The sequence below is a fragment of the Theobroma cacao genome, chromosome 4, assembly GCF_053813885.1.
Source record: "Theobroma cacao isolate CCN51 chromosome 4, ASM5381388v1, whole genome shotgun sequence".
Classification (NCBI taxonomy): Eukaryota; Viridiplantae; Streptophyta; class Magnoliopsida; order Malvales; family Malvaceae; genus Theobroma; species Theobroma cacao.
The window spans coordinates 31,098,799-31,170,887 of record NC_142642.1 but is presented as its reverse complement, the minus strand read 5'-3'; the positions used below and the strand labels follow the sequence as shown (position 1 = coordinate 31,170,887).

Here is a 72,089-nt window from a genome sequence, read left to right as displayed (position 1 = left end):
AATGCTTGAACTTTATCCCAGAAACTGACTTAGTTAGCATATCTACCGAATTTTCATCTATAGCTATTTTCTTTACTACAATCTCACATCTAGATTCTTGTCCAAAATAAAGATCACTAACCAAGTCTCGAAGCCATAAGGCCTCCTTCACAGTCTCGGTCACAGTCATATATTCAACTTCAGTTGTAAACAAAGCAGCTATTACTTTCCAACTGATTGCAGACCTTGAGAGAGTGAACACATACCCCATTCGAGATCTTTTACTATCTAGATCACCAGCAAAATCTGATTTGGAGAAGCCAACCACATTACGACTAATGTTTGCACCTCCTTCACACACTAAGCCAACTTCAATAGTAACTTTAGGTGTTTTCACAAGCTCCCATGTTTGATCCTAGTGTAGAGACTCAATCTTCTTAGAAGACTCGGCATATGTAATTTCTTCATGATAAAAGTAAGGCTCATCAATCTTTACTTCCACAAATAAAACATAAGAATAAGAATCACCATCAATACAAATAATGCTTCGTTGAGATACCAATTCTTGTACTTCTTGCAATTCTTTCTGGATTTCATTATCATCCCGCATTGTCACAAGAGCATTGATTTCAAGCTCCACCTGCTTGCCAACTTCTTGGTCTGATGTGTTTGCAATTCTAGACTTTATCCCACAAAGTAATGCAGACTTGTCAAAGGTAACATCCCGACTCACCATAAACTTGGGAAACTTACAATCAGTACACCACAACCGATAACCCTTCACCCCATATGCATAGCCTAGGAATATGCACTATGTCGCCCTCAACTCAAGTTTACCATCACTCACATGAACATGAACAGGACAACCAAATACTCTCAATATAGAGTAATCAGTGGGCTTACCAGACCAAACTTCCTTGGGAGTCTTAAATTCAATTGCAGTTGATGGAAACCGATTTACCAGGTAGCAAGCCATGTTGATAATTTCTGTCCAGAATACTTTGGTTAGGCAAACATTTGAGAACACGTATTTTGCTCTCTCTAAAAGTGTTTTCTTCATCCATTCTACAGTACCGTTTTGATGTGGTGTTTTGACGATAGTGCAATGTTTAATGATTTTCTCATTCTTGTAGAATAGACCAAACTCACCTTTGCAAAATTCCAAACCTTTATTTGTTCGAAAGCTCTCAATCATTTTCTTAGTCTGCTTCTGGATCAATACCTTCCAATGCAAAAAGGTGGTTAACACTTCACTCATAGCCTTCAGAAGATACGTCCACACCTTTCTTGAAAAATCATCAATAAAGATCCACATGTATAATGATCCACCTTTTGATGCCACCGAAGAAGGACCCCACAAATCTGAATGGATGTAGTTTACTGCACTATTGGTTCGATGAGTTGTAGTGTTAAATTTCACTATATGTTGCTCACAGAAATCTAGCTTTTCACTCTTTTGACCACATAGCAAACTACGCTTACACAGTTTTTTAATCCCTCTCTCGCTCATATGACCCAATCTCATGTGCCATAAATGTGTTACATCATCTTCAGGATCATTAGATGAGACCACAGAAACAGTTTCAATGATCGTGTTTCCCACTAGACAATAAAGGTCATCGGATAACTTGCCATTCATGATAGTTAAGGCTCCTTTAGATACATTCAAGACACCATCTTGGCCACTATATTTGTAGCCCTTCTTATCTAACAAACTCAAGGATATTAAATTCTTTTTCATGTTAGGGACATATTTTACCTCAAGTGTTCTTACCATATCATCAAACATCCTAATTCGAATTGTGCCAATCCCAACAACTGAGAGAGAGAAATCATCTCCTAATTGTACAGTGCCCATATCAACAGATTGATAAGTTGTAAACCAATCACGCCTATGACATATATGAAAGCAACAAGCCGAATCCAAGATCCATGTATCCATCAAGTTACCATTAATAATTGCAAGAACATTATCAGTTTCCTCAAAAGTATCAAAGTCATCTCCAACCACGTTTGCAGTATTCTCAGACTTATTGAACTTTTCATCATCCTTAAATTTGGTACAGTCTTAAAAAAAATGCCCTTTTTGACCACAATTCTAGCAAGTTTTCCCTTTTGCTTTAAATTTACCTTTTCTGTCTATAGCCTTTTCTCTATCTTTTCCTCTATTCACAACCAAACTTTCTGCTTGATTTTCATTCTGGATACCACTAACTTTCTTATTCAATTCCTTGGAATTTAAAGATGCTCTTACATCCTCGAAAGTGAGAGTGTCTCGACCATATAATATAGTATCCACGAAGTTTTCATACGATGGAGGCAAAGAACATAAAAGAATTAGGGCTAGGTCTTCATCCTCAATTTTAACATCGATATTCTTTAAATCAAGAATAACTCTATTAAATTCATTAATGTAGGTATTAACGGACGTACCTTCACTCATCTTGAGAGTATACAATCGTTGCTTCATATAAAGCCGATTCGTTAGGGATTTAGTCATATAAATACTTTCGAGTTTAAGCCACACTGCAGCAGCAGATTCTTCATCCGTGACTTCTCTTAGCACCTCATCAGATAAAGCTAGGAGAATAGCACTATGTGCTTTCTCCATAAGGTCATCTTTCTCACCATCAGATAAATTCGAAGGAAGATACTCTTTTCCCTTCAGTGCCTTCAACAGTCCTCGTTGCACTAGCAATGCGCGCATCTTAACACGCCACAGGCTGAAATTGTTTCTTGCATTAAACTTTTCAATCTCATACTTGGTCGACGAAGTTGCCATAGCGAGATTCAGATTGACACAAGACCTTGAAGCTCTAATACCAGTTTGTTGGGAAATTGCGGAATTGTCTCTAAAGAATTGCCCAAGATCTAACCCAATCAATAGAATAAAGAAAGAAAAAAATCAAGCACACCCACAAGAACACAAGAATTTACGTGGTTCGGTTTTTGATGACCTACATCCACGGGCACAGCAACAGAGAAAAATTCACTAAGAGAAAAATCAGAAGATTAAAAGAACAGTCTCAAACTCACAACCCTTATCCCACGTACACCTAAATCACTCTCTCTAAATCTAGGTGATGATTATTCTTTAACCCATAGGGTCCTTTTATAGTGCCAAATACAATAACCTTATCCTAATATAATTAGGAATCTTATCCTAATAGAATTAGGAATTGTTATTCTAGTCTAACTAGATTTAAAGACTATTTTATAAGGTATACTAATTTAATTAGAATTAAATAATCCTAATTAAATCACAATTTAAGACTATCCTAACAGATATGCTGTTATATGAGGTATCTATAAAACTAAAAAAAATTTCAGGCTAAAATTGCTCACTTACGGGACTTGAATGATCAAACAGTGTCTAACACTAACGACAACTTTCGTCTCTGGCTGACCATAAAAATGTATGTTTGAAGTGTATAACATCTTTCATTTTTTTCCTTATGTTAAGTCTCTGTACTTTTCTGCTGATTTAGGTACAAGGCTTGGGGTTCCCTTCTAGGACTACAATTGGCAGAAAGAGATATCATAGTAGCATGCGTTGATTACAGGTATTAATTCGGTTAATGTTGTGACATGGCGCTGTGTTCATGTTCGTCTATGATGCTACATGCTAGTGAATATTTTAAGGGTCAAAATAAGTACTTATAATTTCATTCTATGGAATGCCCTACCCAAAGAAAGGTTTTGTCCCTATGCTCCATGCAATTTCCCTCACCTGTTATTAACTGACCCACGTATTTTCATAAAATATTATTATATTCAAGATGCCTGTCTGTCTGTTTTCTTCTATCACTGATTGTCTTTACTTGATATTTCTATGTAGAAACTTTCCCCAGGGAACCATTAGTGATATGGTGAAAGATGTATCTCAGGGGATCTCATTCGTCTGCAATATCATTGGGGAATATGGAGGTGATCCTAACAGGTGACTGATAGATTCCTTTATTTGTGCTCGCCTCTCCCATTTCCATATTATGTCAATTGACTCCTTTATGATTATTTTTGAGTAGAATCTATTTAATGGGGCAGTCAGCTGGTGCACATGTTTCTGCTTGTGTTCTCTTGGAGCAAGCAATCAGAGAATCTAGAGGAAAGAACACCAGCTGAAGTGTCTCTCAGATAAAAGCTTATTTCGGTTTATCTGGAGGGTAAACTTTTATGTGCTCTTTATCATGAGTCTTTCACTTATCTATTTTTTGGTCATAATTAGTATGCAGCAGCAACAGGATTAATGATCTGCAAGGATCTTCATTATGAGCAGGGATGAAGCCAGGTTTAAAAGTGAGAGAGGAGGGGGTGGGGGGGGGGGCGCAAAAAACATTAAGTTAAGTTTTGTTTTCTGGAAGAATTCTAGTTAAGAAAAATAATTAAATAGTAATAATTTATTATTATTTAATTAATTTTATATTGAAAAATAATAAATTAGTTTAGAGTTTATTGGCAAAAAAGTTCTTGTCTTATTGTATTTAAAGCTATTCAAATCATATCTATAATAAAATTTTATGAAATGGGATGATCGATTTAGTAATTGGTACATATTGTCCCCCCCACAAAGAAATTTAATTGTAATTTCATCATTTCTAAAATTTTAACTGATAGAACTATAGTTATATACCCCTCCCCCCCTCAAAAAAAAAAAAAAAAGAACTATAGTTTTATGGAAAAAACCAAATAAACCTTGTAAAAAACAAAACAAAAATATTTTGTTTTCTCAGCAACAAAACTAAAAATGTATATTGAAAAAGTCAAAACCAATTATATAAAAATGCGTACAGTTTGCTTCCTACTTGTCAATATGGTTGTCAGAAAGAAGTGTAACTTAGTTATCACGCACTAACTTTTGCCTCGTGAAAGAAAGACAGCATCATTTGAAACTACGTAAAATTGAATTTGACATAATGCTAACAACTAAGTTCTTCTTGGATTTGACTCCTTGAAGTTTATTGGTAAATATCTTTGTTTACTTTCAATACCATCAGATGCCAGGTTTGAATGCCCATTGACATAATGCTAACAACTAAGTTCTTATTGGATTTGACTCCTTGAAGTTTATTGGTAAATATCTTTGTTTACTTTCAAACTGCATGTACTTCTTAAAAGAAGGGCAAGTTACACATCCAGGTAATGAGTAGGTACCTGCTCTTGTTTTGCCCCAGTACTATATTTTTATTTTGGAATCATAAGAGGTATTATGTAATAATGATTTGTGTAGACACCTAACTAAAACAAATCAAATTAAATTAAATAAAATAAATAATAAATAATTATAAAAAAAAAAAAAAAAAAAAAATTGGGGATGGCTGGGCGTACGCCCAGCCATCCCTTAGCCATCCCTTCGCCATCCCATCCCCCACCCACTACGCGGGATGGGGGGTTTTGGCCACCAACTCCAGGGGTGCCAGAACCCCCTCGCCGGGTTGTCCAATTTTTTGGACAACCCGGCTCTTTAAATCCACCTGCAACCTGCAAAGAAACGGGAGGAGACGAAAAATCCAAAAAACAGCCAGCAGTTAGCCACACAAAAAAAAAACACAAAAGAAAGAAACAAAAACGAAAACAACAAAAAAAGGAGGGGATCTGAGAAGAGGAAACCGACGGACGGAAGAGAGGGAATGGATCCGTAGATGTTCAACCGGCGTTGAGAGAGAAGAGAGAGAGGCCGACGAAAGAGAGGGTTCGGCCGACGGAAGGCGAAGAGATCCGCCGGGAGAGAGAGAAGAGAGAAAGAAAACCGAGAAAAGAGGGGAGGGTGCCGGCGCCGACGAAGGGAGAAGAAAAAGATTTTTAGAGAGAAGGGAGAGGGTGCCGCCGCTAGAGAGAGAAAGTGAGGAATGAAAGTGAGGAGAGAAAGAGAGAAAAGGGGGTTAAATACCTAGGTTTAGGGGGGTAAAACGGCGTCGTTTCAGAGAGGCAAGCAGAAGCTGGAAGGACCAGGCCAAACGACGTCGTTTTGAGAGGCTTTGCAGGCATCAAAACGGTGCGTTTTGGATCTTACCTTGTGGGCTTCCAGAAACAGGCCGGGGTGTTAGACTTGGGCTCCCACGGACCGCCGAGTTGGGCCAATCGCAGCCCAACAAGGTATAACCCTTTTTCCTTTTTTGTTTGTTTTGTCTTGCTTGGGCTTCTTGGCGTTGGGTCTAGCCCATTTTAATAAAAATATATATTTTATTTTATTTTATTTTATTTTAGGAAAGAAATATTTATACTTAATATTAAAAATAAAAAAAATAAAAATAAAAAAATCATAAAATTAAAATATATATGTAAATAATAACAATGACAAATAATAAAAAATGTTAATGTTATAAATATATTTGGAGGCTTGAAAAAAAATAATAAATAAAAATAATAATAATAATTCATGATGCAAATATATATATTATATTATATTTTTTTTAATAAAAAAAATATATAAAAATATAAAAATATAAAAAATAATGATAATAATAAAATGAAAAATAAATAAATAAATATAATAAATAATATAATTGGAATAAATATTTTAGTATTACCACCAAAAAGGGGCAAAGAGTTGCCTCTTTCTGGTAGATGTTTTCGGGTACGAAGTCAGAGACGGATTTTCACCGAAACGTCGGGATAAATCCGAACTCTAAACTCCAAAACCCATTAAGCCAAATAATCATTGTTAGAAAACAATATATATGGAAAATTTTGTTAATTTAAATAAATATTACTAAATAATCCAATCGTTTAAAAATTAATTAATTAATTATTAGATAAGCTTTGTAACCAAGTAAAAATTGGCCAACAACAAATATGGATTTAAATAGACAACTAGAAAATAAAGTATAAATAAATAAATAATAAATAACAAATAATCGAAATTTTTAAATAATCAATAAACGCGTGCATGTAGATACCATCATTTTATTCTGTCATTGCACGCCACTCTTATTTTGCATATGGTGCAGGAATCCCGATGATGGGATTTCCCCGAGGAGCTCGTAGAGACGAGTTCTTCCGGGGATATCTCTAGGTGAGGAAAATTTCGAGACTTCACCAAAGTATTGGGATGGTCTTCGAATAATTTTTCGATAAAAGATTACCGACTCCATCATTTAAAATAAACAAGTCACGACATCATTCTACGCTTGCATCATATGCATACGTAAGACCAAGTGAAAAACTCAGTCTGGCAATTCAATAAAATTTAATTAATAAAATAGGGATTAAACTAAGAAAAGGCTATATTAAGATAACTTAAGATTAAATGGTACCGTTCGTAGAACGGGCGTCACGGAGGTGCTAACCCTTCTCCGTGCGTAACCGCACTCCCGAACCCATCTTTAAAAAACGTGGACCAGTTTTCGTTCTTTCGACGGACCTAAAATTAATTTAGGACTTCGTCGATTAAGAATCGGGTTAATAGGTGACCAATCACACCTAGATAAAAAAGATTGGTGGCGACTCCCACACCACACGATTTTAATTTTCGCCCGCGTCTGGCGGTCGGGTTCCCGGACCCGCACGTCACGACAGATGGCGACTCCGCTGGGGACCTCGAGAGTCAAGCCATTAATTAATCATAAGTTATCTTAAAGCCTTAAATAATTTGCTGTTTTCCCTAGCGTCAATTTTGCATATTTTTGTTTAATGTATTCTTTTATTATTACTTCACTATTTTTAATAATGGTGGGAAATTTAGGATAAGGGGAATGTGAAATCATTGGTCCAAGGACGGTATATTCCTTCTCACACACTACACATCTTGCATTCATGCATAAGCCTTCCACCCGAGCTTTGTCCTTAATTAGGAGGGAGTTAAGTAGCTACGCTCTCGTGAGGTGATAACCTCCGCACGGGCTAGTGAAGACTCCCACTCAAATCGAACCTAGTCCGTTTGAAGCCTGTAATGGGTGAGGACTGGGGTGCCTTACTAGTCCGTGTGGACGACAGTGAGGAGCGATTTGGGAACCTTTAGCTCCATTTTCAACCCAAACTCAGCATGTAGAGTACCGAGAGTCACCTTTGCTTAGGTAGAGCTTCACTCGTGAGAATAAACCTTTTGACTAGGTACACATGAAGGAATTGTCATAATCCCCTTGTTCTAAATTCTTCTCCGCGAATAATAAAGGTATCAGGTTACTAATTACTTTCATTCATCTTTTGGAATTTTTGTTTATAGTGCTAACTTGAATTTTTTGTCATATGCATATTTGCATCATAATAGGAAAAGTATTTGTCACCTGACAATCATTAACAGAGTAGATCCAGTTGCATACATGGAGTCATCATGGCCATCCTCAAGTTACGATGGAATTTATCAAGTGACTCAACATATGGCGAGTACCCAACAAAGTGAAGGAGATTGTTTGTCAAAGGATCACTTCTCATCATTACCTGCTAGGGTCCACCTTGATCTCAAACAGAACGACTTCACCGATTTGCTCAACATATGGGATAAGTGGGGGGCTACCGCTCGGGCAAATTTCGAAAGGAAATATGGTCACATTGCTCGACTCCTTAAGGTCCAGATAGATGAACAGTTGTTGAAGGCCATTGTGCAATTTTGGGATCCGTCGTACAGATGCTTCGTGTTCAATAAGGTGGATATGGTCCCCACGATCGAAGAATACTCGGCTCTCCTGCAAATCGATCTCGATAATCCGGACAAGATATATTGGAGAGGACAGAAGACCGGACACAGGCGAAAGTTAGCCAAGATGATGGGTATTACTTCGGCGGAAGTTGATCAGAACCTAAGGAAAAAAGGGGACAATGAATGTATTCCGTGGAGTTTTCTACGTAGTTATATCATGAAGCAACGGGACACCGAGCAAGGACAGCTTGTGATGGCCTTGGGAATTTATGGGTTAGTGATCTTCCCCAAAGTTTTGGGGCATATAGAAGTCGGAATTATAGACTTCTTCGAGCAAGTCATCAACAAGGCCAATCCTTCGCCCTCTATTCTAGCAGAAACTCTCAGATCACTGAATCACTGTTGAAGAAAAGGTGAGGGACGATTCGTGGGATGTGCACAGCTTCTTTCCATCTGGATAGTGAGCCACTTTGAATGCAAGGTCGATAAGTTCAGAAAGCCATTTCATCCGCAAACCGCCCCTATTAGAGAATTTTGTGAGAGTGAATGGCCAGAAAATAGGACTAAGGAACAATGGATCTCTAGACTTCGAGAACTCATGAGTGTGGAAGTAACATGGAGAGCCCCGTGGATGCCTTATCACCCGGTCTTGTACAAATGCGAAAATGAACCTTGGGTACCGTTAATGGGGCCATGGAGAGCCATCAATTACGCCCCAATTATGGTGAGAAGACAATTTGGGTCAGAGCAGTTTGTGCCGATGACACACCGACTTAATACTTTGGAGTTTGCTTATGGAGAGCCGGGTTTTCTAAAAAGGATTGAAGAGATTGCGCAAGCTTGGAAGAAAACCAGCCGAGTGGATCAAGGGAGGTACACCGACGAAGTGACTACTGGATATCAGATATGGCATGACCAACGAGTTAAGGATCCGAAAGAAGATGCACTACGTGGCCCAATTGATCTAGAACCACGAGACGCTTTGCTCGAAAGTGAGTTGGCTCGAAAGAAGTCCGAAGCTGAAAATGCCAGTTGGAAGCAACGGTATGAAGACCTCCAAAAAGAGTGTGAGAAAATGAAAAGAGAAGTAAGTGAGCAAAGAAAGAAAGTCCGAAAAATGGAAGGGAAGTATGAGAGCCTGAATGATAAGTTTTCTGCCACAACCAGTGAACTTCAAAGGGAAATACAGGTGAAAGAAAATAGAGGCAATGAACTTCAAACGCACAATGATGGGTTAAGAAGACAAGTGCGATTCCAACAAGAGTCCATCCAATTACTAAGACAGGAGTACGAAGAGCTCGAAGGGGTCATGACGACTTATCAACAGGAATATGAATGCCTCAAGCAACAGAGCACCAGAATTCAAGAATGGGGTGAATCTTACAGACAAGCTTATACAGAGAAATACGACCAGATGGATTACTTGGTTTGGCAAATGAGGGAGGTGGCTTACAAGGCAAGAAGCATGGCTTGGAAGACGGACATGTTAAGAAGCCAGATCTTTCCAGTTGGAAGACAAGAGCAACAGTTGATCAAGCATTTAGATGAGGTGTATAGCCATTATAATAAGATTGGCGAATATTTCTATATGGCTTATGATTTGTAATCAAAGACAAATATCTTATGCAATGGATGACTTTGTTGTTGGGTGTCATGTGACGAATACTTTTAGTACATAATCATTCATACATGCATAAATCATCATCTCATGACAATGAGTATTTGCATCTAAAAATAAAGATAATGGTTTCATTCATGCATCAAATACGCATCTAATTCATGTTTATGATCAATAATAAGGTTCCAAAATAGCTCGACCACCTAAGCCAAGTGACCAACGTGTTCATAATACGCGTCAGCGAGCAAGGATCATGGAAGAAGAACAAAGAGAACGAATGGACAGAATGGAAAGAGCTCAGGAAGAAATGAGAGAACAGTTAGCAAAGATGATGGAATTGATGATGAGTCTTAGTAAAGGAAAAAGAGCGATCGAAGAGCCAGCTCCATCAGAAAACCCACCAGCACAAGACAGTGGAAACCAAAGGGAAGATCCACCCTATCCCCCAGGGTTCACTCCACCACATGCCCAAACCTCTCAAAGGGTCCACCCTCAAGTGATGCCATCCATCTATTACAATGCACCACCCCCGCTAGGTCATCAACCGACTCAGGGGCAATTTGGGCCATACCTTGGGATAAATCCTGCAGCACCAATAAATGTTCCAGACTTAGACGATCCAAAAGAGCAAGAGAAACTGAGAAAGGACTCGTCACAAACGGGGGAAAATGAAAAAGATCAGAAGAAGTACGATCTGTTGGAAGAGCGTCTGCGTGCTATCGAAGGAGTTGATAGGTTTGGTACCATGGACGCAACTGAGCTATGCTTAGTGCCGGATGTATTGATCCCTGCCAAGTTCAAGGTTTCAGAATTTGAAAAATATGACGGAACAAAATGTCCCATGGCACATATCACCATGTACTGTCGGAAGATGGCTGCACAGTCTCACGATGATAAGTTACTGATCCATTTTTTCCAAGACAACTTGACTGGGTCAGCTGCTCGGTGGTACGTACAGCTAGATCGAAACCGTATCAAGACTTGGAAAGACTTAGCAAGAGCCTTCATAGCTCAGTACAAGCATGTGGCTGAATTAGCCCCTGATCGGTTGTCATTACAAACTATGGAGAAGAAGCAAAGCGAGAACTTCAAGGAATATGCCCAAAAGTGGAGAGATACAGCAGCGCAAGTTCAGCCACCTCTCACTGATAAGGAGATGACTGTTTTGTTCATAAATACCCTCCGAGCTCCATTCTATGAGCGCTTGATCGGCAATGCCACGAAAAACTTTGCAGATTTGGTCTTATCGGGAGAAATAATAGAAGGAGCTATCAAAAGCTGAAAAATTGAAGGGCATGAAGTTGTCAGCTCAAAGAAAGGGAGTACGCCCAAGAAGAAAGAAGGGGATGTGCAAGCAGTCGCTCACGACAGCCAACAAGCCCACAACTTTAACCCATATTACCCGTACCCTCCATACCAACCCTTCTATCCGCACATAGGCAACATCACACAAAATCCATATGTGTACCAACCCGTCCCGCAACCAACATTTCAAACCAATGTCCTTCCACAAACTCCACCACCAAGATCGGTAACTTCAACCAATAATCCTGGCCATGGTCAAAGAGGACCTAAAACTACCCCAGAAAGACCAAAGTTTGATCCTATTCCAGTCCCTTACACTACATTGCTACCACAACTCATAGAAAATCGACTCCTTGCTCGAACACCTTTAGAACCACTCCGACCACCCTTCCCGAAATGGTATGACCCGAATGCCCATTGTGATTACCATTTTGGAATTCAAGGGCACTCAACCGAGAATTGTACTGCTTTAAAACATAAAGTTCAAGCGCTCATTAAGGCAGGACTTTTAAATTTTGCCAAAAAAGACAGTTCGGGTGTTGATGGGAACCCGTTACCTAATCATGGAAGACCGACTGTGAATGCCATACACGAAGGGATGATTCGAAGGGTGAAAAAGAGTATTGATGAGATTCAAACGCCGATGGATAAAGTGTTTGAGGTGTTGTCCAAGATAAATGCCATCACCCCAGAACCTATCGACACAAAGGAAGTGGGGCATGATCTCGCTTGTTCTTGCAAATTTCATATGGGGGCAATTGGGCATTCCATTCAAAATTGCGATGGCTTTCGTCGTAAGTTGCAAGAATTGATGGATTCATCGATAATTGAGTTTTATGAAGGAGCTGAAGAGAATTTGGTCGGAACCATAAGTGGAGACACCCCAGCTGAAGTGGCATCAAGTTCATTCGAGGCAAACAAACCTAAACCTCTCACCATCTTCTATGAAGAAAACAGAAGCCCGATGAATGATACTTCCCCAACTATGATCGGAAATGGTATCACCATCGAAGTCCCCAGCCCATTCCCTTACAAGAGCGATAAGGCTGTCCCATGGAATTATGAGTGTAATATTTTAGGCATAGCTTCATCCGCCCCCCAAGCATCTTTTGAAGACCTAACCGGTGTGGGGGGTATAACGCGAAGCGGACGATGTTATTCCCCTGAGGTAGCAGAAAGAGTTGGAAAAGGGAAACCAGCACAGGGAGAGGAAGGCCTAAAGGAAGCAGACACCTTTTCCAAGGACCAAGTTGACGAATCCGTAGTTGCCCCGAACAATGAGGTCAAAAATCCTGTCACCGAGAAAAAAACGGGTGAATTTCTCAAGTTTATCAAACACAGTGAATACAGCGTGGTAGAACAATTAACCAAGATGCCCGCTCGTATTTCGTTGTTGTCTTTACTGTTGAATTCGGAAGCACACAGGAACGCACTGCTCAAAGTCTTGAACCAAGCTTATGTGGCACAAGATATATCAGTGGAAAAGTTAGACCACATCGTGGGGAACATTATAGTGGGGAACTTCATTGCCTTTAATGATGAAGAAATACCATCGGGTGGTCGAGGAAGTAACAAAGCGCTGCACATTACCATCAAATGCAAGGACCATGCTGTACCTAGGGTTTTGGTCGATAATGGTTCAGTTTTAAATGTCATGCCTCGCTCTACTTTAACCAAGTTGCCAGTAGATGTGTCATATATGAGAACCAGCCGTATGGTTGTAAGGGCTTTCGACGGAACCACAAGGGAGGTGGTAGGGGACATTGAACTACCGATAAAAATTGGCCCTTGCATTTTTGAGGTCTAATTTCAAGTCATGGACATCGCCCCGTCCTACAATTGCTTGTTAGGGCGTCCATGGATTCATATGGCTGGAGCCGTACCATCTTCCCTTCATCAAAAAGTTAAATTCATAGCTGAAGGCTAACTGATAAGTGTATGTGCGGAGGAAGATATACTGGCCATTCAACCATCATCTGCTCCCTATGTAGAGGCAACAGAAGAAGTCCCAGAATGCTCTTTCAGATCTTTTGAATTCGTTAATGCTACTTATGTGGGGGAAAAGAAAGTGATACCGACCCCTCGTTTGTCAGTAGCCACTAAAATGGGAGTTAAGCAAACTGTGGGTAAAGGATGCCGTGCTGGTTTGGGGTTAGGGAAGAATCTACAAGGTATTAACCGTCCTCTGACACCAATGAAGAACGAAGAAAGGTTTGGTTTGGGGTACAAGCCTACCAAAGAAGAGAGAAGGAAGCTGACAGCTCAAAAGAAGATTAAAAGGATGGCTCAACTTGAGGGAAAGAAAGAAGAATTCGGGGAACGGACAATCCCACACCTATATGAGACTTTTCGCTCTGCAGGTTTTATTCATCCCGAAGCACCACCAAAGGTCAATCAGGTTCTACGAATATTTGATGAGCTATCAATCCATATGATCAGAGATGAAGAACCTGATGAGAAGATCCCTGTGGTGTATCCAGTACTGCTAGGAGAGGAGCTAAGTAATTGGACAGCCACGGAACTGCCCATCATCTTTAAGTCTTCCAAAATGTAATGAACAATTTTATCTAAATGCCTATGCCCAAGGGTGTTAAGATTAATTTCCTGTTTAAGTAGGGCTTTCTGTTACCTTCATCATTTGAATAAATGACAATGCATAATGTGTTTCATAATTCATCAATCTTTTTGCATATTTCCTTTCATCTATTCTTTTAGCCAATAAATACTTGCCCATACACCCGTCCAACTTTACCTGTTTGCAGGTCTTTAAATAATGAACACGAAGACAATCTAGACAACGATTTGAATATCGATTTTGAGATAATTTCGAACATTGATGAATTGAAAAATGAAGAGGAGGTGGATGACTACAGCTTACCCCCTGATTTGTCTAGAATGTTGGAACAAGAAGAGAAGGAGATTTTACCTCATCAGGAAATCACAGAAATGATTAACCTCGGAAATGGGGAAGAGAAGAAAGAGGTTAAGATTGGCACCTCGCTGTCATCCGATGAACGACAGAAGCTGGAAGAATTGCTCCGTGAATATGTGGACGTGTTTGCTTGGTCATATCAGGACATGCCAGGTCTTAATACCGACATGGTTGTTCACAAGTTACCTTTGGAACCAGATTGCAAGCCTATTAAACAGAAGTTAAGAAGGATGAAGCCAGAGATGTTGCTGAAGATTAAAGAGGAAGTAAAAAAGGCAATTCGATGCTGGATTTTTAGAGGTGGCTAAGTACCCTGAATGGGTAGCTAATATAGTTCCAGTTCCTAAGAAGGATGGAAAAGTTCGAATGTGCGTCGATTATAGGGATTTGAACAGAGCGATTCCGAAGGATAACTTCCCTTTGCCGCATATTGATACTCTTGTGGACAACACGGCAAAACATGCTTTGTTCTCATTCATGGATGGCTTTTCTGGTTACAATCAGATTAAGATGGCACCCGAAGATATGGAAAAAACAACGTTCGTGACCATGTGGGGAACGTTTTGTTACAAAGTAATGCCATTTGGATTGAAGAATGCAGGCGCCACTTACCAAAGGGCAGTGGTAGCTTTGTTCCACGATATGATGCATAAAGAGATAGAGGTATACGTGGATGACATGATTGCAAAATTTCATACAGAAAGGGATCATACTGTCAATCTCAAGAAACTGTTCGAGAGATTGCGAAAGTTCCAGCTCAAGTTGAATCCTGCAAAATGCACTTTCGGTGTAACCTCTGGGAAATTGTTGGGGTTCATAGTCAGTGAAAAAGGAATCGAAGTGGACCCGGATAAAATACGAGCTATTCAAGAGCTACCACCTCCTAAAACACAAAAAGAAGTGAGAGGATTTTTAGGGAGGCTGAATTATATTGCTCGATTTATATCCCAACTCACCTGCAAATGTGATCCAATCTTCAAGCTGCTTCGGAAACGAGACCCAGGAGAGTGGAATGAAGAATGTCAAATAGCCTTTGATAAAATCAAAGAATATCTCACAAATCCACCGGTGTTGATGCCACCGACGGTCGGAAAACCTCTCATTCTGTATTTGACTGTGAACAAGAATTCTATGGGATGTGTATTGGGACAACATGATGAAACTGGGAAGAAAGAACGAGCCGTATATTACTTGAGCAAGAAATTCATGGAGTATGAGTCCAAATATTCTGCGCTTGAAAAGATGTGTTGTGCACTAGCATGGACCGCTCAGAGGCTCCGGCAGTATATGTTGTATCACACAACATGGTTGGTGGCGAAATTAGATCCCATCAAGTATATTTTTGAAAAACCCTGCCTGTCCGGAAGAATAGCTCGATGGCAAGTACTATTGTCTGAGTATGACATTGTGTATGTGTCCCAAAAATCAATCAAAGGGAGCGCCATCGTCGATTTCCTTGCAGATCGAGCTAATGAAGATTATGAATCTGTAAGTTTCGATTTCCCAGATGAAGATTTGATGGCCGTCTTGCATGTAGAAAAAGTTGGTCCCAATGAACTTAATCCATGGAAGGTGTATTTTGATGGGGCATCCAATGCTTTGGGGCATGGAATTGGGGCAGTGTTGATTTCTCCAAATGGGAAGTACTATCCAGCCACGGCTAGATTGAATTTCATTTGTACTAACAATATGGCGGAGTATGAGGCGTTGGTACTGGGATTACAAGCAGCAATTGCTATGAAGGCTGATGCGATAGATGTTTACGGAGATTCGGCTTTAGTGATATGTCAAATGAAAGGTGAATGGGAAACTAGAGATCCTAAACTAGTTCCATATAAAAAGCTGGTTACAGAATTAAGCAAACAATTCAAAGAAATCAGCTTCAACCATTTGCCTCGAGAAGAGAATCAGATTGCTGATGCTTTGGCCACCCTCGCAGCAATGTTCAAAATAAAAGAGGCGGCCGATGTACGCCCTTTTGATTTAGAAGTTCGTGAAGTCTCTGCACACTACTTGAATGTTGAAGAAGAGGTTGATGGTAAGCCGTGGTATCATGATATCATGCAATACATCAAGCACCAGGCATATCCTGAGAATGTCACGGATAATGACAAGCGAACTCTTCGAAGATTAGCAATGGGTTTCTTCCTTAGCGGAGAAGTGCTCTACAAAAGGAGTCGAGATCAAGTACTCTTGAGATGTGTGGATGTTGCGGAGGCCAACAAAATAATGAAAGAAGTCCATGAAGGAACTTGTGGAGCTCATGCTAATGGACATATGTTGGCTAGACAAATTATGAGAGCTGGTTATTATTGGTTGACATTGGAATCAGACTGCATAAACTTTGCTCGAAAATGCCACAAGTGTCAAGTTTACGCTGATAGAATCCATGCTCCACCAGCCCCATTGCAAGTTTTCACGGCACCTTGGACATTTTCAATGTGGGGAATGGACGTAATTGGACTTATTACGCCAAAAGCCTCTAACGGACATCGATTCATATTGGTGGCCATTGATTATTTCACAAAATGGGTAGAAGCAGCTTCCTATGCCAATGTGACACAAAAAGTGGTGTGCAGGTTCATCCAAAAGGAGATCATATGTCGATATGGGCTTCCAGAAAGGATCATAACGGATAACGCAAGTAATTTGAATGGTGCGATGGTGAAGGATGTTTGCGCTAAATTCAAGATCAAGCATCATAACTCGACAACTTACCGTCCGAAGATGAACGGAGCGGTAGAGGCAGCCAACAAAAATATAAAAAAGATTGTCGAAAAGATGACTGAAGCTTATAAAGACTGGCATGAGAAACTTCCTTTTGCCTTACATGCATATCGAACTTCTGTGCGTACCTCCACCGGGGCAACTCCGTACTCATTAGTATACGGTGCAGAAGCAGTTCTACCTGTTGAAGTAGAAATCCCATCATTGAGGGTGTTGATGGAAACGAAATTGGAAGATGCTGAGTGGGTCCGCTCCCGCTACGAACAGTTGAATCTGATTGAGGAGAAAAGGCTGGCGGCTCTTTGTCATGGTCAGATGTACCAACGAAGGATGATGCGAGCATACGAGAAAAAAGTTCATCCCAGGCAGTTCCGAGAAGGAGAGTTGGTTCTCAAGAGAATACTCCCTAATCAAACTGATTTTCGGGGAAAATGGATGCCGAATTGAGAAGGGCCATACGTGGTAAGGAAGGCTTTTTCAGGAGGAGCTTTGATTTTGGCTGACATGGATGGGGGAGATCTACCTAATCCAATAAATGCGGATGCGGTGAAGAAGTACTATGCTTAAAAAAAAAAAAAAAAAAAAAACGAAAGGGGTTTGTGCTGAAAACCCGAAAAGGGCGGCTCGTACCTAAAAGGGGGGGGTTCGTGCTGAAAACCCGAAAAAGGGCAGCTCGTACCTAAGGGAGGAGGCTCATGTCGAAAACCCGAAAAAGGGCGGCTTGAGGCCGAAAAACAGGAAGATAGAATGGAATTTGGGGATGTCAGCCTAAAGATTGAGGTAGAAGTACACCATGGATGGAGCTCCACAATTTCACAAAGTAGGGGAAGTTAAGGAATCTGCAACCTACAGATTTGCTCAAAGCATCAATCAAGGACCATTCTTGAAGTCGAATATCAGATTGTTTTCTCTTAGTGGTCTGGGTGTTCATTATTTAAAAGATTTAATGTCTGCCCTGTAAATTCTGTTTGCCTTGAACTATTTGATTCCTCATATATGAAGTTTTTCTTCGCCTCTTTATTTCAACTCTTTCGTTATTTACCATCCCATGATTCACATAGTGATTGTCATAGAAATGAATGATGATTGGTAAAAGAGATAAACTAATTAAGCAAGAAGTTACACTCATTGTTCAGTAAAAGACTTAATGATGAAAAAAGGAATGGCAGAGCCCTGAACCAAAGGCAAAGCCAGATGTCAAGAGAGAGGGTACTTAAGGGAAAATTTGGAGTTACCTGAATTCTACAGAAGGAAAGAAAACAGGCAAAGAAGATCGAAAGTTGTAGTGAAAAATCGGATGAAGCAAGAGGAAGGTCTTGGAACCTTAATGAATCGTAAACATGAAAAGCATTCAATCATGTCAATCATGCATACATGCCTAGCCACGCACTCGACAAGAATCAAAATTAATTCATGTCCCAAGCATCGAAGGTAGAAAGTCACTCGACCTAAAGGGTTGAGATTGTAAAACAAAGAGGGAAGGATTTGAGTCTTTTCATTTCATGTTATTCCAATTAAGTTAGCATTAAAGGAATTTCAATTTTTAAATCGAACCTGTTGTGAGATAGGTCGAGCTTAGATTAAGTCTAGGAATTTTAATTTTGTTTAAATCGAACCTGTTGTGAGATAGGTCGAGCCTAGATTAAGTCTAGGAACTTCAATTGTTTAAATCAAACCTGTTGTGAGATAGGTCGAGCCTAGATTAAGTCTAGGAATTTTAATATTTCTTTGAATCGAACCTGTTGTAAGATAGGTCGAGCCTAGATTAAGTTTAGGAATTTCAACTTTTAAATCGAACCTGTTGTGAGATAGGTCGAACCTAGATTAAGTCTAGGAATTTTAATTTTTTAGATCGAACCTATTGTGAGATAGGTCGAGCCCAGATTAAGTCTAGGAATTTTAATTTTGTTTAAATCGAACCTGTTGTGAGATAGGTCGAGCCTAGATTAAGTCTAGGAATTCCAATTTTTAGATCGAACCTGTTGTGAGATAGATCGAGCCTAGATTAAGTCTAGGAATTTTAATTTTTCTTTGAATCGAACCTGTTGTGAGATAGGTCGAGCCTAGATTAAGTTTAGGAATTTCAACTTTTAAATCGAACCTGTTGTGAGATAGGTCGAACCTAGATTAAGTCTAGGAATTTTAATTTTTTAGATCGAACCTGTTGTGAGATAGGTCGAGCCCAGATTAAGTCTAGGAATTTTAATTTTGTTTAAATCGAACCTGTTGTGAGATAGGTCGAGCCTAGATTAAGTCTAGGAATTTCAATTTTTAGATCGAACCTGTTGTGAGATAGATCGAGCCTAGATTAAGTCTAAGAATTTTAATTGAATTTGTCCTAACATAGGTCAAGCCCGGATCAAGTCTAGAAATTTCATTTTTGTTTAAAATCGAACTTATTTTGAGATAAGTCGATTCTAGATCAATTTGATTAAACCAACTGGCTTCGAGATAAGCCAAATGTGGTGTCTACGTCTTTACACTATCCTTGATTCTCAAGAATGTACAAAGAGGGGCAACTGTAGACACCTAACTAAAACAAATCAAATTAAATTAAATAAAATAAATAATAAATATTTATAAAAAAATAATAAAAAAAATAAAAAAAAAATTGGGGATGGCTGGGCGTACGCCCAGCCATCCCTTCGCCATCCCATCCCCCACCCACTACGCGGGATGGGGGGTTCGGCCACCAACTCCAGGGGTGCTAGAACCCCTTCACCGGGTTGTCCAATTTTTTGGACAACCCGGCTCTTTAAATCCACCTGCAACCTGTAAAGAAACGGGAGGAGACGAAAAATCCAAAAAACAGCCAGCAGTTAGCCACACAAAAAAAAAAACACAAAAGAAAGAAACAAAAACGAAAACAACAAAAAAAGGAGGGGATCTGAGAAGAGGAAGCCGGCAGACGGAAGAGAGGGAATGGATCCGTAGATGTTCAACCGGCGTTGAGAGAGAAGAGAGAGAGGCCGACGAAAGAGAGGGTTCGGCCGACGGAAGGCGAAGAGATCCGCCGGGAGAGAGAGAAGAGAGAAAGAAAACCGAGAAAAGAGGGGAGGGTGCCGGCGCCGGCGAAGGGAGAAGAAAAAGATTTTTAGAGAGAAGGGAGAGGGTGCCGCCGCTAGAGAGAGAAAGTGAGGAATGAAAGTGAGGAGAGAAAGAGAGAAAAGGGGGTTAAATACCTAGGTTTAGGGGGGTAAAACGGCGTCGTTTCAGAGAGGCAAGCAGAAGCTGGAAGGACCAGGCCAAACGGCGTCGTTTTGAGCGGCTTTGCAGGCATCAAAACGGTGCGTTTTGGATCTTACCTTGTGGGCTTCCAGAAACAGGCCGGGGTGTTAGACTTGGGCTCCCATGGACCGCCGAGTTGGGCTAATCGCAGCCCAACAAGGTATAACCCTTTTTCCTTTTTTTTTTGTTTTGTCTTGCTTGGGCTTCTTGGCGTTGGGTCTAGCCCATTTTAATAAAAATATATATATATATATATATATATATATATTTTTTAGGAAAGAAATATTTATACTTAATATTAAAAATCAAAAAAAATAAAAATAAAAAAATCATAAAATTAAAATATATATGTAAATAATAACAATGACAAATAATAAAAAATGTTAATGTTATAAATATATTAGGAGGCTTGAAAAAAAATAATAAATAAAAATAAAATAATAATAATAATAATTCATGATGCAAATATATATATTATATTATATTTTTTTTAATAAAAAAAATATATAAAAATATAAAAATATAAAAAATAATGATAATAATAAAATGAAAAATAAATAAATAAATATAATAAATAATATAATTGGAATAAATATTTTAGTATTACCACCAAAAAGGGGCAAAGAGTTGCCTCTTTCCGGTAGATGTTTTCGGGTACGAAGTCAGAGACGGATTTTCACCGAAGCGTCGGGATAAATCCGAACTCTAAACTCCAAAACCCATTAAGCCAAATAATCATTGTTAGAAAACAATATATATGGAAAATTTTGTTAATTTAAATAAATATTACTAAATAATCCAATCGTTTAAAAATTAATTAATTATTTATTAGATAAGCTTTGTAACCAAGTAAAAATTGGCCAACAACAAATATGGATTTAAATAGACAACTAGAAAATAAAGTATAAATAAATAAATAATAAATAACAAATAATCGAAATTTTTAAATAATCAATAAACGCGTGCATGTAGATACCATCATTTTATTCTGTCATTGCACGCCACTCTTATTTTGCATATGGTGCGGGAATCCCGATGATGGGATTTCCCCGAAGAGCTCGTAGAGACGAGTTCTTCCGGGGATATCTCTAGGTGAGGAAAATTTCGAGACTTCACCAAAGCGTTGGGATGGTCTTCGAATAATTTTCCGATAAAAGATTACCGACTCCATCATTTAAAATAAACAAGTCACGACATCATTCTACGCTTGCATCATATGCATACGTAAGACCAAGTGAAAAACTCAGTCTGGCAATTCAATAAAATTTAATTAATAAAATAGGGATTAAACTAAGAAAATGCTATATTAAGATAACTTAAGATTAAATGGTACCGTTCGTAGAACGGGCGTCACGGAGGTGCTAACCTTTCTCCGTGCGTAACCGCACTCCCGAACCCATCTCTAAAAAATGTGGACCAGTTCTCGTTCTTTCAACGGTCCTAAAATTAATTTAGGACTTCGTCGATTAAGAATCGGGTTAATAGGTGACCAATCACACCTAGATAAAAAAGATTGGTGGCGACTCCCACACCACACGATTTTAATTTTCGCCCGCGTCTAGCGGTCGGGTTCCCGGACCCGCACGTCACCACAATTTGTAATTGGAATAATTCTGTTAGATAGTGCGCTTTCTACTGAAGGTATGATGATGAAGAACAGATATCATACTGCTTGTAATGTATATGTTTCCCAATTTGCCGTCCCTTTCAAACGCAGTTTATAACTTTAATTTCTAGATTGTAGAGGTAAATAGTATTGAAAGTTGTGAAATGGAGTCATGAACTACTGCAATGGATTTACTGCAAATTTTCTCAAAAATTGAGGCATTCTTTCCTGATATTGACATTTCTGTGCAGTATAAACTTTGTAGATGCTCTGAAAGGGGTAGGGGCTGACGCAGAGCTAATCCTATATGAAGGAAAATCTCATACAGATTTGTTTTTACAGGTTAGTGATCAGTACTATCTTTTTGTTGTCATTAAAGGTTTAATTTACTTGTCCTACTGCAGTCTGTCATCCAGTGTGTACTTTTATGATATGCAACTAAATGAAAATCACTTTCACATATCACCTTCATTAGTGTGCCTGATGTGGGGTCCTTTTAATCTACATATATGCTGGGCTGACTATGTTGAACTTGGGTTAAGTTGAACATAAGATTTTAATTATTTTCCTGAAGATCTTTGAGAGTTGAGCTCAAACTGCATGAAGCTTTACTTGGAAATAGTAAAGTAAATTATTCTTTGTGATAGTATTAACAACTCATTTCATTTGAATTTATGAAAATGTTTTGGTTCTGCTCTGGAAAGAAAAAGGAGAAAGAAGAATGAATTTTGTGCGTTATAAGTTTCAAGGTCTTGACTTCTCTTCATGAACTATAGAAACTTATTCTGACATTTTAGATTCCTTTTACAACAACTGCAGTCCTCACTATTGATATCGGGTCATCTTTCTACCAAATGACCAGGCTTCAACATTTTTCTTAGTGTAGCTTTTTGGTTTTTGTTGGATGTTGCAAATTGAACCAAACTACTCTTTTTCATGGAATTCTTTTTTTTTTTTTTGTGATTTTCTAATTTAACTATGTTTAAGGATTAATCCCCGAAGGTTGGCTTGTGAACTAGGTAAGTATGTTACACAATTTTTATTGTGTTGTAATGTGTGAATCGAGCATACACTGTTTCAATGCTTCATGAAATTGTCTGAGAAAATGTTACAATTCACCAAACAATGTTCTTCGCCACTGCATTGGTATGGCATTGAAGAAGGCTTCCCTGCAATCCAGTTCCTTGAGCAATTAAATTGGTAATAAATTTATTTATATGGCATTGAGAAACCCTTGTATCCTCCACTAAAGTTGAGTACTGCTATGCAGGATCCTTTAAGAGGTGGAAAGGACGATCTATTTGACCATCTGGTTGCTGTGATACATGCTGGTGATGAGGAAGCTCTTGCCAAGGATGCTTTGGCACCTCCAAGAAAACGCCTTGTGCCTGAGATTTTGTTAAGTTTGGCTCGTCAGATCAGCCCCTTCTAGTCCTTTTTCTGTTTCTCAACATGGAGGTCCATTTCTTGATGATGTCTATGGCATCTTCAGTTCTTCCTCTACATACCTATAGTTGTCTAGTGTGACCATCTTCTTTCTAGCATTCATTGGTTGCTTTAGTCCTTTTAGATATTATAGGAGGATGAACAATTTTCTAGAATCATAGGTGTTACCCCAGCGAGTAAATGCATGAGCTCCTGCAGTAGAGGCATCAGCCATATAATAGTGCGTTGCTCCTTTAAATTAGGCTAAGTTGGTAGTTCTAAGGATGTCCAATGCCAAACTAGTGCATGGGTCATATATTCTGTACTATATACATATGATAAGCAATCAGATCATCAAATTTTGTGGATACGGCATGTAAGATTCAAGATTGCGACGTGGGTGAGATGTATGTTTCAAAGTTTTGATGAAACATTTTGTTTTATCCTTTTTAGTTTTTAAATGAAATAATAAAAATCTAAATCTTTGAACCTAACAGGTAGTAATAAATCTCCATTTAATAAAACTTTTTTTATATTCTTACTTTACCCTTCAATAATTCATGAAATTAGAGGTACAAATTATATATATATATATTCTGTTTGATTTAATTTTTCTCTTGGTTATTTATTTTATTTACTTATTTTCATTCTAATTTGGTTTAATGAAATAAATGTTTTTGTTGATTAGAAATAATTTAAAATATTGTCAAATAATTCCTCCTACAGCACTTATGCAATAAGTTTGTGAAAAAAATAAATTTAATTTTTTTTTTTTAACACTTTAAAAATAGTTATACTCGGACAGTACTTCCAGCTGGATCAAACAAAGTCATGAGTGGGCAATTTTGGACGCGTGCATGGACAAGGGTAGTCAACCAAGTCAGGCATTATATTATTGCCTCGTGGAAGTAATGCCTTTCTCCGTTCAAATTTGGGCGGCTCAAATGCCTTTGATCAAAATTGTAAGCATTCCAGAAAACAAATAGGCTAGAAGGATAAAGAAATGAAAATCTCTGTGCCCGCAATCAGTGGGTTTCTTTACTTTGACTTTGGAAAAATCGACGTCAATTTTCCATCGGCACTACTTTGGTCATTGACTTAGTCAACCTGGCTGGTTGAAAAGATCATTGTTGGTGTAAGTAAGTAATTTTATTAACAACACAATATGTCTCAATCATTTGTTTTTACAGGACTATCGAATAACCCAAAATAATCAGTTAAAATAATACAAACATGGGTAGTATCTCTTTCTTTCTTTCTTTCTTTAAATTTGGGAGCATTTAGTAGGAATATCATAAATGTATAAGAAAAAAAATGCCAGGCACTTGCTCTCCAACGAGCCAAGTGTGAATCCATCCGTGTTTCCTAGTCAATATTGATGGTTGGGTCCGGGGGGCTTCTCTGCGCTTTCTCTTTGATACCATTCAGAAAGGACAACCCTTCTCCTAATAATAGAAACTATATTATAAAGTCTAGAGAAAATCTTCCACTCCCTCCCTCTCCGATGAATGCACTATAAATATCGGTAAACAGGTGGTGAATATCACGCCAAGACAACATTAATTCAACTTCCAAACATGAGGGCCTTGCTTACACTCTTCCTTCTTTTGTCCGCCCTTCTCTTCTCCGCCTCTTCTATTGCTGCTCAAAGTATTGGTAAGATGCTAAGTGCACTAGTTTTATTTTCTCGCCTGTATTACTTAATTGTTTTAGATTTAAGTTAATCTTGAAACAAACAAACATTAGATTAATTTTTTTTATAAAAATTCTTGTATTTATTACGAAATTCAACAGAAATGAACTTTTAGGATAACATGAAAATCATCTTCATCTTCTTTAATATTCTCATAACATTTGTAGGTTCTAAAGGTGGTGGGGGAAGTGGAAGTGGAACCCCTGTAACAGGGAACAGACCTCCAGCAGCAGTACCATGCCGTGGCAGACCATTTACTTCTTGCATCCCAAAGCCCCCAAAGAAGTGTAATACTCCTTTCCAGGGTGATTGCCCCTAACCTAAATAAAGTATAAAAGCATCCACGCTGAAAGAATGAAGAATAATAACTGAGCTCCATAATAATGTCTTGTCTGTTTTCTTTCTACTTGTTATTTTGGGAGTAAATATCCAAGAATAGTGTAATTGATTTGCCCCCGGTTTTAAATTTGGGAAATAAAGGTCAGGCATAAAATGTCTCCAATTATCTCCTCTTATGTATTATCAGTTAAACCCTGTACCTCTCAATAGCTTCTCTAAAAATAATGGCTCCAGAGTCGCATTTCCTGTGGGCCTAACTACATCGTATTTGGTTATTAAAATAACTTTATTAAATTTATATCTATACCTTACTATTAAAATCATATAAAAATAAACATTTTTGCCAAACAGTCGATCTCAAGCACTGGTCTAAAGTGGGTCGGGCCTACATGTCTAGGTGGATAATCCGGTCCATGGACATATCTAAACCATCCCTACACCTGAATTACGAAAATTTCCATTCGGCGCTTTTAAAATATTTAAATATTTAAAATGTTTAAAAATTTCCATTCGGCGCTCAGTAAAATTTATCCCTACACCGACTTTTCCATTCCAAGAGGCAAACCTCAACTGAAGGCAATAAAAATGAATGCTAAATTTTTAGTTTTAAAATATTTAAGTATTGAATTTATACATTCAAAATCAGGTGGTATACTATTAAAAATTAAACATTCAGTAAATTTTGATTGAATTTACTTTCAAAATCATGTGGTTATGCTATTACTTAAAGTTTTTATCCAATTTTTAGCTTTGTAGCCATTTCAATAGTTTTGAAATTTTACAATGGTTTTATCTAATAAAACTTAAATGACAAATAAACTTCCACTTCCTCTTTTTTATTTTTTTTGAAAATTATCCTATAAATTGTTGTCAGAGTTTTCAAATTTTATAATCAATATTAAAAGATTGACACGTATCTCATTAAAACATATTTATGAAAATATTTAATAACAATATGTCAATTAATTGACAAATGGATATGAAAACTATGTAACTCGATTGGTAGAGTTTAAAAACTCTGATCTCAAGTGTATACTTGGCATTTTTGACAAATTTATTTTCCTAAAATAATTTTGTGATCTATGTTAAAGTATTTGGAGAAGTTGAAGGAGTTGAAGTGCCCAGCTGCAGAAATAAGAATCTGGAAAAATTTTATTCACTCACATGCTCTGTACAAATGACCAACAACCCCTATTTATAGTTGGTTACAAGTATTACATAGAAAACTAATTCCTTAACGAACAGAGTAAAAATTAGCAACTCCTAATAACTGCAGTAACAACTAATAAATTACTGTACAAAGTTAAAACTAAAGCACGTGTCTTTAACTTGAAAACTTATTCTGCTCACGTGCCTATCTTTTCCTTTAACACTCCCCCTCAAGAGGTGTGTGAATGTTATGAACACACATCTTGTTAAATAGACTGTGGAACTGCTTTGGTTGCAAAGCTTTTGTAAACAAATCTGCTACTTGTTCATTACTTGATACATACATAGGCTTTATCATTCCTGCTACTACCTTTTCTCGGATAAAATGACAGTCAAGTTCAATGTGCTTCGTTCGTTCATGAAATATGGGATTTCTACAAATGTGAATGGCAGATTGGTTATCACAATATAACTTGACTGCACCTTTATGTTCAAAACCAAAATTTGCTAACAAGGAATGTATCCATATCACCTCACAGCAAACAGATGCCATTGAACGATATTCTGCTTCTGTTGAACTTCGTGCTACCACAGATTGCTTTTTAGACTTCCAACTCACCAATGAGTTGCCAATGAATACACTAAAACCTATTACAGATCGTCTAGTGTTAGGGCATCCAACCCAATCATTGTCAGAATAAGCTGTGATGCATAATTCTGAATCTGCTCTCATCAAGATCCCTTGTCCAGGTGCTAACTTCAAGTATTTCAATACTCTGTATGTTGCCATCATATGCACATGTCCAAGTTTATCCATAAATTGGGATAAAACTTGAACTGCATAAGTTATATCTGGCCTGGTAAAAGTCAGATATAACAATTTCCCAATCAGCTGTCGATATAGAGTGGGATCAACTAGTTTCTCCTCAGCTTCTACTTTTCTTAACTTATGATTGTAATATATAGAAGTTGAAGTTGGTTTAGTCCCCAACATACCATGTTCTTCAAGCAAATCCAATGTATATTTTCTTTGACATAAAGAAATACCTTCTGATGATCTTGCAATTTCCAAACCAAGGAAATATTTCAACTTACCAAGATCCTTCAATTTAAATTTCGAACTCAAATACTTCTTCACTTCATCAGCAGCTTGTAAAGATGAGCTACCAATGATAATGTCAACCACATAAACCAGTAGTGCCATAAAATCTCCATTAGTAGTTGTCATGGTAAACAAAGAATAATCAGACTTCGATTGACTGAAACCATATTGAATCAATGAAGCTGCAAATTTAGAATTCCACTGCCTAGAAGCTTGTTTAAGTCCATATAGTGACTTATGCAAATGACACACCATCTTAGTTCTTGGTGCACACTCCCCTTGAAAATGATAACCCTGAGGAAGATCCATATAAACTGTTTCTTCCAGATCTCCATTTAGAAAAGCATTGTTGATGTCCAACTGAGACAAAAACCAGTTCTTGGCTACTGCAAGTGCCAAAAATACCCTCACAGTGGTATGTTTTGCAACTGGACTGAAGGTTTCTTGATAGTCAAACCCTTCCACTTGACTATAACCTTTGGCTACCAAGCGTGCCTTATATCTCTCCATAATACCATCTGCATTCATTTTGATTTTATAAACCCATTTACACCCTAGCATGACAATTTTTAGGCAAAGGTACCACACTCCATGTACCATTATCTTCCAAGGATTTAAATTCACTTTGCATTGCATCTCTCCATTGAGAATAATGTACAGCTTGGTGATAGAATTAAGGTTCAGGTATTTGAGATAATGAAGCAATAAAAATTTTGTGTTCATTGGAAAGCCTACTGCTGGACAAATATCTAGAAATAGTGTGTGTTGTAACAATATTACTCTATGAAGAAAGATTATGATCATAAACCTCTAGATACTTTGGTGGATGTCTAATTCTACTGCTTCTCCTAAGTAATGATTCAGGAGGAATATTTGAATCAGTTTGTACAAGAATAACAGAATCAACATTAGGAGAAACAATAGGTACATTACCAGAAGACACATTGTCTGAAGATAATAAAGGAAAATGGGAATTAGTTTCAACATTATGAACTGGAAAAGATGATGAAGAAGGTTCAAATGATCCTGATTCAAATGATGAAGGACTATGAGAGGCAAAATTTTCATCAATAAAATCGAAGAATTGGAAATTAGATTCATGCAGATCAGGTGTTTGGGGAAATTCAAATGATTGAACAGAATCAGATTTGGACTTAAAGGGAAAAACATTCTCATGAAAAATCACATTTCTTGATATGAGGATCTTATGTGCATCAAGATCATAAACTTTATAACCCTTAATACCTACTGGATAACCAAGAAATACACACTTAGATGCTCTTTTATCAAACTTTTTCCTTGCATGTGTCAATGTGGAAGCAAAACATAAACACCCGAACACCTTAAAATAATCATATGAACAAGTTTTATGGAAAAGAACTTCATAAGGTGTTCTGTTATGAATGACACTAGAAGGAATTCTGTTAATGATATGAGCTGCAGTAAGAATTGCATCTCCCTAAAACTTTGTAGGTAAACCTGACTGAAACAGCAATGGTCGGGCTACTACAAGTAAAGTTTGATGTTTCCTTTCCACAACACCATTCTGTTGTGGTGTTTCAACACAGGATAACTGGTGCACAATACCTTTTGAAGCATAAAATTCAAGTGAATTGAATTCAAGGCCATTGTCAGATCTTATTTGCTTGATTGAAGTGTTGAATTGATTTTGAATCAAATTACAAAAAGAAGGAATGATTGACAAAGTATCTGATTTGGCTCTCATTAAAAAAATCCATGTAAATTTGTTGAAATCATCAACCACAATTAAGAAATAATGATGTCCTCCTGTTGTACATGTAGTATAAGGCCCCTATATATCTACATGTACTATTTCAAAAGGAAATTTAGTATTTGGAACATGTTTCGGGAAAGTTAGCCTTTTTTGTTTAGCCAAATGACAAACTTCACACAAAAAATCCCGCTCACAAGAAATTATAGGAAATTGTTTATGAAGCAATTTTATTTTGTCAACAGGCAAATGACCAAGTCTGTAATGCCACAGATCAAAAATCTTAGAATCTGTTTTACAAGTATTAATGGAAGAAGTAAATGGAATCTTTACAATCTTATCAAAACTAAACTGCTTAAGGTATTGTGCATCTTGATTATTCTGCATGAAGTAAAGCCCTGATGAAACTTCAGCAACCCCAGTCATAGTCCATGTGTTGAGGTCCTGAATCACACAACATAAATCAATAAAAAATATGAAATGATTTTTAGACTTTGTGAGTTGACTGACCGAAATAAGGTTGAACTTGAAATCAGGAACATGAAGAACATTATGAAGAGTTAACAAAAAGATTTAGCTTAACTGCTCCTATATGTGTGACAACAACTTTAGCATTATTTGGGAAATGAACAAACACATTACTCACTGACTTATATGACACAAAATTATCAAGGGAACATGAAATATGATCTGATGCACCTGTGTCCACTATCCAAGAATTGTGTTTAATCATGACATTGTCTACAAAGCATTGACTATTTGAATGTTGATACAAGGTATTGGAACAATGATGATCAGAAATAATACCTGCAAGAGCTGAATTAACCAAAGAATGCCTAGTCTGCTGAGTGTTTGAGAAATTACCACCAACACTGTCAGAATCGTTCTCTTTGATGAGTGCAAGTAGTTTTTGAAACTGATTCCTTGTAAAAGACATCTGGGACATAGTGTTGGATCCTAAGCTTTCTTCTTGATCATTTTGAGTATCATTAGCAGCTGAGACACTGTTGACTGATGAACTCCCACAATTTTCTTTCTTAAAACTAGCTTTATTCTTATTAAACTTAAAATCCTCTGGAAATCCGATCAACGTAAAACATTTTTCCTTAAGATGACCTTTTTTCCCACAATGACTACACAACATATTAGATTTTCCTTTCTTCTTTCCATCAGTAGTTGCCACCATAGCAGATGACTCTAACAAAGGCTGTGATTGAATTAGTAGCTTCCTTTGTGCTTCTTCCCTTAAAATCAAGTTATATGCCTTATTCAGAGTTGGAAAAGGCTCCATAATGATTATCTGAGATCTCAAGGCTGCATAAGACTCATTGAGTCCATTGAGAAATCGGAAAACCATGTCTTTTTGGTATTGATCAACATATTTCTTGCAACAATTCTGAGTACAGCCTCCACAAGCACAATGTGGCATAGGACGATAGTTTCTAAGTTCCTCTCAAAGACTATTCAACTCAGAAAAATACATGTCAACTGATTTAGTCCCTTGTGTAAGATTACAAAGAGAAAACTGCAGATTACAAATGCGAGTATCATCTGGTTGTTCAAACCTTTGCTGCAAAGTACTCCAAATCTCAACAGCAGAGTCCATGTAAAAAACCGTTGAGGCAATAGATGGTGTAATTGACTCTAGGAGCCAAGCCACTATCAAATTATTACAACGTTTCCAAGGTACATACATCTTATCTGTAATTCTTGGTTTTTCATTTTGGTGTAATGTATCATTTTGGTTCCAAGTTGTTTTGCGTTTAGATCGTTTTGGGTTTCAAACTCATATTCGAGTTCATCATACATGTGTGTGTAATTCAAAAGTCGAGTCAAATTTAGGTTATTTTGCTTAATTTGTATTATATTTATTATTTTTAATTAAATTGAATTTCAAAATAAGAAAAGAATAAAATTTACGCTGAATATAATTTATTTTTATTGTGAACCTTTCTGCCATATTTTGAGCTTGGTTCTTGTGAAATATATTTGGTGCACGTTCATACTTTATTTTGTTGACAATTTGTTGCTATTCAGAGATAGAATTAATGAACAACAGATATAATTAAACTATTTACCTCTTTTTTGTTATATTTTTTATTGTCCTTGAACTTATTTGCATAGCTTTTCACTTGATTATTTTGTATATTGTTTTAATCATAAATTTTCATTCAGGGTAGGCTACCGATGGATCTCAAGATTAGTTGGCCTTGCTTGTTATGCTTTGCTTCTTATGCCTGGTTTTCTTCAAGGTATTCTTCTATTATTGATTGGTTATATCTTCTGCATGAACTTGTATACCTGTTGTTAGTCATTTTCCTCTCTTTTTCTTTTTATGTGAAAATACAGGAGGTTCTGGTTAAAGTGAAAGTTGAGCAACAGATTGACTCTTCTAAATCATCTAAGAAGCCAAAAAAAAAAAAAGAAGAAAAGAAAAAGAATAATAAGAAGTAACAAAAAAGGAGAAGGAAAAGAAGGTGTTGGAAACTTGGAAACGAATTCTCATATATGTAGCATATTACACAATGGTTTTCTGTTTTTAACATTATTGAATGTATAAATCGTCCTTTAGCATTTAAAAGAACAAACGTAGGGTTCAATTGTTATGATATTAGAGAAAATGATCACAAACACTCAACTTGTCTTTATTGGCGTAGCTAGGAATTTTCTTGAGTAGGTTCAATAAACTAATATCATAATATCATTCGCAATGTAAAAATATAATAATATGAAATTTTCTATGCATAACTTTTATATATAGTGATAATATAATTTTCAAAGGTAAGATACAAGCAGCAAAAGAGAATGTTCAATATAAACTGCCTTATAACATTTGCTATACTTCTTTATGGAAAAATTTATGTGGTTAACTAGGTTCCTTTCACAAATAAGCCTTTCGAACTTTATATGGTCATAAGGATGATATATCAAAATTTCAGTATGAGTCTCTGATCTGCCGAAAGATTTTCTAACTCGATAGGGCCTTTCTTTGAACATTGTTGAGTATTATTTTAATGACTAGTTCTTTGCCTAAATTTGGTTTTTTTAAACGTTGATTTCCTTTAAAATGTCCATCTATTAGCTAAATAAAAGAAAGGCAATTTAAATAAAATTTGGAAGCAATCTAATTGTAGCATGAAATATTGAACTTTGAATAATTAAATGAGATAATGTCCATATTTATCACTCTAAATTAAATGGAAGGAATATTTTGTTAACTTTTGATCATTTTTGAACCAAATTAAAAGTATAATGTTGAAATTGCATTTATTAAAATGGGTGGTAAATTTGGTCCATATCTTTAAGAAGTGTGGTAAAGTTGAAACTTATTCCTAATTGAATTATAAATTAGCAATAATCAGTAGTGGAGCTACAGCCAAGTCAATGAATCTTGAAAGAACTTGGAAAAAGTATATCATAGTTTAGGAAAAGTTTTAGATTGATCCTATTGAAAAGGAAATACAAATAATTTTTATTAAGGGTTATATGGTTGTTATGTTCTTTGAAACAATATATTGATCCCTCAATATTTCGTTTCCAGTGGGACATTCTAGAATTGTTCCTAAACTGTCGTATATGTTTTTAAAAGCATTTTCAATTTTCAATGGGGTCAAGTGACCCCACTGACTTGGCTGTAGCTCTACTGCCACTTGTCTTGGTTCTCCCACTAATTGAATTCTTGGGGATGCATACTCGTGTGTGATAAATGTTGCAGTCCAGTTTGTGAAGATTGTGATGGTGCAGCTCTTTGCCCAGGAATGAATGACATCTGCACTAGGTTCCCTTCATACTTAGGATGTTTAGAGATTAATTATGTGGTGGAATGAAAGAGAAAAATAAGTATTATGTGGTGGGAAACAGAAATATAAGTTTAGCTATGTCAGTTCATGTTTGCCAGGAAAACTGTCCCGTAGGCCGCTTTCAAATATCTGCAGAATATGATTTGTTAAGCATAAATTTTTAATCTTCTGCAGTTGCATATTGTTATTTTTTCTCAAGTAAAGTGCACCGGAGTATTGTTTATTGAGATCAACCGAGGAATAGGTATGTGAATATGTGGCACAGGTAGTTATATTCTCCCCAATATTGTATGAACTTGCTTGTCATGTATCATAAATTAATGCTTCTTTTTCTCATTTGATGATGATTTGACAGATGGGATCTGTATTTACCAACAAATCGTAATGGCCCAAAGCCAGTTGTGGTGTTTGTGACTGGTGGAGCCTGGATAATTGGGTGAGTGACATGAGATTGCTGCATATGTATCATCCTTATTTTAATGCACCGCTGTTTTATTTATCATTTTTATTTAGTTTGGTAATGTGCAATTGTACCCTGATCCGGAAGTGACAATACAAATTTAGCCATGGCAAAGCTTTGCTAAGTAGTATTGCCATAGCCATGGCAAGCATTGGTTGGAGAAGAGGGCGGAGCTCTGGTGTTAAAATTGTCTGATACTGGTTTGAGGAAAGTGAATAATAGGTTTCTTTGAGTATGAGGGAGGTTTTGTTATTACTAAGTTGTATATTATTTGTTAATAAAGAAGGAAGGACTTGAGAACCATTGGAGAAAGGGGAACAAAGATAGAGATTATAGTGTGGAAGGATGAGTTTGAACTCAATCTAGCTTTTGTAGCTTATGACCCGTAAATCCTAACATAAAGAAGAAATACAAAACACAGCCGTAGGGTTTCCCTAATATTTCATAAGGTGGTTCTGCATCAGTTTGTCAATTCTTTTAGTTGTCAGTGCATGTGGTCTGTGCTGAGGAATTAGATAATTATAGATTGAGATATGCTGTTATATGAGGTATCTATAAAACTAAAGAAAATTTCGGGCTGAAATTGCTCACTCACAGGGCTTGAATGATCAAACAGTGTCTAACACTAACGATAACTTTCGTCTCTGGCTGACCATAAAAATGTATGTTTGAAGTGTATAACATCTTTCATTTTTTTTCTTATGTTAAGTCTCTGTACTTTTTTGCTGATTTAGGTACAAGGCTTGGGGTTCCCTTCTGGGACTACAATTGGCAGAAAGAGATATCATAGTAGCATGCGTTGATTACAGGTATTAATTCGGTTAATGCTGTGACATGGTGCTGTGTTCATGTTCGTCTATGATGCTACATGCTAGTGAATATTTTAAGGGTCAAAATAAGTACTTATAATTTCATTCTATGGAATGCCCTACCCAAAGAAAGGTTTTGTCCCTATGCTCCATGCAATTTCTGGTAAACATCTATATATGCTTGAGATTTTCCTTTTATTTCCCATGTACAATTTTACTATTATCCAACAAAAGTTCTGTTATGATGTTACAGCATTATGGAAGGGGAAGAGTCCTTTGAACAATTTTCTCCTGAAGTTAGAATAAAAGATCCAAGCAGTAGAGATGCTGCTTCTCTTCTGCCTCCTATTAAACTTTTCCATGGAACTTCAGATTATTCAATACCATCAGATGCCAGGTTTGAATGCCCATTGACATAATGCTAACAACTAAGTTCTTATTGGATTTGACTCCTTGAAGTTTATTGGTAAATATCTTTGTTTGCTTTCAAACTGCATGTACTTCTTAAAAAAAAGGCAAGTTAGACATCCAGGTGATGAGTAGGTACCTGCTCTTGTTTAGTCCCAGTACTATATTTTTATTTTGGAATCATAAGGGGTATTATGTGATAATGATTTGTAATTGGAATAATTCTGTTAGATAGTGCGCTCTCTACTGAAGGTATGGTGATGAAGAACAGATATCATACTGCTTGAAATGTATCTGTTTCCCAATTTGCCGTCCCTTTCAAACGCAGTTTATAACTTTAATTTCTAGATTGTAGAGGTAAATAGTATTGAAAGTTGTGAAATGGAGTCATGAACTACTGCAATGGATTTACTGCAAATTTTCTCAAAAATTGAGGCATTCTTTCCTGATATTGACATTTCTGTGCAGTATAAACTTTGTAGATGCTTTGAAAGGGATATTGACATTTCTGTGCAGTATAAACTTTGTAGATGCTTTGAAAGGGGTAGGGGCTGACGCAGAGCTAATCCTATATGAAGGAAAATCTCATACAGATTTGTTTTTACAGGTTAGTGATCAGTACTATCTTTTTGTTGTCATTAAAGGTTTAATTTACTTGTCCTACTGCAGTCTGTCATCCAGTGTGTACTTTTATGATATGCAACTAAATGAAAATCACTTTCACATATCACCTTCATTAGTGTGCCTGATGTGGGGTCCTTTTAATCTACATATATGCTGGGCTGACTATGTTGAACTTGGGTTAAGTTGAACATAAGATTTTAATTATTTTCCTGAAGATCTTTGAGAGTTGAGCTCAAACTGCATGAAGCTTTACTTGGAAATAGTAAAGTAAATTATTCTTTGTGATAGTATTAACAACTCATTTCATTTGAATTTATGAAAATGTTTTGGTTCTGCTCTGGAAAGAAAAAGGAGAAAGAAGAATGAATTTTGTGCGTTATAAGTTTCAAGGTCTTGACTTCTCTTCATGAACTATAGAAACTTATTCTGACATTTTAGATTCCTTTTACAACAACTGCAGTCCTCACTATTGATATCGGGTCATCTTTCTACCAAATGACCAGGCTTCAACATTTTTCTTAGTGTAGCTTTTTGGTTTTTGTTGGATGTTGCAAATTGAACCAAACTACTCTTTTTCATGGAATTCTTTTTTTTTTTTTTGTGATTTTCTAATTTAACTATGTTTAAGGATTAATCCCCGAAGGTTGGCTTGTGAACTAGGTAAGTATGTTACACAATTTTTATTGTGTTGTAATGTGTGAATCGAGCATACACTGTTTCAATGCTTCATGAAATTGTCTGAGAAAATGTTACAATTCACCAAACAATGTTCTTCGCCACTGCATTGGTATGGCATTGAAGAAGGCTTCCCTGCAATCCAGTTCCTTGAGCAATTAAATTGGTAATAAATTTATTTATATGGCATTGAGAAACCCTTGTATCCTCCACTAAAGTTGAGTACTGCTATGCAGGATCCTTTAAGAGGTGGAAAGGACGATCTATTTGACCATCTGGTTGCTGTGATACATGCTGGTGATGAGGAAGCTCTTGCCAAGGATGCTTTGGCACCTCCAAGAAAACGCCTTGTGCCTGAGATTTTGTTAAGTTTGGCTCGTCAGATCAGCCCCTTCTAGTCCTTTTTCTGTTTCTCAACATGGAGGTCCATTTCTTGATGATGTCTATGGCATCTTCAGTTCTTCCTCTACATACCTATAGTTGTCTAGTGTGACCATCTTCTTTCTAGCATTCATTGGTTGCTTTAGTCCTTTTAGATATTATAGGAGGATGAACAATTTTCTAGAATCATAGGTGTTACCCCAGCGAGTAAATGCATGAGCTCCTGCAGTAGAGGCATCAGCCATATAATAGTGCGTTGCTCCTTTAAATTAGGCTAAGTTGGTAGTTCTAAGGATGTCCAATGCCAAACTAGTGCATGGGTCATATATTCTGTACTATATACATATGATAAGCAATCAGATCATCAAATTTTGTGGATACGGCATGTAAGATTCAAGATTGCGACGTGGGTGAGATGTATGTTTCAAAGTTTTGATGAAACATTTTGTTTTATCCTTTTTAGTTTTTAAATGAAATAATAAAAATCTAAATCTTTGAACCTAACAGGTAGTAATAAATCTCCATTTAATAAAACTTTTTTTATATTCTTACTTTACCCTTCAATAATTCATGAAATTAGAGGTACAAATTATATATATATATATTCTGTTTGATTTAATTTTTCTCTTGGTTATTTATTTTATTTACTTATTTTCATTCTAATTTGGTTTAATGAAATAAATGTTTTTGTTGATTAGAAATAATTTAAAATATTGTCAAATAATTCCTCCTACAGCACTTATGCAATAAGTTTGTGAAAAAAATAAATTTAATTTTTCTGTTTTAACACTTTAAAAATAGTTATACTCGGACAGTACTTCCAGCTGGATCAAACAAAGTCATGAGTGGGCAATTTTGGACGCGTGCATGGACAAGGGTAGTCAACCAAGTCAGGCATTATATTATTGCCTCGTGGAAGTAATGCCTTTCTCCGTTCAAATTTGGGCGGCTCAAATGCCTTTGATCAAAATTGTAAGCATTCCAGAAAACAAATAGGCTAGAAGGATAAAGAAATGAAAATCTCTGTGCCCGCAATCAGTGGGTTTCTTTACTTTGACTTTGGAAAAATCGACGTCAATTTTCCATCGGCACTACTTTGGTCATTGACTTAGTCAACCTGGCTGGTTGAAAAGATCATTGTTGGTGTAAGTAAGTAATTTTATTAACAACACAATATGTCTCAATCATTTGTTTTTACAGGACTATCGAATAACCCAAAATAATCAGTTAAAATAATACAAACATGGGTAGTATCTCTTTCTTTCTTTCTTTCTTTAAATTTGGGAGCATTTAGTAGGAATATCATAAATGTATAAGAAAAAAAATGCCAGGCACTTGCTCTCCAACGAGCCAAGTGTGAATCCATCCGTGTTTCCTAGTCAATATTGATGGTTGGGTCCGGGGGGCTTCTCTGCGCTTTCTCTTTGATACCATTCAGAAAGGACAACCCTTCTCCTAATAATAGAAACTATATTATAAAGTCTAGAGAAAATCTTCCACTCCCTCCCTCTCCGATGAATGCACTATAAATATCGGTAAACAGGTGGTGAATATCACGCCAAGACAACATTAATTCAACTTCCAAACATGAGGGCCTTGCTTACACTCTTCCTTCTTTTGTCCGCCCTTCTCTTCTCCGCCTCTTCTATTGCTGCTCAAAGTATTGGTAAGATGCTAAGTGCACTAGTTTTATTTTCTCGCCTGTATTACTTAATTGTTTTAGATTTAAGTTAATCTTGAAACAAACAAACATTAGATTAATTTTTTTTATAAAAATTCTTGTATTTATTACGAAATTCAACAGAAATGAACTTTTAGGATAACATGAAAATCATCTTCATCTTCTTTAATATTCTCATAACATTTGTAGGTTCTAAAGGTGGTGGGGGAAGTGGAAGTGGAACCCCTGTAACAGGGAACAGACCTCCAGCAGCAGTACCATGCCGTGGCAGACCATTTACTTCTTGCATCCCAAAGCCCCCAAAGAAGTGTAATACTCCTTTCCAGGGTGATTGCCCCTAACCTAAATAAAGTATAAAAGCATCCACGCTGAAAGAATGAAGAATAATAACTGAGCTCCGTAATAATGTCTTGTCTGTTTTCTTTCTACTTGTTATTTTGGGAGTAAATATCCAAGAATAGTGTAATTGATTTGCCCCCGGTTTTAAATTTGGGAAATAAAGGTCAGGCATAAAATGTCTCCAATTATCTACTCTTATGTATATTCAGTTAAACCCTGTACCTCTCAATATCTTCTCTAAAAATAATGGCGAACCCTGTTTGCTCCAGAGTCGCATTTCCTGTGGGCCTAACTACATCGTATTTGGTTATTAAAATAACTTTATTAAATTTATATCTATACCTTACTATTAAAATCATATAAAAATAAACAATTTTGCCAAACAGTCGATCTCAAGCACTGGTCTAAAGTGGGTCGGGCCTACATGTCTAGGTGGATAATCCGGTCCATGGACATATCTAAATCATCCCTACACCTGAATTACAAAAATTTCCATTCGGCGCTTTTAAAATATTTAAATATTTAAAATGTTTAAAAATTTCCATTCGGCGCTCAGTAAAATTTATCCCTACACCGACTTTTCCATTCCGAGAGGCAAACCTCAACTGAAGGCAATAAAAATGAATGCTAAATTTTTAGTTTTAAAACACTTAAGTATTGAATTTATACTGTCACGATCCGAAACTCCCATCGAGCCCGTGACAACCATCGCGAAGTCTCGACAGACATTCTTTCTCCGAATGCCCTTCGAGACCTTGCAAGGCTTTTGTACCAGTTTTTCCATTCCTGTCTCTTTTTTTTCTTTTTTTTTTGAATAATAAAATAAAATAAAAATATTAATTAAAATAATCTATTTTAATGTAAAACAATATATATATATATATATATATTTTTGAAATATCAAAAATTAATTTTCTACACATAAAAACAAAATAAATTTATACATACTGTAATATAGAAAATTGGAGTATGCAATTTAAATTACAATGACACGTGGGTCTCCAAATAACTGAGAAGGTTTAAGTCTATAACCTTGTTTTCTAGGATGCAACGCCGAAATTTACTTCTTGATGCAATTGACAATCTACTGCCTATTTTGAGCCTGAAAAATGTATAAGAAGAAGGAGTGAGATTATAAAATCTCAGTGAGTAAACAAACATCATCAAAATAATTTAAAGCCGAGTAATAGGAGACAATTAAAATAATTCTTCCTAACCCATATAAATAATTAGATTTCATCCAATTACTCAACATGGGTTATGCACTTTTCAAAAGCTTGGCCCTTGCCAAAAATCCATTCTCGGAGATACCCTGCGGAGGCATCTTATCGAAACTGTCAAGGCTGTTTATTGTCACACACACAAACACATTTCACCTATGACAACACAGTCGTTCCTTGGCGTTGGCTGAGTCTCAGTTTCACGTTATGACTAGCGTGAAGTGTACTCAAATCCTACCTTGGGAGTTATCCTACGCGCCTCTCCAATCGAGGTAAGCTCAATAATTGGGAACCGTGCCCCTCTAATTAGGCTGGCCCACGGAACCCCGTCACTGCAGTGCCCACTTTATAATCCACCAACTAATAAAATCACAATAGTATGACATGACTCACTTAACACATTCAAGGTAAATCAAAGCAGTTCACATATTCTTTAAATCATAAAATAACCAGTCATACCCACATTATCATAAGCCATTTAATGTAAAATCATGGATAAATAACACAATTATAGTATAGGTCTCCAATTACTCTATTTTTGAAATCATTATTAAATTTTCAAAAATTTTATAAAATTATTTTATAAAATCTCATTTTTCCATAAAACACAATAATTTTCCAATTAAATCATTTTTTCATAAAATCACACAATTAAATAAATCTACTCTAGATAATTAAGACGATAGTAAGTTTACTCACTGTACTAGGAGTAGATATACTCCTATTCTCGGTCATCGAGTGTAGTCTTTTGCCCGTATCAGATAGCTCACCACCTATCCACAATACATGACACAAAAAATTCAATAATTTGTGTCAAATCAATATATATTATTTCAGGCTCTTATCCATGCGTATGCACTAGATAGGGTGTAAAATGTTTGGACAATCGCTTAATTACAGTGTCCGACCAACTCTCCTATACATAGTGTAAATTTCTAAAATCTCCAATTCAACTCCAATTCCATCCATTTCAATTTCAATTATCCAATTATATCCACAATACCTCAATGACTATGAATGTGGTCCAATTTATCAGTTCGGATTACAAATTACGCTTTTACCCTTAGTGGGTAAAAATTTTAATTTTTTGCACCAAAAATTCCCATTTAATTTCCAACCTCATAATTCATCATATTTCCATCTAATTCTCTTAAAATAAAGTCAACCTCATCCTCACACACCATTGGCTAGATTCAGCCTAGAGAAATTCATGGAGAAAATGAATATTTTTCTTGTTGTTTTACTCATAAACATGCTAAACTAACACTAAACACTAACATAGTTCAAAGTCAAATTAATCTAACAACTTTCTCTCTCTAAACCCATATGATCAGATTTGAATCCATTATCAAAACACATAATTTAACCATGAAAAATAAGGAGAAATGCATGGAAATGATAAATCTTAAGCTAAGCTTGAAAAATCATACCTTTAAACACTTGACTCCTTGAAAAATCATACTTTTTCTTTGAATTTTCTCACTCTAGGGTTCGTTCTTATTTCTCTCTCTCTCCTGCTGGTTTTGGCTGACCCTCCCAATGAAGAATTCTAGAATTTTAATGCCTTTTAATAGGCCTAATGAAATATTATTATTTTAATAACCTTTTGAATATTTTATTATTTTATTTTTTTCTAGCCATCTTTTTGACTATCTTTTTCTACCACTCAATCCTCTTTACTTATCCATATCTTCCATGAAATATCTAGACTTTTCCAAAGTTTTGGTGGAGTAAATTTTTAAAAATTACACTTTTACCCTCATAAAAGTGAAAAATTACATTTTTGCCCCAAAAATTGAAAAATTGCCAAAATGCATAATTTTCACTCCTTATACTCATATCATGCTCCATTTAATCAAATTTGATCTAAATTCTCTCGAAAAATTCAATTTCGTTTTCGGGTGGTAAAATTACCATTTTACCCCTATTCTCCAAAAATACTGAAAATTCATATATTTCACTGCTAAATCTTCCAATTGTACTTCAATACTCATATCATACTCAAATATGTCAAATGGGGCTAAGAAAATCTTTTTTTAAAAAAAATTCTCATTTTGTCCTCAAATTACAAAATGACCATTTTGCCCCATAACCGGTCAATTTTCCTGATTGATTTCAAATTGATCATCGAACTCCGAATCACCATTCTAAGTAGATTTTGGGGTTTCAAAACTCTCAAATTCCTTTTAAAATTTTCATTTGAACTAGCTCGAGGTATAAATCAACTTCACAGCACCTCTAGGGGCAATATTGTCTTTTGTCGATTTCTCGAGCTTCCTCAATATACAAACATTCTATCGAGCATGTGAATGACATCATAATTATTTTACAAAGCAGGGTTTGACATATACATTCAAAATCAGGTGGTATACTATTAAAAATTAAACATTCAGTAAATTTTTATTGAATTTACTTTCAAAATCATGTGGTTATGCTATTACTTAAAGTTTTTATCCAATTTTTAGCTTTGTAGCCATTTCAATAGTTTTGAAATTTTACAATGGTTTTATCTAATAAAACTTAAATGACAAATAGACTTCCACTTTTTTTTTTATTATTTTGAAAATTATCCTATAAGTTGTTGTCAGAGTTTTTAAACTTTATAATCAATATTAAAAGATTGACACGTATCTCATTAAAACATATTTATGAAAATATTTAACAACAATATATCAATTAATTGACAATGAATATGAAAACTATGTAACTCTATTGGTAGAGTTTAAAAACTCTGATCTCAAGCGTATACTTGGCATTTTTGACAAATTTATTTTCCTAAAATAATTTTGTGATCTAAACAACATCTCCAATTATTTTAACAAAACTATAACTAGTATGTTTTATTCTTTTTAAAGTGAATATTTGAGAATAAAAAAGCTATTATCATGCTGGCTCTTGGTAAGGCCACCCAAGCAAAGCTCTAAATTTGGAAAGGTCTCATATTTTTATAATATAATATAATTAATTATATTAAAAATATATAAAAATTAAAATAATTATTAAAATATTTACTTATTTTCCCATGTCTAATAAATATTAATTTTCTCTCACTTTCACATCATATTAATTCTTAACTAATTATTTCATTAACTATTAAAAATGTGTAAAAGTCAAAGATAATTAATAAAATGACATATTCTTTCATTTTTCTAATTATGTGCTTAATAAATCTCTATTTTTTATTACTTCTCAATATTTATGATGCTATTAATTCTTATCTATTTCCCTCATTTCCAATCAACTAACAATAATATCTATTTAATAATGTTTAACAGCTATTTTTTTCTCGTCTATTTCTCCTATTCCAATAAACTAATGTAATATGTATTTAATATTTCCAATGACTATTTTTTCTTATATATAAAATCAATTATTTTTTTTCAATTTATAATATCCAGTTTTGAATTTTTCTTCACATTTTCTCTTTTTTTCTTTTAACTTTAATTTTCTTTCAAAACATACTTAATAAGTTTGTTATGCTGTAATCTTCATAAAACCGTAAGTCTCATTTATGATTTGCAATAAACATTTAACAATTAAGTACTATTGTTCTAATATTTGCATACTTTTTTACTTTAATTTAGAGTTTATATTATATTATTATATTATCTTTATTTTATGTAATGGTTAATTGATTTTAATTAGAAATTTAGATTGTTGATTTAATATTAACTATTTAAAAAATATAAGATAATTATAATAACTAAATATTTTTTGTACTTCATAATAAATATTTGAACATGTCAAATTGAAAATATGGATCGGATTATTCAAAGTTTAAAAAAAAAAGTTAAAAATTTAATACAATCTAAAAAGACGCACTTGTTAAATTTTTTACAAGTAATAAAAATAATGAATAAGAAATTATTAAAGAAATATTTGATGAATTTGATTATAAAAATTTAAGTAAAAATTTTAAATCTCAAAATGTTAAAAGAATAAAATTTTAATAAAAAAATCTCACTTAAATATTTTATTTTAATCTTTTGAAGTTATGGATCCGTCTTTAATTATTATAATAAATTATAATGTGTTTTACGTAGTCTTCTTTGACTTGTTAATTATTACACCCGAGTCTAAGTCTTTGGCCAAAAGAAGCAATGGGTAGATACCGAGTCTTTTCCTTGGAATATATGTGACCACGTTTTTCTCAAAAAGTGGAAGGTTGATTACTGTCGAGCACCAAAAAGAGGGAAAAGGAGTACACTGTCAGCGTCGCCATCAACCGTTATCTATAAACATGGAACCTTTCTTTTCCTTTTTTTCTTTTTTATAAAAAATGTGAATTCATGTTTTTCGTTGTTAATTTTACATTATCTATTATGATATATTTTATATTCTTTCTCGTCTCATTTTTTTAATTATTTGTTTTTTAAGATATCCAAATAAAAATGTTTTTTTTTATTTCTGAACACTATCCCATTTTTATATATAATTCAAAATGATTTAATCACTAATTTAAATTTAATAATGAAATTATATTTTGATTTATATTATCATATCAATTCAATATATCATGCTAAACATATTAATATGTCATTTCAACGTCATATGATACAAAATAATATATAACATTTTAATAACAGTTAGTCAACTATTAATTATTAAAATTTATTCGAATCAAAATAAAAAATTTCATTTAAAATTTTTAAATAATTTAAAAATATTTTAAATATTATATTTAAAATTTTTTAACGTTTAAAAACATCAATTTATTATTTTTTTCTTTCATTGTGCCAAAATTTATTTAAGCAAATTATATTTAGACTTTAGAAAAGAGGAAAGGCAACAACCCGTCGGCTCCTTTAGACCAAAGGAGGGCTCCTGCCGTTGATGCTCTTCATTTTCTCATTTTTGCCGTTTCCTAGCCCACTCACCATTCCTTTCTCATTCCATGGGTCCATGCCTCCAAAGTTTTGGAGTTATCCATGGAAATTAGATCCCTGCCATGATTTTAATTTGGGATGTCCAAAAATATTCCACTAAAACGAATCTTCTACAAATATAATTAAATAGGAAATTGAAGAGTTAACTAAGCACGAAATTAGTTTATTAATCATTTTATCTCCTTGCATAAATTTAGACAATGTATACATTAAATTTGATATTAGATATGAGTGTTTTTACATATTATAAGTTATATAATTTTTTTTCAATTTTTTCATATTTCATATAATGCTACCGCAGGAACAAAATCACCAAAGAAAACTCCAATAAGGTGAATGAATATATATATATATATATATATATATATATATATATATATATATATATATATATGCAATATTCCTTTACTACCACCTGGGTAAGGATGGCCTAATTTGCAATCGACATGCCCCTGTTGTGTTGGAGTTTACACAAGCGGTTGTCCCAAGCAATAATTCTCCTAATACTAACAAATTTAGGATAACATATAAATGATGCATGTGTTTTGTAGTTTGGATTGTAAGATATTGTTTTCTATCTTTCTAGTTTGAACCGGTTTGCTTGTTAGATTTTCTCTTTTTATAGATAAAATCTTTCAATACGCTATGAGAAGTAATTATTTCATATCGAAAAATATCACTACCATTTGTTCCCATTTGCTTTTTAGACAATGAATTTTGATATGTTAATAGAATAAAATTAGATAAATACTGAGTTATATCCTTTTCGAATTTCATTGATTAGAATATTGGATTAAAAAAACATTAATTTTGATATATAGATATCAATCAATGTCAGTATGAGTTGTAATTAGAGCCTTATTATTCAAGATGAGTCTCTATACCTTCTCTCCAGGGGAAACTTTAGTGAAGAGAATGTGTTAAAACAAAGCAGTGGAGGAGAGGAGTTTATAGAGTTAGAGGAAGTGAATGAACATTTTGGAAAAATGTTCAACAATGTTGTGATAGTATTCTTGACATTGAGAGTGACCTGTTAGTTCTTCTTGCAAGTAAATCAGGTGTTTTCGTCATAGAGTCTTCAGAATTGCCCATGCCTATGCTATTAATTAAAGAATCAACCCAGAATGTTCTCCTTCATGAAATCCCAAATCCAATATCTGATGAGTCCCATGAAATCCTAAATTTTACATCTAATGAGTCCCATGATACACATGTTCCTATAGAAAGTATAATTCATAAATATCCACAAAGATCGAATAAGGGGACTCATGAAACACATGTTCCTATAGAACGTATAATTTATAAATATCCACAAAGATCGAATAAGGGAGTCTTAAAGAAACAATATGAATCTGATTTTAAAGTTAAGGTAAAATACCCAATCAGCAACTATGCGTCCTCTCATAAATTGTCTAAATCGTATGCACTTACTATTAATCAATTATCCACTGTATCTATTCCTAGTAGTTTGCAGGATGTATTGAAAGATCCGAACCAAGGTGATGAATGAAGAAATGGAGGATTCGAAAAAGAATGCCACTTGAAAACTGGTTCCCTTATCCGAAGGAAAGAAAATGATTGGATGCAAATGGGTATACATTCACGGTGAAACTCAATGCAGGCGGCAGTATTGACAAATATAAAGCAAGGTTAGTTGCAAAGGGGTATACGCAGACATATGAGGTGGATTATCAAGAGACTTTTGCACCAGTAGCCAAGATCAATACAATTCGCATTCTCATATCTATAGCAGCAAATCAAGATTGGCCTCTACAACAATTTGATGTTAAAAATGCTTTCCTAAACGGAGTCTTAGAGGAAGAGGTCTACACGGAATTACCACTAGGAATTAAATACAGTTCTTTGAGTAGAAAGAAAGTTTGTAAATTAAAAAAGTCATTATATGAGCTGAAACAATCACCTAGAGCTTGGCTTGGGAGGTTTTCTTCTATAATGAAAATATTTGGTTATAAGCAAAGTAACTCAGACTATATTTTGTTTATAAAACACAAATAAGGGAAGGTGATAGCTTTAATCATGTATGTCGATGATATGGTCTTGATGGGAGATGAACCATGCGAAATAAAAATATTACGGGAATATTTGACTATTAAATTTGAATTAAAGGATATGGGGTAATATCTATGCTCCAACTTGAGGAGAGTGTCAGCTTGAGCGGTAATTATTAATTCTAGAAATTTCTCGAGCAGAATATTTTTTTATTTTCTTTTTACTTTGCTTGCATTCCAAAAAAGTTAAAGATTAGAATACTTCCTTACGTGCTATTTATTTTACTTGCATACTAAGTAAGTTTAGGTTTAATTGATTATTATAAATCGCTATTTATGTAATTCTTTATTTTATCATCGAGCAATTTAATTCTTTACTTAAATCTTGAATATTTTCTACCGTTAAAATTATATTTATAGCAAAAACTATAAGTAATGTGTCATCTCATTTTAAATTTGATGAAAATAATATGTTATATATAAAAAATGTTTTTTAAAATAGTACAATAAATAACCTTAACCTGTGCCACTGAGTGAGTGTATGGTGATTATGAAGCGGGTCCCTTGTTCCCTTGACACCACAACGAAACCTCTCTTTTTTTTTTTTTTTGGAAAGATACCCAAACGAAACCTCCTAGTAAAGTCATAATTTTCAAATAAAATATTGCACCGGAGGGACCCAAGCTTGCACTAAAGGTCTATAAATAGAAGTGGGGAAATGAGAAAGTACATCATTACTTCCCCAAAATGAAGGCCTCCCTCTTTATCTGTTTCCTCTTGTCCTCTGTTTTGGTCCTTCCCTTCGCTTTTTCAGCTCGAGAACTTCATATTGGTAAGACGATTTCGATTGTTTGTTCTCTCTTCTTAGATACACACTAGTGCTAACAACAACTTGCTAATTTAATTAATGTCTCTTTCACCAAATGGAGATTCCTTTTAAAGTTGCTTATATACATAAGTATTTTTTTTATATACATAAAGGTTTTTAATCAGATAAATGGAAGATCAATTTCATCCGTTCATGAATTTCATTTGACCCATCTTAAAACATGCTGCAGTGGAACATATTGGTGCTCGCAATACCTTTCCTGTGAATCCTAGCGCTGGTAAGACACATCACACATCATGCTACAAGGAACGTAACTATTATGTATGCAATGTGCCCACACCACCAAGTAGAGGAACACTAGCTGCTCCAGCGGGATGTAGAACTTGCCCGACTCCGATTTATGTACCAAGGAACTCTCCATGTCCTTGCACTATTAAGTAGTCGGTGAAATGGATTATAAAATGTGATTTGTTTTAGTTACTTCACTGTAAAACGATGTAGCGTGGTTTGTTCTATGTTTTACTCCATGCGAGTTCTTCACTTCTATATATAGAGGGTCGGAGCAGGGATTTTAGCTCAAGGGAACCACTATGCTTTAGCCTAAGATTTGTTTTTATGTTAAGCCTTAATCATTTGCTTTTGTAATTTTAATATCTGTGATACAACAAAAAGTTATTCTATTAAATTTTGCGTTAAATTTAATATATTTATTTTATACATGTTGTTATAAGGTTTATGTATATGTAAAACATAAGAAAAAAATGAAATTTATGAAAGTGAAAAAAAAAGACTGAAGATAATAACATATATATGCGCAAAAACCATAATAAAAATAAGTAAGAGAGATTTTTTTTTTGAAAAGCAGCTAAGTATATTCATTCCACCTGATAAAAAAGATGCTGCGGCAAGTATGGAAGAGGAGAAAAAGACAGACTTGCGGCTGCATATTACTACTCTCAACAACCTGAAGGGATAAAAAAACAGGGCCCAAAAATATCAAAAGCCCCCATCCTATCAGGAGCTCAGCGATGAGCAACACATGGAATTCACAGCCCAACACCCACCATGAGATCTGTATGAAACAAAAAACCCTGTACACCTCCTGTCAGGGAAAAGGTTGTGAAGAAAAACAGAACACTCATCCACAGACGAGCATAAGATATCAACCCAGAATCATCAACTCATAACACAGACAAGGCACAAAATCAGAGGAGTCTGTTCCATCATGGAAGCAGAGAATCTGAGCAACCGAGCCATCAAAAGGAGCAGTCCCATATGGACACGAATCAACTAAAAGCACCAGAGAATAAAGAAATGACTCAAGCGATCAACCCGTGACCAAAACCCGGAGCACACAACAACAACAACATGCAGCCAACAAAAGATCACTGGTCAACAAAAAGGGTGATATAAGGATAAGTACAAGGAGAAAAAATGTGCTCCAGCAGTTACTTTGCAATCCTTTTTCGATTTTCTTTTTGAGAAAATTATGAAAAAATAACTCTACTCATAGGTTCAATTCACAAATATCTTTAATTATAATTTTAATTATTTTCAATTAATTTTTAACATGACTTGATAACAATACTTGTTAAATAATTTCAGGTAAATTAAAATGGTTTCGGTTTTCTTTATCCCGTCATCCAGATAAAAATTTTAAAATTAAATCTTGATTTCTCTCTCTCGTCAAATACTATCTATCTCGCCATCGAGCTCTTTTTCACCATCCTAAAGAGTAGAGATGATATCAAGGTTTGTGTTTTAGGTTTTTGGTTTTATTGGTTTATTATAAAACTCCAAAGTTAAGGAGTTGAAATTGATTAAACATATCTATAAATTAGAACACTGTATGATTTTGAAAACTTAAACCTGACTGCGAGCAGGCAAATCAATTAGTTATTAGGTATTGCATTGCTAGTTTTTAAGTATTATATCACTGGTTTTTAAGTATTGCGAGACTAATTTTTAGGCATTAAGTGATTGGTTTTTAGGTATTGTGTGATTGATTTTTAGGCAATACCTAAGTCACACAATACTTAAAAACTAGTCATACAATACCTTACTAACTTGTCACGTAATGCCTATCAATCAGTCACGTATGTCATATCAACTAGTTACGTAATACTTAAAAATCAATCACGTAATGGCTAAAAACTAGTCACCTAATGCCCAAAAATTGATTACGTAATGCCTAAAAATAAAAAAAACTACTAAATTTCATTTAACAAAATCAACAACTTCAAATAATACACCATATTCTATTTAACAATATAATTAACGAATATACCTATTTGACGAATAATGCTCAAAATGCTCAAAGGTTTTTCTTCATGTATCAAAAATCACTCCAAAATACTTAAAAATACTCAAAACACTTAAAGAATTTTCTTTGTGCATCAAAAACCACTATAAAATGCTCAAAATGCTTAAAAATTTTTTTGGCAAGGAATACTCCAAAGATAAATGGTTTGGAGAGAAAAAGTCAAAGGATATCAGTCGATTTGCAACGCGGACCAAAATATATGGGTCGATTTTATTAAAGGTAATTTTGTTCAAAATTAATTTTTTTTGACTAAAAATAGTTCAAATTATAAAGAAGATTATTTTCAAAAATATCTGTTGGGAAATTGTGGAATTGTGGAATTGTTTCTAAAGAATTGCCCAAGATCTAACCCAATCAATAGAATAAAGAAAAAAAGAAATCAAGCACACCCACAAGAACACAAGAATTTACGTGGTTCGGTCTTTTGATGACCTACATCCACGGGCACAGCAATAGAGAAAAATTCACTAAGAGAAAAATCAAGAGATTACAAGAACAGTCTCAAACTCATAACTCTTATGCCACGTACACCTAAATCACTCTCTCTAAATTTAGGTGATGATTATTCTTTAATCCATAGGGTCCTTTTATAGTGTCAAATACAATAACCTTATCCTAATATAATTAAGAATCTTATCCTAATATAATTAGGAATTGTTATTCTAGTCTAACTAGATTTAAAGACTATTTTAATAAGGTATACTAATTTAATTAGAATTAAATAATACTAATTAAATCACAATTCAAGACTATCCTAACATATCTTATATATGAGGGATATTTTTGAAAGAAACCCTTTCTTTTTCATACCTCTTATTATCTTTCAGTCACTACAAAATTTGAGAAAAGTTACAAAATCGTCCTCAATGCGCCCAATAATGAGGTATATCAATTTCGACATAATATTTAAATAAATTTTGAAAATATATTTTGATTTTTTCAGAATTTCTTTATTGCTGACATAATGATATCTTAAACTATATAAGAAAAGTTAATTAAGTATTTATATTTTTTTAATTAGAGAAAAAGATATTCGAATTATGTTTTGTAAGTAAGAGATGATACATCAACTAATAAGTTAAATGTTCGGATATAGTATTTATATTTTTAATTTAATTAAAGTTTTACATTTTGATTTTAAATCAAATAAATCCTTTTTACTTTGACTAACTTCATTGAATAGAGTAACACTAGTCAATTTAATAAAAATTTACAACACATGCAGATAAGAACTCATGAAGGAAGAAGCATCCAGAAAAAAAAAAAAAGAAGAAAAACTCAGCACCTGCAGATGTAGAGCCATAAGACCAGATCCTCTTACCATGAAAAAAAGGCCTGCACTGGTCATTAAAGCAGAACACCATGAAAGTGCCGTACTCACAGAAGAAGCATTTCCAAGCACAGCTCACCACGGTGCGTAAAACATTTCCCCCTATCCATAATTAACCTCAATTGAAGGCGATAAAAGTAAATGTTAAATTTTTAGTTTTAAAATATTAGCATTGAATTTATACTTTCGAAATCATGTGATATAGCTATTAAAAATTAAACATTCAGTAAATTTTTATTGAATTTAATTTCAAAATCATGTAGTATATTATTACTTAAAATTGTTATTGAATTTTTAGTTTTATATTAGTTTCAAAATTTTCAATTGTTTTATGTGAGAAAACTTAAATGACTAACAGATTTACATTTCTTTCTTTTAATATTTGAAAATAATCCTGTAGATTGTCATTAAAATTTTCAAATGTTATAATCAAAATTAAAAATTGATGTATCTATGAATATCGATAATCAGATATCAATTAATGGATAAATGAATATATGACAATTATCTAACTTTAATCTCAGTGTATACTCAAATTTTTTTACAAAATTATTTTTTAAAAGATTTTTTTATTATCTAAATTACATCTCAGATTACTATGTTTTATTCATTTTAAAGTGAAGATTCGAAAAAAAAAATTATCCTAATAAATTACCATGTGTTTCCCGTTTACTTCTCTGTCTTATTCTTGTTGGTTCAATGTTCTGTTAATTATTATACCCCGAGTCTAAGTCAAAGGCCAAAAGGAGAAATGGGTAGATACCGAGTCTTTTCCCTGTAACATATATGACCATGTTTTTCTTAAAAAGTGGAAGTTTGATTACTGTCAAGCACCAAAAAGAGACACTGTCAGCGTCAATATATGTGTGAACTACTAAAAGTTTTCTATCCACATGGAATCTTTCTTTTCCTTTCCTTTATTTTATTTTATTTTTAAATTATACTAATTATTCTGGTCCAGTGATACGCGTAGAAGGTCTCTCCTAGTCAATCATCAATATGTGAAGTCGAGAGTGAACAGAAAAGTACTTGACTAATGCTGGAAACTTATGATGAATTTTCGTTAAAAAAAATGAAAACAGTTGAGGGTTTTTATACCCTATTTCTAACTCACTAATAACAATAATGAAAAGTTTTTAATTAAGTTAATTTTCAATTAATTAATATTAACAGTCTTATAACAGTAAAAGCAATAAAAGTAGTTAATTAAAATAAATATGCACGTGTATTTAAAATCCACAAGTCATATGAGAGTCGCATGAGTTCTTCTTTTACCCTGTTTTACTTTTGCAAAGCATACCTTCAACAGCGTTATGCTTTGATCTCAATCAACCAAGCTTCTTTTAATCTGTACTCATCTTCCCTAGCTGATACTCCCCCTCAAGTTGCACATGTATGTTTTGAACATGCATCTTGCTAAGTAATTTGTGGAACTGCTTTGGCTGTAAAATCTTGGTGAACAAATTTACTACCGGTTCTTCTGAAGAAATATAAGTAGGGTCAATGACCTTTGTAAGCACTTTCTCTCTTATAAAGTGGTAGTCCATTTCAATATGTTTTGTTTGCTCATGAAAGATTGGATTTTTTCAAATGTGAATGGTTGATTGATTATCACAATAAAGTCTCACTGTTGTGTCTTGATTGAAACCAAAATCAGTCAAAAGATTCTTCAACTAAATCACTTCACAACAGGCTGATGCTATTAACCTATATTCAGCTTTAGAAGAGCTTTGAGCTACTACTGATTGCTTCTTAGATTTCCAACTAACCAAGAAAATTACTAGGAAAAATGCTAAACCTTGTTACTGACTTTCGAGAATCAAGGCATCCAGTCTAATTGCTGTCACAATAAGCATTAATTTTTTAAATCTGAATCTGCATTCATTAATATACCTTGATTTGATAATTCGTAATATTAATAGAATAAAATAAGAAAATAAATTTTGATATGTTAATAGAAAAGGATCAAGTTATATCTTTTTAAAGTTTGTTAATCAGATTCTCGAATAATAAAAAGAAAATGTTAGTTGAGGTATATAGATATCGGTTAAAATTATATTTATAGCAAAAATTATAAGTAATGTGTGATCTCATTTTAATAACAGTTAGTCAACTATTAATTATTAAAATTTATTCGAATTAAAATAAAAAATTTTATTTAAAATTTTTAAATAATTTAAAAATATTTTAAATATTATATTTAAAATTTTTTAACGTTTAAAAACATCAATTTATTATTTTTTTCTTTCATTGTGCCAAAATTTATTTAAGCAAATTATATTTAGACTTTAGAAAAGAGGAAAGGCAACAACCCGTCGGCTCCTGCCGTTGATGCTTTTCATTTTCTCATTTTTGCCTTGGGTCGGTTGGTTGGGAAACGACTCTAGCCCACTCACCAGTCCTTTCTCATTCCATGGGTCCATGCCTCCAAAGTTTTGGAGTTATCTATGGAAATTAGATCCCTGCCATTGATTTTAATTTGGGACGTCTAAAAATATTCCACTAAAACAAATCTTCTGTAAATATAGTTAAATAGGAAATTGAAGAGTTAACTAAGCACGAAATCAGTTTATTAATCATTTTATCTCCTTGCATAAATTTAGACAATGTATACATTAAATTTGATACGAGATACGAGTGTTTTTACATATTATAAGTTATATAATTTTTTTTCCAATTTTTTCATATTTCATATAATGCTACCGCAGGAACAAAATCTCCAAAGAAAACTCCAATAAGGTACAAGAAGAATGGAAATATATATATATATATATATATATATATATATATATATATATGAAATATTCCTTTACTACCACCTGGGAAAGGATGGCTTAATTTGCAATCGACATGCCCCTGTTGTGTTGGAGTTTACACACGCGGTTGTCCCAAGCAATAATTCTCCTAATACTAACAAATTTAGGATAACATATAAATGATGCATGTGTTCTGTAGTTTGGATTGTAAGATATTGTTTTCTATCTTTCTAGTTTGAACCGGTTTGCTAGTTAGATTTTCTTTTTTTATAGATAAAATCTTTCAATACGCGATGAGAAGTAATTATTTCATATCGAAAAATATCACTACCATTTGTTCCCATTTGCTTTTTAGACAATGAATTTTGATATGTTAATAGAATAAAATTAGATAAATACTGAGTTATATCCTTTTCGAATTTCATTGATTAGATTATTGGATTAAAAAAAATGTTAATTTTGATGTATAGATATCAATCAATGTCAGTATAAGTTGTAATTAGAACCTTATTATTCAAGATGAGTCTCTATGCCTTCTCTCCAGGGGGAACTCTAGTGAAGAGAATGCGTTAAAACAAGATAGTGGAGGAGAGGAGTTTATAGAATTAGAGGAAGTGAATGAACATTTTGGGAAAATGTTCAACAATGTTGCGATAGTATTCCTGACATTGAGAGTGACCTGTTAGTTCTTCTTGCAAGTGATTCAGGTGTTTTTGTCATAGAGTCTTCAGAATTGCCTATGCCTACGATATTAACTAAAAAATCAACCCAGAATGTTCAACCTCATGAAATCCCAAATCCAATATCTAATGAGTCCCATGAAATCTCAAATTTTACATCTGATAAGTCCCATGAAACACATCCTAGTGAAAGTATAATTCATAAATATCTACAAGATCGAATAAGGGAGTCTTAAAGAAACAATATGAATCTGATTCTAAAGTTAAGGTAAAATACCCAATTAGCAACTATGTGTCCTCCCATAAATTGTCTAAATCGTATGCACTCACTATTAATCAATTATCCACTGTATCTATTCTTAGTAGTTTGCAAGATGCATTGAAAGATTCGGACCAAGGTGATGAATGAAGAAATGGAGGATTTGCAAAAGAATGCCACTTGGAAACTAGTTCCCTTATCCAAAGGAAAGAAAATGATTGGATGCAAATGGGTATACATTCACGGTGAAACTCAAGGCAGGCGGCAGTATTGACAAATATAAAATAAGGTTAGTTGCATAGGGGTATACGCAAACATATGGGGTGGATTATCAAGAGACTTTTGCATCAATAGCTAAGATCAATACAATTCGCATTCTCATATCTATAGCAGCAAATTAAGATTGGCCTCTACAACAATTTGATGTTAAAAATGCTTTCCTAAACGGAGTCTTAGAGGAAGAGGTCTACATGGAATTACCACTAGGAATTAAATACAGTTCTTTGCGTAGAAAGAAAGTTTGTAAATTGAAAAAGTCATTATATGGGCTGAAACAATCACCTAGAGCTTGGCTTGGGAGGTTTTCTTCTATAATGAAAATATTTGGTTATAAGCAAAGTAACTCAGGCTATACTTTGTTTATAAAACACAAATAAGGGAAGGTAATAGCTTTAATCATGTATGTTGATGATATGGTCTTGATGGGAGATGAACCATGCGAAATGAAAATATTACAAGAATATTTAACTATTAAATTTGAATTAAAGGATCTGGGGTAATATCTATGCTCCAACTTGAGGAGAGTGTCAGCTTGAGCTGTAATTATTAATTCTAGAAATATCTCGAGCAGAATATTTTTTTATTTTCTTTTTACTTTACTTGCATTTCAAAAAAGTTAAGGATTAAAATACTTCTTTATTTGCTATTTATTTTACTTACACACTACGTTTAGGTTTAATTGACTATTATAAATCGCTCTTTATGTAATTCTTTATTTTATCATCGAGCAATTTAATTCTTTACTTAAATCTTGAATATTTTCTACCGTTAAAATTATATTTATAGTAAAAACTATAAGTAATGTGTCACCTCATTTTAAATTTGATGAAAATAATGTGTTATATATAAAAAATGGTTTTTAAAATAGTACAATAAATAACCTTAACTTGTGCCGCTGAGTGAGTGTAATGGTGATTATGAAGCGGGTCCCTTGCTCCCCTGACACCACAACGAAACCTCCTTTTTTTTTTTTTTTGAAAGATACCCAAACGAAACCTCCTTGTAAAGTCATAATTTTCAAATAAAATATTGCACCGAAGGGACCCAAGCTTGCACTAAAGGTCTATAAATAGAAGTGGGGAAATGAGAAAGTACATCATTACTTCCCCAAAATGAAGGCCTCCCTCTTTATCTGTTTCCTCTTGTCCTCTGCTTTGGTCCTTCCCTTCGCTTTTTCAGCTCGAGAACTTCATATAGGTAAGACGATTTCGATTGTATTATTCTCTCTTCTTAGATACACACTAGTGTTAACAACAACTTACTAATTTAATTAATGTCTCTTTCACCAAAGGGAGATTCCTTTTAAAGTTGCTTATAACATAAGTATTTTTTTTATGTACATAAAGATTTTTAATCACATAAATGGAAGATCAATTTCATCCATTCATGAATTTCATTTGACCCATCTTAAAACATGCTGCAGTGGAACGTAATGGTCTTTACAATAGGTTTCCTGTGAGTCCTGGCACAGGCAAGCAATATCCCAGATCATGCCACAGGGAAGGTAAATATTATGTATGCAACGTGCCCACACCACCAAGTGGAGGAACACTAGCTGCTCCAGCGGGATGTAGAACTTGTCCGACTCCGATTTATGTACGAAGGGGCTCTCCATGTCCTTGCAGTATTAAGTAGTCGGTGAAATGGATTATAAAATGTGATTTGTTTTAGTTACTTCACTGTAAAACGATGTAGCGTGGTTTGTTCTATGTTTTACTCATTGCGAGTTCTTCACTTCAATATATAGAGGGTCGGAGCAGGAATTTTTAGCTCAAGGGACCAATATGCTTTAGCCTAAGATTTGTTTTTATGTTAAGCCTTAATCATTTGCTTATGTAATTTTAATATCTGTGATACAACAAAAAGTTATTCTATTAAATTTTGCGTTAAATTTAACATATTTATTTTATACTTTTTGTTATAAGGTTTATGTATATGTAAAACATAAGAAAAAAAAATGAAATTTATGAAAGTGAAAAAAAAAACTGAAGATGATAACATATATATGCGCAAAAACCATAATAAAAATAAGAGAGATTTTTTTTTTGAAAAGCAACTATGTATATTCATTCCACCTGATAAAAAAGATGCAGCGGCAAGTATGGAAGAGAAGAAAAAGATAGACTTGGGGCTGCATATTACTACTCTCAACAACCTGAAGGGTTAAAAAAAACAGGGCCCAAAAATATCAAAAGCCCCCATCCTATCAGGAGCTCAGCAATGAGCAACACAAAGGAATTCACAGCTCAACACCCACCATGAGATCTGTACGAAACAAAAAACCCTGTACACCTCCTGTCAGGGAACAGGTTGTGAAGAAAAACAGAACACTCATCCACAGACAAGAGCATAAGATATCAACCCAGAATCATCAACTCATAACACAGACAAGGCACAAAATCAGAGGAGTCTATTCTATCATGGGAGCAGAGAATCTGAGCAACCGAGCCATCAAAAGGAGCAGTCCCATATGGACACGAATCAACTAAAAGCACCAGAGAATAAAGAAATGACTCAAGCCATCAACCCGTGACCAAAGCCCGGAGCACACAACAACAACAACATGCAGCCAACAAAAGATCACTGGTCAACAAAAAGGGAGATATAAGGATAAGTACAGGGAGAAAAAATGTGCTCCAGCAGTTACTTTGCATTCCTTTTTCGATTTTCGTTTTGAGAAAATTATGAAAAAATAACTCTATTCATAGGTTCAATTCACAAATATCTTTAATTATAATTATAATTATTTTTAGTTAATTTTTAACATGACTTGATAACAATACCTATTAAATAATTTTAAGTAAATTAAAATAATTTCGATTTTCTCTATCTCGTCATCCAGATAAAAATTTTAAAATTAAATCTCGATTTCTTTTTCTTACCAAATACTATCTATCTCGCCATCGAGCACTTTCTCACCATAGCAAAGAGTAGAGATGATATCAAAGTTTGTGTTTTAGGTTTTTGATTTTATTGGTTTATTCATAAAACCCCAAAGTTGAGAGATTGAAATTGATTAAACATATTTATAAATTAAAATACTGTATGACTTTGAAAATTTAAACTTAATTGAGAGCAAGCAAATCAATTAGTTTTTAGGTGTTGCATTGCTAGTTTTTAGGTATTATGTAACTGGTTTTTAAGTATTGTGAGACTGATTTTTAGGTATTGCGTAACTGGCTTTAGGTATTGAGTGATTGGATTTTAGGTATTGTGTGATTGATTTTTAGGCAATGCCTAAGTCACACAACACCTAAAAACTAGTCACGCAATGCCTTACTAACTTGTCACGTAATGCCTATCAACTTGTCACGTAATGCCTATCAACTAGTCACGTATGTCATATCAACTAGTTACGCAATACCTAAAAATCAATCACGTAATGTATAAAAACTAGTCATCTAATGCTTAAAAATTGATTATGTAATGCCAAAAAATCACAAAAACTACTAAATTTCATTTAACAAAATCAACATCTTCAAATAATACTGTCACGACCCGGAACTCCCATCGGGCCCGTGACAACCGCCGCGACGTCTCGATAAGCACTCATTACCCCGAATGCCGATCGAAACCCCGCAAGGCTTAGCATCAACTTCCGCATCTCCCCGGTGAGCGACAGTTATTAAATCTCGCATTTCAAGAAATCATAAGTTGTTTCCAACTCAAAACAATAAAAATATTATTTTCTAGCTCACTGGGGCATTTTCGTCATTTTCTTTTTTTTGAAATTTCGAAATCCGAAAAAATGTAATATGTAAGTGGAAACACATATTTCATGATTTAAATTAAATTTTGAAGTCTAAAACATTCGTTTAAAGTAAAATTATAGCTATTTGAATATAATAAAAACATTAAATAAAATATTCTATTTTCTTAAAACACAATATTTTCAAAGTCTTCCTAAAATAACTTTTGTAGCATAAGAGTAAAATAAATTTATTCATATAGTAATAAAGATAATTAAAGTATGAAATTTCGTTTACAGTGACACGTGGGCCCCTAATTAACCAAGAAGGTGTAGAGCTACGAACCCTTACTTCCTATGATGCAACTCCGAGATTAATTCTCGTCTTAATCAACTATCAACAAACTGTCCTGAGCCTGAAAAATGGATAGGAAGAGGGGTGAGATTAAATAATCCCAGTGAGTAAACAATTACCATCAAAAGCATCTAAAGCCGAGTAGATGGAGACAATATAAAAACGTTATATCTCATTAATGTTCATAACACAAAATTCGTTTCAATCTATACCAAATAATTTCTTTTCATCAAAATTTCCCCGACTTATGAATTTTTTTAAACTTGGCCCCTGCCAATATCATTCTCGCGGGTACCTTCGTCAAGGTATCCCACTGAGACCGCCAAGGCTGTTCAATGACCCATACCCATAAACATGTTTTCACATCTAACACACAGCCGTTCCTTGGCGTTGGCTGAGTCTCACTCTCACGTGGTGGCCCGAACGTGAGGTGCACTCAAATCATACCTCAGGAGATACTTCACCCAACATCTCCCCCCGGAGGTAAGTATATAATTGAGTTACCGTGCCCCTCTCATAGGCAGTCCACGGAAACCCCCACCACTGCAGTGACCGTTTAATATACCACCAGACCCATAAAAATTTCAGTAGCATAATATGGCGAATAAAATGTAATCCAGTCTACCGAGACCAATCTAAAATTGTTCATATATTTCATGCCAACCCCAAAAATTTAGCCATCATGCTACCATAGTGTCATAAGCCCCAATTTCAATAACATATAAAATCATAAATTTCAACACAGTCTCCATATACTCAATTTTCCCAAAACAATATTTGATTTCAAAACCAGTATAAATCTCATTTTTTATTAAAAAACATTTTAATTGGAAAACATAATATTTTATAATTTAAATTCACCATTCAATAAAAGCATCAAACAAGTATAATTACTCTAGATATTTAAGACGATAAATTGTCCACTCACAGTTCTAGGAGTCGATGTACTCCTAATCCCAGTCTTCAAGCACAATTTTGGTACTTTTACCAGTGTAATTTGCTCACCACCTATCCACAATGTACAATACATAATTCACCACATTAATGCTTGACCATTATAAAATCAATTCAGGCTCGGTATATATATGCATGATATGACATGCAACTTATCCGACTACCGCTTAAATGCGGTGCCGACCTAATTCGGCCTATTACCCGATTAAATTACTAACGCGTCCAATTTAATCTCAAATTAATTTTTTTCAGTTTCTATACCTCAATTGCACCCAAATTGACTTAATGTCCCTCGGTGTGGTGCAAATTATCAGTCCTGATAGCAAATTACGAAAATACCCCTAATGGGTAAAAATTCATATTTTTGCTCCAAAAATTTCCATTATTTTTCTAGACTCATAATTCATCATTATTCATCATAATTCCTCAAATAAACATCAAGATCATCAGCCAATATTCCCCTAGAAAATTCAGCCAATAATGGTAATGGAGGAAAATAAATTCTTTTCTTGTTGTTTTGTTCCTAAATATGCTAAACTAACACTAAACACTAACATAGCTCAAAATCAAATTTATCTAACAACTTTCTCTCTCTAAACCCATATGACCAGAATTCAAATCATCCTCAAATCACATGATTCAACCATGAAAAATGATGGAAAAAGCATGGGAAAGGTAAAGCACAAGACAAATTTAAGAAATGTTACCTTTTTTTCACTTGATTTTTGAATTTCCACCTATTTTCCCTTTAAATTTCCTAGCTAGGGTTTTATTTTCTCCTTTCTCTCTCTTGTTTCTTGCTTGGCCGAATGTTGAAGAAGAAGAATGGGTGGGCTGATTTTTTTATGCCTTTTTTATTGTTTAATGAAATAATATTATTTTATTCATATTTTAAATATTTTATTAATTCATTTTTTTTTTCTAGCCATCCATTTGTCCTACTTTTTCCACCATGCATTCCCTTTGACTTATCCAAGTCTTAAGTGAAATTTCCAGATTTTTCCAAAGTTTTGGTGAAGTAATTTTTGATATTTACACTTTTGCCCCCGTAAAAATAAAAAATTACATTTTTGCCCCAAAAACTGAAAAATTGTCCATAGACATATTTTTTATCCCTTATACTCATATCATTCCCCAATTTGTCAAATGTGATCTAAATTCTCTCGAAAAATTCAATTTCGTCCTCGGGTGGTAAAATTACGATTTTGCCCCTAGATAGTGAAAATTCTTGTTTGACTCCGAATTGATCCTCGAACTCCGAATTACCATTTTGAGTCATCCTTGAACTGTGAAACTCTTAATTTCACCTTAAAATTCTTATTTGAACTAGTTCGAGGCTTAATCGACTCAATGATACCATTAGGGGCAATATCGTCTTTTAACGATTTCTCGAACTTCCTTAATATACAAACATTCTATCGAGCATGTGAATGATATTATAATTATTTTACAAAGCAGGGTTTGACAACACTACCCCCCTTAAAATAAAATTTTGTCCTCAAAATTTCACTTATTAACTCAAAGAAAAGGCGGGGTATTATCTTTTATTCGATGCTCAACTTCTCCTGTTATCTCCTTTATAGGGAATCTTAATTCACTAAAAATCATTCTTTATTTTAGTTAATCACAATATCAACCCCACATATGTGTATATGCTTTATAATCCCATTTATGCATCCAAGATCTTTCTTGATTTAATCATCGCATACGATGCAGTATCATAATTCCTCAGAGTCATCCCTTTGTCCTTAATCATCTTTCGTGCCTCTATATTGCTTTGTATCCTTCTTGTATTTCGACATCAATTTATTGCTTAAGATTTAAGTTCATTTGAACTTTGTATACCTCAAGTATTTTTGAGTTCTAATTTCCACAATATAGTAAGAAATTCTTACAACCATATTCCATATGAACTCATTTACTATATTATTCTTGAAACCTTTATTTACACGTCCATCACTTGGTATTTACATCCCCTATCACTATTTTACACCTTCGTCTAACTTTTCACTCACTTTCTCCAGATCGGACTCGTGCTTCATCTTCCGTTACAGCGAAAACTCTTGTTGAAGAACGAGTCAATGGCTTCAAAGATGGTTGTGCTGGGGTGTTGCTACCCATTTCAGATCGTACAGTTACCCCCTGCCTCGGGTGTACTCTAGAGGAATCTCTCCTCTGCATATCCGTATGAGTTAGTGGGGATGGAGCAGCTACTGTAGCCCGTCCTAACTGTGGGCAATCACTCCTAATGTGGCCCGGCTGGTCACAATGAAAGCATCTTATGCCCCAACACTCCCCAACATGATATCTCCCACATTTTTCGCATTTATTTAAACCTCCAAAACTCTTCTCGGAAGTACTACTCATCCCAGACCTGTTAAATCTCGGAGGTCTCTGCTGTAACTGTGAAAGTGGGGGTCGAGGAGATATCACCGGAACAGAAACAGTACTCTCAGAAGCAGATGTGTCCTTACCTCTTTTGGGCAGTTGAATAGAGGATACATTCGGGTTTCTCCTCTTTGCAAACTTAGCTCGCATTCTCCGATTTTCATTCGTGAGTTTTTCGGCCCTTAAAGCCATCTGTACAACTTCTTTATGAGGCTCCCGGCCTGTCACAGTCATCCTCTCTCTAATCTCGTTACGGAGCCCTTCTTCAAAATAACTAGCTTGATCTTGCTCAAACTTCACCAGGTCTGGCACATATGACATCAGCTCGTTAAAACGAGCCTCGTACTCTTCTATGGTTAAATTCCCTTGTTGTAAACTTAGGAATTCTCTCTTCTTCTCTTTTTGATGAAAGTAGGTGTAGTATTGATCGTCGAATTCTTGTAGGAAGTCTATCCAAGTCAACGAAGTAATGGAACGTGATTTTACCGAGCTCCACCATGTACGAGCCCTCTTCTCTAGTAATCTTGTGGCCACCATTAACTTCATATCATCATCCAATTTCATATCCACAAATGTCTCCGTTACCTGAGTAATCCAATCTTTAGCTGCGGTTGCATCCAAATCACCAACAAAAGAAGTGCAACCCAGCTGCCTAGCTTCCTTAAGCTTTTTGGAAATGGAGACATCTGGCACTGGTGGTGGAACAAGAGGTGGTGGTGGTGGCACTGGAGACACTGCTGGGGGAACAGTATGAGGGACTCGACCAGCTTGAGCTTGGCCCATAATGACATTAAGAAAAGCTGCTAATGCCTGGACTGCCTCAAGAGACATGGCATGAACACCAGGAGTAGCAGTAGGTGGTGGAGGAGGTGGAGGAATCTCAGTAGGCTCAACAGCAGGTGCTGCTCGAAAAGTAGGTACAGCAGACTCCCTTTCCACGGGATCTGGCTGACTAAGTCTAGCACGGCCTCTTCCCCTCCCTACTGACCTATAGAGAGGTGGACGCCCACGTCGAGGAGGCATGGTACTCTACAATAAGAAATGGAATAGACTTAGATGACTTTAAATTCTATATGCAACTAACTCGATATAACCTAACTTAACTTGACTTACTTAACTTAACTTAACTTGGGCCACGCAGTGTCAGTGTGGATTTCTTAAAACAACTTTAAAATCAAAAACTTTGAAATCCAAAGCTTTAAAATCAAAATCTTTGATCTTTAAACCATGCTCTGATACCAATCTAATTGTCACGACCCGAAACTCCCATCGGGCCCGTGACAACCGCCGCGACGTCTCGATAAGCACTCATTACCCCGAATGCCGATCGAAACCCCGCAAGGCTTAGCATCAACTTCCGCATCTCCCCGGTGAGCGACAGTTATTAAATCTCGCATTTCAAGAAATCATAAGTTGTTTCCAACTCAAAACAATAAAAATATTATTTTCTAGCTCACTGGGGCATTTTCGTCATTTTCTTTTTTTTGAAATTTCGAAATCCAAAAAAATGTAATATGTAAGTGGAAACACATATTTCATGATTTAAATTAAATTTTGAAGTCTAAAACATTCGTTTAAAGTAAAATTATAGCTATTTGAATATAATAAAAACATTAAATAAAATATTCTATTTTCTTAAAACACAATATTTTCAAAGTCTTCCTAAAATAACTTTTGTAGCATAAGAGTAAAATAAATTTATTCATATAGTAATAAAGATAATTAAAGTATGAAATTTCGTTTACAGTGACACGTGGGCCCCTAATTAACCAAGAAGGTGTAGAGCTACGAACCCTTACTTCCTATGATGCAACTCCGAGATTAATTCTCGTCTTAATCAACTATCAACAAACTGTCCTGAGCCTGAAAAATGGATAGGAAGAGGGGTGAGATTAAATAATCCCAGTGAGTAAACAATTACCATCAAAAGCATCTAAAGCCGAGTAGATTGAGACAATATAAAAACGTTATATCTCATTAATGTTCATAACACAAAATTCGTTTCAATCTATACCAAATAATTTCTTTTCATCAAAATTTCCCCGACTTATGAATTTTTTTAAACTTGGCCCCTGCCAATATCATTCTCGCGGGTACCTTCGTCAAGGTATCCCACTGAGACCGCCAAGGCTGTTCAATGACCCATACCCATAAACATGTTTTCACATCTAACACACAGCCGTTCCTTGGCGTTGGCTGAGTCTCACTCTCACGTGGTGGCCCGAACGTGAGGTGCACTCAAATCATACCTCAGGAGATACTTCACCCAACATCTCCCCCCGGAGGTAAGTATATAATTGAGTTACCGTGCCCCTCTCATAGGCAGTCCACGGAAACCCCCACCACTGCAGTGACCGTTTAATATACCACCAGACCCATAAAAATTTCAGTAGCATAATATGGCGAATAAAATGTAATCCAGTCTACCGAGACCAATCTAAAATTGTTCATATATTTCATGCCAACCCCAAAAATTTAGCCATCATGCTACCATAGTGTCATAAGCCCCAATTTCAATAACATATAAAATCATAAATTTCAACACAGTCTCCATATACTCAATTTTCCCAAAACAATATTTGATTTCAAAACCAGTATAAATCTCATTTTTTATTAAAAAACATTTTAATTGGAAAACATAATATTTTATAATTTAAATTCACCATTCAATAAAAGCATCAAACAAGTATAATTACTCTAGATATTTAAGACGATAAATTGTCCACTCACAGTTCTAGGAGTCGATGTACTCCTAATCCCAGTCTTCAAGCACAATTTTGGTACTTTTACCAGTGTAATTTGCTCACCACCTATCCACAATGTACAATACATAATTCACCACATTAATGCTTGACCATTATAAAATCAATTCAGGCTCGGTATATATATGCATGATATGACATGCAACTTATCCGACTACCGCTTAAATGCGGTGCCGACCTAATTCGGCCTATTACCCGATTAAATTACTAACGCGTCCAATTTAATCTCAAATTAATTTTTTTCAGTTTCTATACCTCAATTGCACCCAAATTGACTTAATGTCCCTCGGTGTGGTGCAAATTATCAGTCCTGATAGCAAATTACGAAAATACCCCTAATGGGTAAAAATTCATATTTTTGCTCCAAAAATTTCCATTATTTTTCTAGACTCATAATTCATCATTATTCATCATAATTCCTCAAATAAACATCAAGATCATCAGCCAATATTCCCCTAGAAAATTCAGCCAATAATGGTAATGGAGGAAAATAAATTCTTTTCTTGTTGTTTTGTTCCTAAATATGCTAAACTAACACTAAACACTAACATAGCTCAAAATCAAATTTATCTAACAACTTTCTCTCTCTAAACCCATATGACCAGAATTCAAATCATCCTCAAATCACATGATTCAACCATGAAAAATGATGGAAAAAGCATGGGAAAGGTAAAGCACAAGACAAATTTAAGAAATGTTACCTTTTTTTCACTTGATTTTTGAATTTCCACCTATTTTCCCTTTAAATTTCCTAGCTAGGGTTTTATTTTCTCCTTTCTCTCTCTTGTTTCTTGCTTGGCCGAATGTTGAAGAAGAAGAATGGGTGGGCTGATTTTTTTATGCCTTTTTTATTGTTTAATGAAATAATATTATTTTATTCATATTTTAAATATTTTATTAATTCATTTTTTTTTTCTAGCCATCCATTTGTCCTACTTTTTCCACCATGCATTCCCTTTGACTTATCCAAGTCTTAAGTGAAATTTTCAGATTTTTCCAAAGTTTTGGTGAAGTAATTTTTGATATTTACACTTTTGCCCCCGTAAAAATAAAAAATTACATTTTTGCCCCAAAAACTGAAAAATTGTCCATAGACATATTTTTTATCCCTTATACTCATATCATTCCCCAATTTGTCAAATGTGATCTAAATTCTCTCGAAAAATTCAATTTCGTCCTCGGGTGGTAAAATTACGATTTTGCCCCTAGATAGTGAAAATTCTTGTTTGACTCCGAATTGATCCTCGAACTCCGAATTACCATTTTGAGTCATCCTTGAACTGTGAAACTCTTAATTTCACCTTAAAATTCCTATTTGAACTAGTTCGAGGCTTAATCGACTCAATGATACCATTAGGGGCAATATCGTCTTTTAACGATTTCTCGAACTTCCTTAATATACAAACATTCTATCGAGCATGTGAATGATATTATAATTATTTTACAAAGCAGGGTTTGACAAATACACCATATTTTATTTCACAATATAATCTACGAATATACCTACTTGACGAAAAATGCTCAAAATGCTCAAATATTTTTCTTCATGTATCAAAAATCACTCCAAAATACTTAAAAATGCTCAAAACACTTAAAGGATTTTCTTTATGCATCAAAAACCACTCTAAAATGCTCAAAATGCTTAAAAATTTTTCTTTTTGGTAAAACATATTCCAGAAATGAATGGTTTGGTGAGAAAAGCTCAAAGGATATCAATCAGTTTGAAACGCAGACCAAAACATATGGGTCGGTTTTATTAAAGATAATTTTGTTTAAAATTATCTTTTTTGACTAAAAATAGTTAAAATTATAAAGAAGATTATTTTCAAAAATATCTTATATATGAGGGATATTTTTGAAAAGAACCCTTTCTTTTTCATACCTCTTATTATCTTTCAATCACTACCAAATTTGCGAAAAGTTACAAAATCGTCCTCAAAGCGCCCAATAATGAGGTATATCAATTTCGACATAATATTTAAATAAATTTTGAAACTATATTTTGATTTTTTCAGAATTTCTTTATTGCTGACATAATGATATCCTAAACTATATAAGAAAAGTTAATTAAGTATTTATATTTTTTTAATTAGAGAAAAAAAGATTCGAATTATGTTTTGTAAGCAAGAGATGATGCATCAACTAAAAAATTAAATGTTCGGATATAGTATTTATATTTTTAATTTAATTAAAGTTTTATATTTTTATTTTAAATCAAATAAATCCTTTTTAGTTTGATTAACTTCATATTGAATAGAGTAACAGTTGTCAATTTAATAAAAATTTACAACACATGCAGATAAGAACCCATGAAGGAAGAAGCATCCAGAAAAAAAAAAAAAAAAAAACTCAGCACCTGCGGATGTAGAGCCATAAGACCAGATCAGGGGTCCTCTGACCATGAAAAAAAGGCCTGCACTGGTCATTAAAGCAGAACACCATGAAAGTGCCGTACTCACAGAAGAAGCATTTCCAAGCACAGCTCACCACGGTGCGTAAAACATTTCCCCCTATCCATAATTAACCTCAACTGAAGGCGATAAAAGTAAATGTTAAATTTTTAGTTTTAAAATATTAGCATTGAATTTATACTTTCGAAATCATGTGATATAGCTATTAAAAATTAAACATTCAGTAAATTTTTATTGAATTTAATTTCAAAATCATGTAGTATACTATTACTTAAAATTGTTATTGAATTTTTAGTTTTATATTAGTTTCAAAATTTTCAATTGTTTTATCTGAGAAAACTTAAATGACAAACAGATTTACATTTCTTTCTTTTGATATTTGAAAATCATTCTGTACATTGTCATTAAAATTTTCAAATGTTATAATCAAAATTAAAAAATTGATGTATATATGAATATCAATAATCAGATATCAATTAATGGATAAATGAATATATGACAATTATCTAACTCTAATCTCAATGTATACTCAAATTTTTTTTACAAAATTATTTTTTAAAAGATTTTTTTATTATCTAAATTACATCTCAGATTACTATGTTTTACTTATTTTAAAGTGAAGATTCAAAAAAAAAAATTATCCTAATAAATTACCATGTGTTTCTCGTTTACTACTCTGACGTATTCTTGTTGGTTCAATGTTCTGTTAATTATTATACCTCAAGTCTAAGTCAAAGGCCAAAAGGAGAAATGGATAGATACCGAGTCTTTTCCCTGTAACATATATGACCATGTTTTTCTTAAAAAGTGGAAGTTTGATTACTGTCAAGCACCAAAAAGAGACACTGTCAGCGTCAATATATGTGTGAACTACCAAAAGTTTTCTATCCAGATGGAATCTTTCTTTTCCTTTCCTTTATTTTATTTTATTTTTAAATTATACTAATTATTCTGGTCCAATGATACGCGTAGAAGGTCTCTCCTAGTCAATCATCAATATGTGAAGTCGAGAGTGAACAGAAAAGTACTTGACTAATGCTGGAAACTTGTGATGAATTTTCGTCAAAAAAAATGAAAGCAGTTGAGGGTTTTTATACCCTATTTCTAACTCACTAATAACAATAATGAAAAGTTTTTAATTAATTAATATTAACAGTCTTATAACAGTAAAAGCAATAAAAGTAGTTAATTAAAATAAATATACACATGTATTTAAAATCCACAAGTCATATGAGAGTCACATGAGTTCTTCTTTTACCCTGTTTTGCTTTTGCAAAGCATACCTTCAACAGCATTGTGCTTTGATCTCAATCAACCAAGCTTCTTTGAATCTGTACTCATCTTCCCTAGCTGATACTCCCCCTCAAGTTGCACATGTGTGTTATGAACATGCATCTTGCTAAGTAATTTGTGGAACTGCTTTGGCTGTAAAATCTTGGTGAACAAATTTACTACCGGTTCTTCTGAAGAAATATAAGTAGGGTCAATGACCTTTGTAAGCACTTTCTCTCTTATGAAGTGGTAGTCCATCTCAATATATTTTGTTTGCTCATGAAAAATTGAATTTTTACAAATGTGAATGGATGATTGATTCTCACAATAAAGTCTCACTGTTGTGTCTTGATTTAAGCCAAAATCAGCCAAAAGATTCTTCAACCAAATCACTTCACAACAGGCTGATGCTATTAACCTATATTCAGCTTTAGTAGGGCTTTGAGCTACCACTGATTGCTTCTTAGATTTCTAACTAACCAAGGAAATTACTAGGAAAAATGCTATACCTTGTTATTGACTTTCGAGAATCAGGGCATCCAGTCTAATTGCTGTCACAATAAGCAGTAATTTTTAAATCTGAATCTGCATTCATTAATAAACCTTGATTTGTTAATTCGTAATATTAATAGAATAAAACAAGAAAATGAATTTGGATGTGTTAATAGAAAAGGATCAAGTTATATCTTTTCAAAGTTTATTAATCAGATTCTCGAATAATAAAAAGAAAACGTTAGTTGAGGTATATAGATATTGGTTAAAATTATATTTATAGCAAAAATTATAAGTAATGTGTCATCTGATTTTAAATTTGTTGAAAATAATGTGTTATATATAAAAAATGTTTTTTAAAATAGTATAATAAATAACCTTAACCTGTGCCACTGACTGAGTGTAATGGTAATTATAAAGCGGGTCCCTTAACACCCCAGCGAAACCTCCTAGTAATGTCATCATTTCCACATACAATATTGCACCTAACGCTTTTCAAAAATATATAAAATATTGCACCGAAGCGACCCAAGCGTGCACTAAAGGTCTATAAGTAGAAGCGGGAAAATGAGAAAATACATCATTACTTGTCCAAAATGAAGGCCCCCCTTTTTATCTGTTTCCTCTTGTCCTCTGTATTGGTCTTTCCCTTTGCTCTTGCAGCTCGGGAACTTCATATTGGTATGACGATTTCGTTTGTATTATTTCGCTTTTATTTTGTCGTCTTAGTTACAGTCTAGTGCTAGCAACAACTTGCTAATTAATGTCTCTTTGACCAATGGAGATTACTTTTAAAGTGTTAGAGTGTGTCCACTTGGGTCCTGTAACATCAAGTTAATCTAGTATAATAACATCTTTTGGGAGATACCATATAAGCTTGAAAACTAAATCAATTTTCTCAACTTGAGTCTTTTATGGTTCCTTGATCACAACGTATATATTGTTTGTTCATGCTGCAGTGGAACATAATGGTGCTAGCAATAATTTTCCTGTGACTTATGGCATTGGTGGGCAAAATCGCGGGAAAAGAACATGCCACAGAGAAGGTAGAATTTATGTATGCGACATACCCACACCACCAAGTAGAGGAACGCTAGTTGCTCCAGCGGGATGTAGAACTTGTCCGATTTATGTACCAAGGAACTCTCCATGTCCCTGCAGTATTAAGTAGTCAGGTGAAATGGATTATAAAATGTGATTTGCTTTAATTAGTTCATTGTAAAACGATGTAGCGCGGTTTGTTCTATGCTTTATGTTGGACGAATATTAGAAACAAAGGAATATAAAACTAGTCAAAGCAATAATTAGTTTGAGGCGTGGTATCATTGTCTTTAACGATAATTTTCGCCCCTTCAGAGCATAAAACTCGGTGCAAAAGGATTGTAGCGGTTATCCTCCAGGATTCAACAGATCCTTTCTTATAGTTTGCACAAACTATTAAGGGATGACAGGAACAGCAAAAAGAAGAAGCAAAAAACCCAGCAGAGAAGCTTACGAGAAGAGAAGAGGCAGAGGGAGAAAGCTTTAGAGAAGAAAAGCTTTGGTGTGTGTTGTGAATATGGGTGTGAAGCTGTATTTATAGGCATGGAGTGAAGTGAACGTTGCACCAGATCAGGGAGTTGAGGGGCAAAACCAGGATAAACGTTGAGGAAAACTAGGAGAATCAGGTAAGCATGGTAGAGTTGGACTTTGATTTAATCAAAGGCTGAAAAAGTTCAAAAAAAAAAAAAAAGGTCAAGGTACAAAAAGTCACTTGGGCACAGCCCACGTGTATACTAACGCACGGGGAGGGAAATCTGAAGTTTTTAACTGTTTGGCCCAATCTTGTGTGCACACGAGCCCACTCTATTTTCCTTGCTTGCAACAAGCCCATAGTTGGTTTCCCAATATAAGGCATTCACCTTTTATGTATTTTGGTAATGTGAGATGTTTGAACCTTATGAAATACATTATTTTCCAATAATCCCTCACATATTTCATAAGGTTTTATAAGAAGTTTTGCTGGGTCAAATTTCATTTAAGTGTAATGCATCGTGACTTGTGCTTTTAAAGCTATGAACCACACTTAGAAAGAATGAAATATAAGTCACAGAATTTTGGTGAAGTTTGTAACTTATATGAACCAAAATTCTTTATGTGAAATATAGTTTTCATCAATCACATTACACCCCCACAATTTCTGCTGTTCAACGCGGTTTTGCGCGAATAGGCCATACGCGTGCCTGGTTATTCATAAGTGCTCTAAAGAATTTGCCATAGTTCTCATAGGAGCGGCCCTACTCCACACTTATATAGGTTGATTCCATCAAGTGTATACTGCATTATAATACACTACCCATAAGGAATATGGAATGCATTAAGAGTTTAACTCAACCTCTCTTACATTGCAGTTTTGCACTACTTACACACCATAGGAGGGACAATACTTTCAATAGTGCATTAATTTATCAACAAATAACTTGTTATTACCCATATGAACCTAATTCATGGGATTTCCAATCACATAGGTTGGGTTACTACTATTTGTTGATTTCCTCATTTGGCTTAAGTCCCATTCCCCTCGATGTAGCATTAATTAATTTTCTTCCTAGGGGCTTAGTTAGAGAATC

At 34.5% G+C, this 72,089-nt stretch overlaps 2 protein-coding genes, 6 long non-coding RNA genes and 1 pseudogene across 10 annotated transcripts; 7 read left to right on the top strand and 2 right to left on the bottom strand.

Annotated features, from left to right (window-relative positions):
- Positions 1-4,146, top strand: part of LOC148763287 (putative isoprenylcysteine alpha-carbonyl methylesterase ICMEL2) — a 22,485-nt pseudogene extending 18,339 nt beyond the window's left edge.
- Positions 4,147-24,645: 20,499 nt separating this feature from the next.
- On the top strand, positions 24,646-25,593 carry LOC148763286 (uncharacterized). The gene is made up of 2 exons (XR_016025796.1): positions 24,646-25,051; positions 25,256-25,593. It is a non-coding gene; the product is annotated as an uncharacterized LOC148763286 (long non-coding RNA).
- Positions 25,594-33,578: 7,985 nt separating this feature from the next.
- On the top strand, positions 33,579-34,448 carry LOC148763285 (uncharacterized). Its single transcript, XR_016025797.1, has 2 exons — positions 33,579-33,646; positions 34,405-34,448. It is a non-coding gene; the product is annotated as an uncharacterized LOC148763285 (long non-coding RNA).
- Positions 34,449-34,712: 264 nt separating this feature from the next.
- On the top strand, positions 34,713-36,947 carry LOC148763284 (isoprenylcysteine alpha-carbonyl methylesterase ICME-like). The gene is made up of 3 exons (XM_088805316.1): positions 34,713-34,876; positions 35,404-35,494; positions 36,423-36,947. The coding sequence occupies exons 1-3, from the start codon at positions 34,737-34,739 to the stop codon at positions 36,582-36,584; spliced, it is 393 nt and encodes a 130-aa protein (XP_088661442.1). The 5' UTR covers positions 34,713-34,736; the 3' UTR covers positions 36,585-36,947.
- A 1,123-nt stretch (positions 36,948-38,070) lies between these two features.
- LOC148763283 (uncharacterized) lies at positions 38,071-38,775 on the top strand. The gene is made up of 2 exons (XR_016025883.1): positions 38,071-38,233; positions 38,438-38,775. It is a non-coding gene; the product is annotated as an uncharacterized LOC148763283 (long non-coding RNA).
- Positions 38,776-39,544: 769 nt separating this feature from the next.
- LOC148763282 (uncharacterized) lies at positions 39,545-41,339 on the bottom strand. Its single transcript, XR_016025723.1, has 3 exons — positions 41,238-41,339; positions 40,507-40,580; positions 39,545-39,689 (listed from the first exon to the last, which is right to left on the bottom strand). It is a non-coding gene; the product is annotated as an uncharacterized LOC148763282 (long non-coding RNA).
- Positions 41,340-47,433: 6,094 nt separating this feature from the next.
- Positions 47,434-48,216, top strand: LOC18602134 (uncharacterized). Its single transcript, XR_001927319.2, has 2 exons — positions 47,434-47,534; positions 47,761-48,216. It is a non-coding gene; the product is annotated as an uncharacterized LOC18602134 (long non-coding RNA).
- An 8,035-nt stretch (positions 48,217-56,251) lies between these two features.
- LOC148763281 (uncharacterized) lies at positions 56,252-57,037 on the top strand. The gene is made up of 2 exons (XR_016026025.1): positions 56,252-56,355; positions 56,582-57,037. It is a non-coding gene; the product is annotated as an uncharacterized LOC148763281 (long non-coding RNA).
- A 230-nt stretch (positions 57,038-57,267) lies between these two features.
- On the bottom strand, positions 57,268-66,210 carry LOC148763280 (uncharacterized). 3 transcript variants are annotated; one of them, XM_088805996.1, is made up of 6 exons: positions 66,007-66,210; positions 65,274-65,353; positions 60,863-64,406; positions 60,130-60,209; positions 59,193-59,262; positions 57,268-57,741 (listed from the first exon to the last, which is right to left on the bottom strand). In XM_088805996.1, exon 3 carries the CDS (start codon positions 63,564-63,566, stop codon positions 62,163-62,165), a length of 1,404 nt encoding a protein of 467 aa, XP_088662122.1. In that variant the 5' UTR covers positions 63,567-64,406; positions 65,274-65,353; positions 66,007-66,210; the 3' UTR covers positions 57,268-57,741; positions 59,193-59,262; positions 60,130-60,209; positions 60,863-62,162. The 3 variants fall into 3 exon arrangements, with proteins under 3 accessions (XP_088662122.1, XP_088662121.1, XP_088662120.1); XM_088805995.1 differs by having other exon boundaries at positions 59,199-59,262; XM_088805994.1 differs by having other exon boundaries at positions 57,268-59,262.
- Between the last annotated feature and the right edge of the window lie 5,879 nt (positions 66,211-72,089).

Bases quoted from the DNA above. Each gene is read 5' to 3' on its own strand.
- LOC148763284 (XM_088805316.1), top strand. From the start codon at position 34,737: ATGGAAGGGGAAGAGTCCTTTGAACAATTTTCTCCTGAAGTTAGAATA. The intron at 34,877-35,403 runs GTTTGAATGCCC...ATTTCTGTGCAG, and splicing joins TCAATACCATCAGATGCCAG to TATAAACTTTGTAGATGCTT. The intron at 35,495-36,422 runs GTTAGTGATCAG...ACTGCTATGCAG, and splicing joins ATACAGATTTGTTTTTACAG to GATCCTTTAAGAGGTGGAAA.
- LOC148763280 (XM_088805994.1), bottom strand. From the start codon at position 63,566: ATGCCTCCTCGACGTGGGCGTCCACCTCTCTATAGGTCAGTAGGGAGG.